Here is a 72,089-nt window from a genome sequence, read left to right as displayed (position 1 = left end):
CGCGGCCTTGAAGACTTGGAGCTTTCATACCTTGATTTGTGAGCTACAAAGGAGTGATGAACTTGCATCTTAAGCTTCATAAAACCCGAGGAAGAGCCATAGAGAGCCTTGGACACCACCGTTCTCTTGTAAACAAAGAAAATCAATTAAATAAAAGAGAAAAGGAAAAATAAACTAAAAAAATGCAAGAAAACGAGAAAACAACTAAGAATGCACAAACTAGGGAAATAAAGGTTAAAACTAGAGAAAAAGAGATAAAAGGAGCTATAAAAGCAACTAAAAATCATCCCAAAAGAAACTAAACGAGTGTCACAAATGACACTCATCAAATTCCCCCAAGCTAGACTTTTGCTCGTCCTCGAGAAAAACAAAAACAAGTAGGAATAGGATGAAAAATTTATTCAAACAAGAAAAAGGAAAGAAGAGGATAAGAATGTACACTAAGGCTCACTTTCGTAGGAATCACGGTTGTTTTTAGCTACAACAAGCCCTTTAAACCCCAAAGTTTCCAATGAGGATGAGTGAGGTCTCGTAAGGGTATCCAAAGGGTTTGACCCATAACTGTTAAAGGAAAATTAGGCAAATCATTAAAAGGAAAGTAAAATCAAGAAGGAAAAAGTAAAACCAAAAGCTTTTGAAATAGACTTTTACAAATGACCAAATACAAGTGAATAAACATCTTTCTAGACAATAAGGGTATGCATGTTCCAAGATATCCAAGGTTGATTGAAACATAAAATATGCTAAGCATAGAGAACTAATAAGACACAATTTACCTTCATCCCAAATAATCTTATCGCGTTCTCCCTACTAGTTTCAAATCTACCTCTAGTGAGCATCTCAATGATTCCTCAAAGGAACTGGGAAAAGAAGAGATTTTCAAGGCTACTCGACATCTTGACTATGCAAACTGCTCTATAAGTTTGACTCACATCTCCCTCTACCAACTTGTGACTCAACCAAAAAGGTCAAAAGGTCTTGGAAAGGGTTGTAGTGTAAGGGCGAAAAGGGTGAAAGTAGGCTAAAATTTGAAATTTGGTGGTATACCATTGTGAAGCAAAGGGTGATCAATCCTTAACACCGTAATCAAGCAATCACCAAACAAAAAACACCAACACCCCCAAGCTTATTCATAGCCAAAATCACAATCATATATATAAAAAGTGTAAGAACGCTTCCCCCAAAGATAAAATGGGGCATTATCCTCAATGCTCTAAATATGGATAAATATACTTACATCAAAATATATTTTGAACTTTGGGGTTGAGGAAAGGGGAGGGGATAGGTTTTAAGGGTTGGGGCAAAGGGAGGGGCGGTAATTGCGGTGGGTTTCGCAGTGGTGGTGAGTTTCGTGGTGGATGACCAAGAGGGGGTGGATTTCGTGGTGGGGGAGCTGCCGGAGGTGGTAAAGGAGGGCTGCCGGAGATGGTAAAGGAGGGATGCCGGAGGTGGTGGGTAGGTGGTGCAAGGGTTTATCTAATTAATTAAGGTTTAAAAGCTATTAATTATAATTTAGAAGAATATTGATGTTATTAAGAGGTTAAGTAGGCTGATTAAGAAAAAAGGTAGTAGTTACTGGAATTAATCTGTTTTAGGGGTAATAATTAACAACTTTTTTTTAGGGGTAGTAATTCAAAAAGGACCCCTTAATGAGGTAGAATTAACAAATTTTCCATATTTTGATGTCATTGTAGACACCTGATTGTGTCTCCCTAAAAACCAAACCAAGTGTTGAGTACTTTTCACGTCATTAATTATCGAGTAAGGTGAAATGTTGAAGAGTCTCGTGAATATCTCTTTTCTAAAATGTTTTTAAATAAAAATTGTTCATTTCATATTTCTAAAATTATGAATTTCGTATCCTTTTTATGAAAAATATCCAATCTAGTTTAGTTTGGTCCATAATATGGGTCCACTAATTATGTAATTATATAGGGCTTGAAAAAAGCTTTCCAATGAAATATTATAAGCCCAATTCCTAGTTATAATGAAGAAGTTACAGCAAAAAATACTAAATTAGGCCTAAATCGAGCTTTATATGCGGATCCAATTATCATGTGAAGGGTCCATTAATGTTAATTATATTTTTAAAATAATTAGGATTTATCCTAATATATATATATATATATATATATATATATATATATATATTTTAATACAAGTAAAGGTTTTATGTAATTTGTTAATTCACAAATAAGCTTTACGTAATTTGTTAATAAATGAATAAATTTTACATAATATGTTCTTAAAGGTTGTATTAAATTCTAATTATCCGGTTTTCGAAAAGATAATGATCAAGAATTCTGCATCGAATAAAAAAAGTGTTTTAAAAGGATTTACAACTGAGTTAATGAAGATAAGTACATACTTTGGCTAGCCCAATTTGATTGGAAGTCGAATTCCGTATGAAATCTTATCGTACAGAATCTATTGTGCCGCGATAGATCAATCGCGCCACGATAGGCTTATCGCTGTGTGATAACGCTATCGCGTCATGATAAACCTATTGTGCCACGATAGAACCTGTTTTATTTCGAGACGGTTTCCGACTCGTTTTTCTGATCGTTTTCGGTCGGTTTTCTCTATAAATAGGGACGATTTTCCCCCGTTTTCAATTTACCCACAATCATCATCAATCTTCTCTTTTTCTCTCTAATCTAAAACTTATTCTTTCTCTCTCTCTAAGTTTTTTCTAAACCTTTTCAAAACCTTTTCATAAACATACATCATTCGTCCTTTACGAGACACTAATACACCTATCCAAGCTCGAAGTTGCCTTAGACCTCGACGTGAAAGGTTGATAGTTGTGAGGGTTTGGTCCATGTTACTTGAGAAGAACACTACAAGAGGGGGGGTGAATTGTATGTGAGTTCCTAGTGGCTACTATTGCGGAATGTAAAAACAAAATGTAAAGGAACTTGCAATGCACACAATGTTTTACGAGGAAACCTTCCAGGGTCCAACTGGAACTAAAACCTCGACCCTCTGAGAGATTTCCAAAACCAAATCAATCCACTATAATAGGGCAAACACATAAGTTACAACCTATTATTCTCAGACCTTTACTCGCAAGTTTCGGACTGAACTTGTTTCACAGTAGAACCTTATCCTACCCAACCTAAGTCCCTAACTTCGGTTCACTCGTACTTCCTGAGCACTCTCTCACTCAGCTTCAACCTAGAGGCCTACACAACTGTATTCAAAGATAAATCACACACACCCCAAGAACCTAACCAATACAAACTATTGATTACTAGTATATGAAAGGTAAGCTACGCATGAAACCCGAAACAAATATGACAAAGTTATGGACTTGGCAAACTTACACAATTAAGCACACTTAGATTTCTTCACGCATAAACTCACAGAAAATAATGAAATGAGATTTCTACAATTTATACAAGACTTGCTCGTATAGAAAGTAGGGTTTTCAAAAGATAAATATGTTAATATACCAAAATCCCAAAACACGGTTTTATGTAAATCTTTTTTAGAAGAAAATCTTTTTAGAAAACTTATCAAATATAATCATCAAAAGAATAATATCTTTTGATAATATGTTTTTAAGAAATAAATCACTTTAGAAAATCTTTTCTTAAAAACTTATCTTTTATAAACTTTCCTATTTTAAAAGCTTGCCAAGTTCATTTGTCACGTTTCTAATAAGTCTCACGCGTAAACCTAACAAACATATTTACAACAAATCTAAAAGATAAAAACTTAACAAAACTAATTTGCTTCGCCAATATTTTGTAAACCAGGATACTTGGGCTTTACGCAGTCCAGGACTAAGTTCTTGCTGTCACTTCACTTCCAGTTCTCAATTGGAATTTCGCAAAACAAGTTCTTGTGAAACTTGCCGTCTTCAACGCAGGCCAAATTGAACTTCTCAACTTGCTATCTTCAAGTTCCTGTTAGGGAACTCAGTTAGTTCCTGTGAGGGAACTCTACTCCTATCTTCTTTAACTTTCCTTGAGATCTCTATAAGTCTTCATAGCTAGGTTACTTTTCCACTTCCAAAGTCAGCTTCACCTGTTCTAATCACAATACTTAGAGAACTCTTATTAGTTGAAGTTTGATAATTTATATTCATCATCATCAAAACCTTTAAGCTTCAAAAATTTCCCCCTTTTTGATGATGACAAACTTTAGCAAACTTCTAAGAAAAGTTAAATCATATTGAAGGACGTATTTTTGCATTTTTGATTTATTGACAGACAAATAAAAACAAGCAAAAATCAAAAATTAAATAAAAAAAAAATAGAACAGAAACAGAACAGAAACAACACCTAAGCTATAAAACTGAGTAAAACACAACATCAGAGAAAATTCTGATACTCTATCATTTGGAACCTAGAACAACTTCAGCCTTCAAGTTTTCTTCTTCTTTTCCCCCTGACGTGGGGAAAACTAGGTCGTTAAACTAATCATCCCTACGGTCAAACAAATTTATAATCACTCAACTACCTAAATACAAGTATAGAGGTAAGTCAAGGGTCGAACCACTAGGAACGGTTATGTTCAAGTATTTCTAATTTACGCCTAAGCTAGGTCGAAGTCTAAGGTGAAAGGTAGTGCTATTCTACTTCCTAAACCAAGCAAACAAATGAAACACTAGGGAGTGGGGATCAACATGCATTCATGATAATCAAGCTAATTAGGGAGTCAAGCAATCCAAGCAATGCAAAGACAAATAGTAGGAGCAATTAGGAGCATTCAACTAATCATCTTCATACTTTCTAACATAGATTTCTCTAGTGTTTAAAAATAGGAAGAAACAAAATCAAATACTCAACCAATTATGATCAAATCAATATCAAGTGGCCATGTCAATCAATTCAATCATGCAATCAATGCTAGCAATCATGGTTAGCTATTCCAATCAACTAAGCAACATGCAAACCTCTATGAATCAATTTAATCACAACACAAGAACTACTCAAATTCCCAAATCAACCTCAATTCATCAATCACACATGTTTACCCAAACCCTAGCAAGTAAACTACTCAAGAAACATCATCATCAAATCTACTATCAACTATAGACAACAAGAATCAACAAAATATCAAGAACAATTACTCTAATCAAACATCAAATATCAAAATCAAACCAAACAAACATCAAATTAAACAAAGCAATTGAATGAGATAGAGTTTAGAAATGCTCATTGATAATTAGGAAGATCTCCAACACAATTGTCACACTTGCATCTTCAATCTCTCAATCACCATTGAAATTCTTCACTTTCTCTCTCTAAAACTACTCCTAAAGTAGCCTAATCTAGAGAGAGAAGCTCTCAACCTAAGAGAGAGAAAACTATTCTAAAACTAAAGAATTACATGAATGAAGAATAATGGAAACCAAAAACTATATAAACAAAAGGAGAAAAGAAGCTTTAAAATCGTAAAAGACCCGGAAACCCGCGCCCGCGGAGAACTCGGCCGCGCCCGCGGAGGAAGACGGAAACCCCGATAGCCGCGCCCGCGGCTCAAGCCCGCGCCCGCGGGGCCAAGGCCCGCGCCCTCGGGGAGCCCTCGGGACAACCGCGGGTGCTTACTGCCCAAAAACGGCAGTTTTGGAGCTGCAGCAACCCCGCGCCCACGGGTACTGTAGCCCGCGCCCGCGGCAGAATTTCAGGGCCAACTTCGGAAGGCTGTAACTCTCAATCTATGAATCATATGAGGGCGTGCGACCTATCATTGGAAAGCACTTTAAGTCTAGTTTCCAACCCAACTTGAATCACATCAATCCGATCAGCAAAACTTGAGATATGGCTGAAACAATGCACAAAGGTCCTATTTGATACTTTGCAATCCTTCGTTTTCCTTTGTTTCAAACTCAAATTCAATTCCGAAAAGTGCATATTGATGCTAGTGGGTGCTATTTTCAATTTCCATGCATATAGCCCGCGACGCACCTACAAAACAACACAAAGAAACATAGAAGCAAGAGAAATAGCCGAGAAATGAATAAAATGATAAGAAAACTATTAAAAGCATGCATTTCTCTGAACTAACACAAAATAACACAAATCGAAAATTATTCTCTATAAACACGACACAAACGACTAAAAACGAGCATAGAAAATATTAAGAAAACATAGCCTAAATGTGCCATAAATGGCACGGATCAAATTCCCCCAAGCTAAACTTTTGCTCGTCCTCGAGCAAAACAAAATCCAACCCAAGGGAAAAATGATGACATTATTCAAGCAAAGAGAGAAACAAGAAAACTAGAGAAGATGGGAATATACACTAACTCACTTTCGTAGGAATCACGGTCAATTTTAGCAACTAAAGACAAGCCATTTAAACCCCTAGATCGCCCTAGAGGACGAGTGATGCTCTCGTAAGGGTATCCTAAGAGTTTAACCCATAACTCTCATAATAAAACAAACAAGGCAAAGCATGAAAAAGAAAACAAAATACAAGAAAAGCAAACAAATGTTCATGAGAGGACTTTTGCAAATGTACAAGCACAAGTGAATGCAAATCTTTCTAAACAAGTAAGGGAGTGCACGCTATAAGATACCTAAGGTTGATTGAAACATAAATATGTTAAGCATAGGAACTAGTTATCACACTCCACTTTCTTCCCAAACGGTCTTACCGTGTTCCCCCTACTAATCTCATATCTCCCCTTAGTGAGCATCTCATAGATTCCGCGAAGGAACCGAAAAAAAATCAAAATTTTAGGCTACTCGACATCTTGACTTCGCATCCCCTTTCCTTAGGCAATGACCCATGATTCCCTTCCCCGAATAGTGACTCAACTTTCTAGGTCGAAAGGTCTTTCCCAAAGGTTGTAACGTAAGGCATAAAGGGGTAAAGGTAGGCTAAAATTTTTAAAATTTGGCGGTTTTCCTAAAAAGTGAAGCAAAAGGGTGATCAATCCTTAACAACACGATCAAGAAATCACCAAACAAAAGCAACACCCCCAAGCTTATTTGAAGCTATACCCACAAGAAATATATACAAAAAGCGTAAACGCTTCTCCCCCAAGCTTAAATGAAGCATTGTCCTCAATGCTTAGAAGGAGAAAAGAATACATCAAAATATTTTTGAATTTTCACTTTTTCAATCAATTTTTTTTTCTTTTTTTTTTTACTTAAACTTGCAATGTCCTCGCCTTTTGCTAAATTCGGACGGCTTTTTCTATAATGCAATTTATTAGTCCATGCCTTTTATGATTAAGGACGGCTTTTACTCATATACACTTGCCATTATTCACAAAGAAAACTTAACACAATCTTGCACTCATAAAAACCAAACATCCAACTTCACCACAACAAACTCCATCAAATATGGTCAATTTGCTTCACAAAAACAAGAAAAGAAAGAAAATGAAACAAAAGGCCAAAGATCTAAAGATGTGGCTTGAAAAGAAGGAAATAGGCTCAAATGGTTGCAAGAAGGCAAATGGAAACCCAAAAACAAATATGAAACAAACTAACCTAAAAATGAAAAATACCACCTCGAAAAAGGTGCCTTTGTCCTCCCTAGATAGCTCGGTCTCGGGTTTAAGAATCATACATCAAGCTTTATAGATTAGGCTTGCAAAGTCAAGGATCCATGCCGCTCATGCAAGAATATGATGAAAGCTTGAACAAATATAAATCTCACATGGTTGTAGCAAAAACTCACTAAGGTTGTCAAATCGAATAAAGGGAGCAACTACCAAACATGCCACAAACAAGTAGAATCCGGCTTCATGATCCCCCTAGTTCTAGACAACTACCTTAGCATGCTTTATCCTAGAATCAACCAAACGTAATCTCAAACCGTGCACACCACTACCATTTAGGTCAATTATACAAGTCCAAATGTTATTATGTCCAAAGCAAGAACAAAACAAAACACATTGCAAAATTGCCTTGATAGAAACAAAAATCTTTTTGGAGTTTTCAAAATATAAGAACATGGAAAAGCATATACAAAGGTGCATAGCGTATATGAATCAACATCCCACCAAACATGATAGAATACCCTCCCCCAAGCTTGAATGAGACATTACACTCAAACATAAATCAAACAATTCAAGGGAGGGGAAAACAAGGAGATCAATCCAAACAAACCAACATATGTCGAACAAGTCATCATCCACTAGAGAAAGAGCAAGGAAGGATATTACCGGATATAAGGTGGGTGTAAATACCCGCAAATGACCCAATTTAACCTTTCAAAGCTAATAACCTCTAGTATCGAATTTGCCTTCCTTATGCTAGCAAAAATAGGAGTCAACCTTCCTTGATTCTTGATCCATATTGAAGCACCAAAGTATATCAAGTCATGTACCTAACAAAAGGCATACAAACATTTCCATGAGATAAAATCTAATCTAAAAAGAAAATAAAATGAAAGAAATAAAACACGGGTTACTTCCCGAGAAAGGCTTGCTTAAGGTCCAAGCATGACCGCTCTAGAAAATAATAATTCAACGCACGCAAGAGCTTGTCAAATGTACTACTACACATTTCATATGATAGGAGGTAGGCAAATGACGGGATAAGGACGTGCAACAAGATCGTTGCACGCAAGTGAGAAGGGAGATGCCAAAAGAAAGAAGAAGAGGGATCAAAAGGAAAAACAAGAAAATAAGAAGAAGAAGAAGGGGGAATAAAAGAATGGAAAGAAAAAGAAAAAGGCAAATCCTCCTCACTAGAATATTTTTGGGTGACAATATCACCCCTTTCCTCAATCGGGGACAAATGAGCCACATAAAAACCATCATAAACAAGAGGGTCCCCAATAGGCTCATTAACAAAGGAAGGGAGGGACATAGGAGTGTAGGGGATATGGTTGAAATTCCTTGAAAAAGGGACATGTGAGGAGGGAATAGGAGCTATGGTCTCGCAAATGAACTCTCCCTCACCACCATGCCTCAAATCACCAATTAGAGCATGAAAATCAATCATAGAATCCTCAAAAGAAGAACACTCATGATCAACATCTCCCTCAAACATCCAACTTCCAAGAGGAACTACATAATCCCCTCCATCACAACCATGAACAACAACTCCCTCAACTTCCTTAAAGCCTAAAGTCTCAAAGCCATGCATGAATGGATGTAAATTCATTTCAAACTCATCTCTCTCACATGAAGCATTCTTAATAAACTCACTCAAAAGGCTATGGGTTTTCATTTGACACTCAAAAAACATATTAGACATAACCTCAAGTGAATCCAAATACTCATGGATAGAAGAATCACAATCATGCACTAGAGACTCGTCAAGATGGGAAAGAGGGATAGGATTTTCAAAATCAACACTCTCTTCATTCTCAACTCCTTCACCATCACTCAAATGCTCACAAATGGGATCCTCACACTCTCTTGGTCGCTCAAAATCATCATCATCATCCTCAACACACACATTAAATTGGGATTTTTCACAAATAAGCATCAAGGATGACAATTGGCCTTCTAACTCTTCTTTTCTTCTCTTTCCCTCCTCAAGACGCTCCTCACTCTTTTTCACTATCTCTAATTAACCTCTCATAGAATTAAGAATCATCTCCTTACTAGGCCCAAACTCATTATCAAGCTCAATGTGCCTAATTTGAGATTCAAATACATCAACAAGAGATTCAAAAGATGTAGAAGGTTGAGGTTCAACAAGAGGAGAAGAAATACAACCAAGATTGGAAGAATCAACATTAAGATCATGAGCATATACATCACATTGGGGAGTGGGGGCAAAATCAAGAACATGAGATTCATCATTAAGGGAATGAAGCACATCACAAGAAGGCATGGTAAATAATGAAGAATATTGAAACACACCATTAGCATCAACTTGAGCATGTACTTCATCATCATGAACAAAAGGGGAAATAGAGTTGAAATCATGTATTCTAGGTTCACCAATAGGATCATGTGACAAATCATGGGAATTCATGCTAATATTAGAAGAATCAACACATTGCATATCAATATTAGGATCATGATTACCCCTACTATAGACATTCGTAGCAAACCAAACATAAAAATCCCAAGCATCATCAATAGACAATGCTCTAAATTCACCATTATGCATGCATTCAACTTCATCCCTAGTTTGCTCATTCAAACCAAAATAACAAATCTCACAAGCCTCCCAAATATTACAACAATTACAATCAAGAAATCCCTCTAGTCTATTAAAATATTCACAAAAAGGCTCATTGTCAAATTGAGGAAATGAGAGACATGCCATTTTTTTCCAATGCAAACAAAAAGAAATAAAAGAAAAGTATACACAAAGACCTAGACTCAAGCAATCAAAAACACTCAAACATAGACACCGTTCCCCGGCAACGGCGCCATTTTGACGTGGGGAAAACTAGGTCGTTAAACTAATCATCCCTACGGTCAAACAAATTTATAATCACTCAACTACCTAAATACAAGTATAGAGGTAAGTCAAGGGTCGAACCACTAGGAACGGTTATGTTCAAGTATTTCTAATTTACGCCTAAGCTAGGTCGAAGTCTAAGGTGAAAGGTAGTGCTATTCTACTTCCTAAACCAAGCAAACAAATGAAACACTAGGGAGTGGGGATCAACATGCATTCATGATAATCAAGCTAATTAGGGAGTCAAGCAATCCAAGCAATGCAAAGACAAATAGTAGGAGCAATTAGGAGCATTCAACTAATCATCTTCATACTTTCTAACATAGATTTCTCTAGTGTTTAAAAATAGGAAGAAACAAAATCAAATACTCAACCAATTATGATCAAATCAATATCAAGTGGCCATGTCAATCAATTCAATCATGCAATCAATGCTAGCAATCATGGTTAGCTATTCCAATCAACTAAGCAACATGCAAACCTCTATGAATCAATTTAATCACAACACAAGAACTACTCAAATTCCCAAATCAACCTCAATTCATCAATCACACATGTTTACCCAAACCCTAGCAAGTAAACTACTCAAGAAACATCATCATCAAATCTACTATCAACTATAGACAACAAGAATCAACAAAATATCAAGAACAATTACTCTAATCAAACATCAAATATCAAAATCAAACCAAACAAACATCAAATTAAACAAAGCAATTGAATGAGATAGAGTTTAGAAATGCTCATTGATAATTAGGAAGATCTCCAACACAATTGTCACACTTGCATCTTCAATCTCTCAATCACCATTGAAATTCTTCACTTTCTCTCTCTAAAACTACTCCTAAAGTAGCCTAATCTAGAGAGAGAAGCTCTCAACCTAAGAGAGAGAAAACTATTCTAAAACTAAAGAATTACATGAATGAAGAATAATGGAAACCAAAAACTATATAAACAAAAGGAGAAAAGAAGCTTTAAAATCGTAAAAGACCCGGAAACCCGCGCCCGCGGAGAACTCGGCCGCGCCCGCGGAGGAAGACGGAAACCCCGATAGCCGCGCCCGCGGCTCAAGCCCGCGCCCGCGGGGCCAAGGCCCGCGCCCTCGGGGAGCCCTCGGGACAACCGCGGGTGCTTACTGCCCAAAAACGGCAGTTTTGGAGCTGCAGCAACCCCGCGCCCACGGGTACTGTAGCCCGCGCCCGCGGCAGAATTTCAGGGCCAACTTCGGAAGGCTGTAACTCTCAATCTATGAATCATATGAGGGCGTGCGACCTATCATTGGAAAGCTCTTTAAGTCTAGTTTCCAACCCAACTTGAATCACATCAATCCGATCTGCAAAACTTGAGATATGGCTGAAACAATGCACAAAGGTCCTATTTGATACTTTGCAATCCTTCGTTTTCCTTTGTTTCAAACTCAAATTCAATTCCGAAAAGTGCATATTGATGCTAGTGGGTGCTATTTTCAATTTCCATGCATATAGCCCGCGACGCACCTACAAAACAACACAAAGAAACATAGAAGCAAGAGAAATAGCCGAGAAATGAATAAAATGATAAGAAAACTATTAAAAGCATGCATTTCTCTAAACTAACACAAAATAACACAAATCGAAAATTATTCTCTATAAACACGACACAAACGACTAAAAACGAGCATAGAAAATATTAAGAAAACATAGCCTAAATGTGCCATAAATGGCACGGATCACCCCCTTTTGGCATTATCAAAAGTCCTGCACTTCGAGTTATTAAGCATCTAGCCACAACCCCACAAGCAATTCATCGAGTGTGGAAAACTGAAGGCAACGCTACTAAACCTCCTTCATTTAGTTCTACTTTCCTGCACATGGTTTCACAACATACGAAACACACATGTATATGCAAAGTTCCAAACATACATTGAAAAACCAAAAGTTAATCCTGCATAATTCAATTACAAACCAAAATATTGTCAAATTTTCACAAAATAAAATTGAAAGTGTTCATAACTAAAATACCAGGAAGAAAAGATGAAATTAAGGCTAGTTTAGGCTGAGATCAGCTAAATTGATGACAGGCTAGAGAGATATAAACTGGTTAACTCTGAAGGAACTCCAGAATCCTCTTGTTGTTCTCCTTTTGATGCTCAATGCTTGCTTCCAGTTTATCTTCCAAGTTCTTGATAGCCTTCTAGAACTCCACCTTCTATTCCCTTAGACTCTTCTCAAGACCCGGTACTCCTCTCTCTAACTTCTGTATTTTTCCTGTAGCCTCTTTAAGTTATTTCTCAGCAACTTCTGCTCTGTCAGCAAGTTCTACAACCTGCCCTTCCAGCACATTTTCTTCTTCCTCGTCCAATTCCAGAGGCTTCTCCATACTGGTTTGCGGTAGGGAGCTAGCTGATTGCCTTCTACTTTTTCTCAATGGTTCCCCTGAAGCAGCCCCTTCTTTCTTCTTTCCACTAGTAGTGGATTTCTTCTCCTCAACCTTCTTTATCTTCCCATTCACAACTTCTAGGCTAATACCTAGCAGAGTTTCATCATTGATTACATTTTCTGCCTTATCTCTCAATCCCCATATTTCCCTTTGAGTTCAACCCCAAGAGATAAAAAAAACAGTAGACAATATAGCTCCATAACTCACTTTGTTCTTGCCAGGAACACAGTGAGCCAGATGTTGATACATAAGGGAGGGAAAGTTTATTTTAATCTTCTTACACAAACAGAAAATGACAGCCATGTCCATCAAACATGCTTCCCCTTTCTTTTGGGTTCTAGGCAGAATTGTCTTTAGTTATACAGAAGTTTTTTCATGGGGGTCAAATCATTATGACTCATGGTGTTCTTCCCCCTTTTTCCTCCTAGAAACTCAACTATATCACCTCCTAAAAAGTTTCCTACCTTCACAGTAGATTTTCCCTTCACATACATCTCATAACCCTCAATTGGAACTTTTAAGATTGTTCCTAGGGTTTCTACATCAAATTTAATTTTAATTTCATTTACTTCACTAGAAATTACTCCTTTTTGTACTTTAAAATTCTTGCAAAATTGATTCATAGCCAGTGGATACATGCAATTGTTAGATGCTTTAACCAATAGATGTTCCCAACCTTGATATTTAATCAAATCCAAGAATTCCAAAAACCTAGATTTCCTACACTAACTTACCAAGCCTATGAACAACCACATACCTTCCTGCTTGAGCCTCAAGCTCTGATTGATCAACTGTAATCTCCTCCTCCATTGGATCGTCTTCCCCCTCTGATTCTACAGCCCCTGCAACGAAGTCCTCAACTTCTTTGATGTGTTCCTTTATTGATTTTCCCTTGTCCTTTCTTTCCTTCCATGCTCTCAATCTTTGGATAATGTTCGAAGTTTCCACTTCTTCAACTATCGAAATCTTCTCTCTAGGGTTTTTGTTTGAAGTGGAAAAGGTTGGTGCAGTTTCGTCTTGGGTTTTCTTTGGTTCTTTGTAAGAGACCATGCTTAGAGGTGAGATGATTTTGGGTTCAGATTTTGGATCATTTTAAGAGTTTTCGGAATAGCTAATTGATGTGATAATGGCCATGGTTTGAGAGTGTAGATTGTTTTTGTAGAGCTTACTCATTTTTTTTTTTTTGATAGAGAGTAAATTTGATTTTACAGTGGAGCGATAAGGTGGGTGAAAGATGCTTTTTATAATTAATGAAATGGTGTAAGTGAAATAAAGGGTTTTTTGTTCCGTTTAGTCATTAATTGAACGAATTCAATTGATTTTCAAAATTTAAATAGGATTTTTGCCAAAATTCTTTTAATTCCAAATTCAATTAATTTCCAAAAGAATTTAATTACCAAAAACACGTATTTGGAACACGCTTTCTATACACATGCAATGTACATTACTATTTACACACGCAATAGAGTGTTTGTGAACTAACCTCTAGGAATTCACCAAAAGTGACATTTCAGCTATGTTTAGCACACCATAATTTTGCTAGATGCCCTTTTTGCTCTTTTTACATTATTTATGATTTTTCCATATCTTGGAACTTCAGAAGCAATCAAGTTAGCTTGATCATCCCAAGTTCCAATCTCAATTTCTCAAATCTTTCTCTGTTCAAGGGCTTGGTTAGAATATCTGCAATTTGATTTTCAGTAGGACAAAATTCTAATTTAATATATACTTGCTCCACATTATCTTTTAGAAAGTGATGCCTAATGTGGATATGTTTGACCTTTGAATGTTGAACTGGATCTTTAGAAATACAGATAGCACTAGTATTATCACAATAATTAGGGACACATTCAAATAAAATACCAAGATCTCTAACCTGTTGTTTTATCCATAACATTTGAGAACAACAAGTTACTGTAGCTACATATTCAGCTTCAACTGTAGACAAAGCAACTGTGTTTTGCTTTTTGAAACCCCAAGAAACCAAACAAGGTCCCAGAAATTGTGCCACACCTGAGGTGCTTTTTCTATGAACCAAATCACCTGCATAATCAGCGTCAGTAAAGCCATTTAAATTAAATGAGTCACTTCTAGGATAGAAGAGACCCAAATCATCAGTTCCTTTCAAGTAACGAAGGATTCTTTTTACTACTTTTAGGTGAGACTCCTTTCGATTAGCTTGGAACCTGGCACATAAACCTACACTAAAAGATATGTCAGGTCTATTAGTTGTTAAGTAAATTAGGGATCCAATCATACCTCGATACATAGTTTGATCTATGCAAGGTCCAGATGGATCTTCATCCAATCTTGTAGCTATACCCATAGGACTTCTATTTGGTTTTGCATTATCAAGCTTGTATTTCTTAACCAGTTCCTTAATGAACTTCTGTTGATGGATCATATTGCCTTCCTCAGTTTTCTTAATTTCCAAACCAAGAAAGAAGTTTAATACTCCCATCATGCTCATTTCAAATTCTCCACTCATAAGGTCAGCAAAGTACTTGCACAGAGATTCATTAGTTGCACAAAAAATTATATCATCAACATAAATTTATACAACTAAGGTATCAGTTCCATTTAATTTTAAAAACAATGTTTTATCAATTTTACCACATTTAAAACCATTTTCCAAAAGGAACTTAGATAGTCTTTCATACCATGCTCTGGGAGCTTGCTTAAGTCTATAAAGGGCTTTGTCAAGCTTGTAAACATGATTTGGAAACTCTGGATTTTCAAATCCAGGAGGTTGTTCCACATAGACATCTTCTTTCAGTAAGCCATTTAGAAATAAACATTTTACGTCCATTTGGTACAACCAAAATTCCATATAAGCATCAAAAGCAATAAGTAAGCGAATAGCCTCTAACCTAGCTATCGGAGCAAATGTTTCTTCATATTCTATTCCTTCATGTTGATTGAAACCTTGTACAACCTGTCTTGCTTTGTTCCTGAAAATAATACCATGTTCATCTAGTTTGTTCTTGAATACCCATTTCAATCCAATTGTCTTTTATCACTTGGTCTAGGTTCCAGATGCCAAACTTTATTTCTTTCAATTCATTTAGCTCAGCTTGCATAGCATTAATCTAGTCAGCGTCAGTTAAAGCTTCAACATAGTTCTTAGGTTCCATTGAGGAAAGGAATGCATAAAATGCAAAGAAGTTCCTAAGCTGAGATCTGGTTTGAGTTCCTTTAGTGATATCGCTCATGATTGCATCAACTGGATGTGATTTCTGATGCTTCCAGGACTTTGGTGCAAAGTCCTTGATTGGATACAACCTTTCTTGATTATTCTTGATTGGCACTTCTGTTGGAACTTCATCTTGTGATTCAGCTTGAACTTCTTCTGGAACTTTCGGTTGCTCTTGATCTTGGTTTTGAGCTGGAGTTCCTTGTGCATCTTCTGTTGTTTGCACACCATTTTCTTCAGTGTTCAGTTCACCTTCATTTTCTACAGGTTGCTTCTCCAATGATGTTGATTCTTCATCTGGATCATACTTTTGTACAAGTCCTATTTCAAAATCATCATCATCTTCCTGTAAATCAGTCAATTATTCAGTTTCATCAAAAATTACATGTACAAACTCTTTAACACACATTGTTCTCTTATTATAAACTCTATAAGCTTTATTGTTTGAGGCATATCCTAAGAATACTGCCTCGTCACTACGTTCATCAAACTTTCCCAAGTTTATTTTACCATTATTATGAACAAAACATCTACAACAAAAAGATCTAAAGTAAGAAATATTAGGCTTTCTCCCTTTGATGAGTTCATAGGGAGTCTTGTTGGTGATGGCTCTGATTGATACTCTATTTAGAATGTAACAAGTTGTATTCACTGCTTCTGCCCAAAAGTTCCTAGGCAGACCACTTGAGATTAGCATTGTCCAGGCCATGTCCTCAAGGCTTCTGTTCTTGCATTCAACTACTCCATTTTGTTGTGGAGTTCTTGGGGCAGAGAAGTTATGATCTATTCCATGTTCTGTGCAGAATTCATCAAACTTGGAGTTTTCAAATTCTGTTCCATGATCTAACCTTAGATGCACCAAGGGATTACCTGTTCTTCTCTGTTCTTTTTTCACAAAAGCAACAAACTCATCGAACGTTTCATCTTTGCTAACAAGAAAGATCACCCAAGTGAACCTTGAGTAATCATCAACAATAACTATTACATATCTCTTACCACTTCTACTTTGGATTCTCATTGGACCACAAAGATCCATATGAATCAGTTCCAAAGGTCTTTTGGTGCTTACCATTTTCTTTGATTTGAAAGAAACTCGAGTCTATTTACCTCTGACACATGCATGACATACTTTATCATATAGGAACTTAATACAAGGAAGCCCTTCTACTAATTCCTTAGATCTAAGCTTATCAAGCAAGGTAAAGCTTGCATGACCAAATCTTTTATGCCATTGTAGAGGATCATTCACAATAACACTAAGACATGTCAAACTGCTATTAGGAACCTCGTTGAGATCCACAGTATATGTGTTCCCTTTACGAGTTCCTTCTAATATAATGTTCCCAGTGTCATTGTGGATGATTTTTCATTTATTAGAAGTAAAGCTAACATAGTTACCTTTGTCACAAAACTGTGAAATACTTAACAAGTTGTGTTTGAGACCCTCTATTAAAAAAACATTTTTAATAACATGGGAACTTGACCTTCTTGCCTTTCCAATAGCAATTATATCACCTTTCATATTATCACCAAAGGTCACAGTTCCACCATAGTAGGCATCTAGTGAGAGAAATCTAGATTTATCTCCAGTCATGTTCTTAGAACAACCACTGTCGAGGTACCAAGTGTTGTTCCCCCTCACTGGAACCTTCATGAAGAATCAAACGTTAGTGTCAGGAACCCAGGTTTCCTTGGGTTCCTGTGTAACAGATGTTGAATTAGATTTCCTAACCCATATCTGTTTAACATGATTTTCATTCTTTAGAGTGCTCTTTTCTTTCTTAGGAAATTTAGCTTGCTTATGTCCTGTCTTACTACAGAAATAACAGAAAATACTACTAGGTAGATCAACATACTTCTTTTCTTTCTGGAACTTCTTCTTACAACCTAATCCTTCAGTTCTCTTGGTTTGGGCATTAACAATCCATTCAGGTACATTGTACTCAATGGGTTGTTTACCCTTCCTAACTCTTTCAAGTTCCCCCTCAAGATTAGCTTTCTCCACTTTTAATTCTTCTAAATCATATTTTAGCTAATCAAACTTTGGATACTGATCAAGAAGAGGAACTTCAGAGTTAGGAACTGTATCACCAATTTTTAACAAAGACAGTTCCACATTCAAAAGAGTGTTTTCATTTTTAGTCTTTCAAGATTTTCTTTCAGATTTACATTGTCATAAAAAAGACTAAAGAACCTATTTTGGATGTAAAATTTCATATTGTCCATCCATTCACTATGATCTTTGTAAGTGTCAAGTGCCTTGTCACTTTGTGCTTTAGCTCTATAGAGTTCCTTTAAATCTTCCTAAATATCTAACACAGTATGTACAAAATTTTCTTTAGAGAAATGTCTTAATTCATTAGAAAAGTACCATACCTCGGCCTCATATTCTTGTAATTTGGCCTTTTCATCAGTCTTAGCCATAAGACATAGATGAGCCATTTCTTCTGATGGTTGGTCTTCTTCTTCTTCTGAATCTGAGTCTCCCCATGCAGCCATCATAGCCATCTTCACAATTTTTTTTGTGAAGTTATAGACTTTAGACTCCTTGGCTTGATCCTTTCCTTTGAACTTCCCTTTGTCATTCTCCTTTAGTGGACAATCTCTTATGAAGTGATCTTTTGAGCCACACTTGAAACAGGTAGTGTCTTTGGAACTTGAAAGTTTCTTGTTCCTATCAAACTTCCTGTTGTTCATCATTTTCTTGAATCTTCTTAATAGCATAGCCATTTCTTCCTCATCAACTTCAGATTCCTCAGAGTCTTGTGCTTTCAAAGCAAGACTCTTGTTCTTGGAACTTTCGGCATTGGAACTTAAGTGTAGTTCATGAGTCATCAATGATCTCGCTAGCTGTTCCATATTCAACTTTGTGAAGTCCTTGGATTCCTGCATTGCAGTTATCTTGGATCTCCATCGTTCGTCTTGTGGAAGACTCCTTAAGATCTTTATGTCCTGTTCATCTATAGGAATGTGCCTGCCAAGGGAACTCAGTTCATTAATTATATCATTAAATCTTGTAAACATTTTCTCTATGGACTCCTTAGATAGCATTTCAAACCTCTCATACCTAGACATCAATAAATCAATTTTAGAACGTTTTACCTCATTAGTACCTTCATGGGTAACTTCTAGTAGATCTCAAATCTGTTTAGCAGACTTACATCCCATGATTCGGTTATGTTCATGGGGTCCAAGTCCACAGTGCAAATATTTGAAAGCTAAAGCATTTAACTCAAGTTTCTGATAATATTCTTTATCAAAATCAGAAATAAGTTTAGGAACTACCTCGTTCTTCTCTTTGGTTGAGGTTACCTCAAAATCACCAGATTCAATTACACGCCATACTTGGTAATTTTCAGCCTTGATGAATATTTCCATCCTTTTCTTCTAGTAGGTATAAAACTTACCATTGAACATGGGTGGACGTTGGGTGGAATACCCTTCTTCAAGTTTCTCTTTGTAATTCATCTCTCTACAGGAACTTACTTAACAAAGTTATCTGCTTACACCAGAGAACCTTGCACTGATACCAATTGTTAGTTGAGACGAACACTACAAGAGGGGGGTGAATTGTATGTGAGTTCCTAGTGGCTACTATTGTGTAATATAAAAACAGAATGTAAAGGAACTTGCAATGCACACAATGTTTTATGAGGAAACCTTCCAGGGCCCAACTGAAACTAAAATCTCGACCCTCTGAGAGATTTCCAAAACCAAATCAATCCACTATAATAGGGCAAACACACAAGTTACAACCTATTATACTCAAACCTTTACTCACAAGTTCCAGACCGAACTTGCTTCACAGTAGAACCCTATCCTACCCAACCTAAGTCCCTGACTTAGGTTCACTCGTACTCCCTGAGCACTCTCTCACTTAGCTTCAACTTAGAAGCCTACACAACTGTATTCAAAGATAAATCACACACACCCTAAGAACCCAACCAATACAAACTATTGATTACTAGTATATGAAAGGTAAGCTACGCATGAAACCAGAAACAAATATGACAAAGTTATGGACTTGGCAAACTTACACAATTAAGCACACTTAGATTTCTTCACGCATAAACTCACAGAAAATAATGAAATGAGATTTCTACAATTTATACAAGACTTGCTCGTATAGAAAGTAGGGTTTTCAAAAGATAAATATGTTAATATACCAAAATCCCAAAACACGGTTTTATGTAAATCTTTTTAGAAGAAAATCTTTTTAGAAAATTTATCAAAGATAAATCATCAAAAGAATAATATCTTTTGATAATCTGTTTTTAAGAAATAAATCATTTTAGAAAATCTTTTCTTAAAAACTTATCTTTTATAAACTTTCCTATTTTAAAAGCTTGCCAAGTTCATTTGTCAAGTTTCTAATAAGTCTCACGCGTAAACCTAACAAACATATTTACAGCAAATCTAAAGGATAAAAACTTAACAAAACTAATTTGCTTCGCCAATATTTGTAAACCAGGATACTTGGGCTTTACGCAGTCCAAGACTAAGATCCTGCTGTCACCTCACTTCCAATTCTCAACTGGAACTTCGCAGACCAAGTTCTTGTGAAACTTCGCCTTCAAGTTCCTGTTAGGGAACTCAATTAGTTCTTATATATGAGGGAACTCTACTCCTATCTTCTTTAACTTTCCTTGAGATCTCTAAAAGTCTTCATAGCTAGGTTACTCTTCCACTTCGAAAGTCAAGTTCTCCTGTTCTAATCACAACACTTAGAGAATCTTATTAGTTGAAGTTTGCTAATTTATATTCATCATCATCAAAACCTTTAAGCTTCAACAGTCAAAAATCTATATTTCAATTAATATTAATATTATTATTTGAATTAATTTTTATTAAAGTTACTAACGTGTGTGTTGTTTTGATAGAAAGAGGTACGAGACTTCAAAGTAAGTAATTAGGTTCATTCTTCCTATTGTTCAAAAAAAAGATTAATTCTTCCTATTACTTTGATGTAGAAATCATGCTTAGATTATTGTTTCAATTCCTAATGTCATGTTAGGATGCTTTTATTGCTTTCTAGAATCATGTTAGGGATAAAGCTTTGATTTTTGTTATTTAGTTACATGCTAGGATTTGTTATTAGTCATGTTAGTATCATGCCTAGGATCTTGCTAATATTATGCTTTGAGAATATTATGATGATGATAATTGTTGTGTCAAATTATATATATAGTTTCATTTTATTTATTAATTTACGAATAATTCATATATAATTTGTTAATAATTATATGTTGCTTGATATTATTATTGTTATTGCTTGATCACGCCCTCTCTTGCTGGTTTAAAGACAATTTGTACTTGAAATCACGTTTAATAAGATAATTAATAATTTAATTTAGGCTAATATGATTTTAATTCAAGTGATAGCCAATAATAGATTTATTTGTGCATTAATAATCAACCAACATAAATTAAACAGGTTTAGGATTAATTTAATGATTGTATGTTGATTAAAAAGCGCACATGAATATGAGAAGAACAAAGTAAAGACCTATTTAGGGCGGGTTCAATCTCTTTTAGGTTGGATTCGTACCATCATCCCCAAATATCTAGTCATGGTTCAGGGCCATTATGGAGTTAGCGATCTCTATGATCGTGAATGGGGTGTAACCTTCACCCGTAAACGGTTTATAAGTTCCTAAAAACTTGTTGGCGACTCTTTTGCTCTAGTTTCCTTCCCTTTGGACGTCACCATGTTTAAATGCATGATCACAGTGGAGCTCAAAGTTGGGTGTTTGAAATATTCCCTACAGTCATATGACTAGAGATGAGGGCATGCAAGCGATGAAAATGTAAGCTTCATAAATAATAATAGTTAGTACTAGTAAGGTGGTACATGGTAAAAGCTAATTGAATTGAGCCCTAAAGATTTACATGATAGCTTATTTGCACCATACTTCTCTAGAGAATGGTCATTCTGGAAGAGATATAACAATTAGTCACTAAAATTATGAGACAATGCAATACTTGTCAAGTTGCAAAATTATATTACAATAACTTCTCTAGGGCAATTGTAACCCTTGCCTATTCCTGAAGAGCTGTAGATGGATATATTTATGGACTTCAATTGGCCTACCCAAGTCTGTTAGGAAGGAAATGATCTTTTTAGTGACTGAAAGACTAAGTATGCTCATTTCATCACCCTTGTTCATCTATTTACAACAATAGAAGTTGGTTATTGCTACATGGACAATGTCTTCAAGCATCATGGTTTGCCATCCTAAGGTCTATTGTTAGTTGTTTCTTAGTCAGTTTTGGAAAAGGTTAGAATGGAGTAAATATCTACCTCTAGCAGAATGGTGGTATAATACTCATTCTCACACATCCACCAATATCACTCCATATCAAGTGGTTTATTACTACCTCCTCCTATGCATTTGCCTTATTTACTAGGAGAAAATTCTAACACTAAAGTTAAATCAACAGGAGCTTACAACTTAGGGAACAAATGATTTCAGACCTAAATTTTCATCTAGCTAGAGAATGCTTAACATATTATGAAAGTGCAAGCTGATAAGCACCAACAATTTGATTTTTGTCGAGAACATGTTAAAGAGAGGTTTTGAGGTTGGTGACTGGGTTTGACTCAAGCTACGTGTTTATAGGCAGTAGTATTTACATAGAAGTGGTAACCAAAATTAGCCAAGTAACTTATGTGTATTTTTTTCCCTTTCAAGTTCAAGCAATTATTAGTAAAAGTAGCTTATCAGCTCAAGTTGTTTGCAGAAACTCAGATTCATAATGTCTTTCATGTTTCTTAGATAAAGGTCTTAGGGGCTTTTGCATCTCATAATTTAATTATATTTCAAGCAGGACAATTCTCAGTCTTCTTTACAATCTGCTGCCATTATTGACAGACATGTAGTTAAGTTTCATAATAAGGCACAAGTGTAGTATCTAGTTCAATGGGATGGATTCCCTAATTATGAAGCAAGTTAGGAGGTAGCTGAGAATTTGGTGTTATCCCATCAAACTCTTCCCTTTACTATTCTCTCAACCTTTCCTATATTCACATTAACACATTAAAGGGACATTAAATTATGAGAAAGTATTAGCGTCTCAATAGGCGATATTTATAAATTTTACATAGTAATAGGCTATGCAAGCACATTTTTGTACGAAAATATGTGATTTTGGTACAAAATGTTTCTTTTTACTAATATATGGCATTTTGGCACCAAATGTTTTTTGAACTAATATATGTGATTTTTTTACCGACATATGTGATTTTGATATTTGTTTATTGGTATTGTGTAAGGCATGTAGTGTGGCACTTTGACCTAGTCATTAATCATGCAGTGGCGGATCCAGGATTTTGAGAGTTCTGGGTTACTGTCACTCATCGACCATCATGCATCGACCGTATACCTATCGGTTCACGAGGTGAATTTTATGGAGGATGATTTTGGGTTTTTTTGGAGGAAGAGGATGCATTTTGGGACTAAAAAAACTTGTTATATCAAACATTTTTTTTTTTGAAAATTAAGTCACAATTTCAATTAAATTAAACAATTCAATATTGTTAAAAATACCCAAGTTAATTATGCAAAAGTAAATTTTTATTTTGACACAAACCAAAGCTGAACTTTATTATTAAGAAAAAAAAATTAAATCATTAAAAATTACAGCATACACTTCTTGTGGCCTTGTGGGCACTCAATCACTCATCAAGCCAAACCCCAAACCCCTCAAAACTATAACTCAAATTAGCTCAAGAATAAGCAACCTTTTGATGAAAGTAAAAACATACACTAACAAGACTGGGCTAAACAAAGGGTTAAGTAACCATCCTAGAATTTTTCTTCAAAATTTGGAACAAAGATAAATTATAAGTTTCCACAACAAAACTTCCAAAACTACCTACCATAAACAATTACAATGCCTAATATATCAATTTCTAACTAAACAATCAGAAATGTCAAATCAAACAACTCCCATGAATATTAAACCCTAATTGTGTACTATATAACAAATCATCAATTACAAGCCACACCAACACTAATTTGATAAATTAAATAACTAAATCAATTAATTTAAACATAAAATCAACCCATAGAGAATGAGAAATTGAAAACTTTAAAATTCAATATTTATTTATGAGTAATGAGTTATTTGAATTTGGAAGGCCAAACAGACTGATGGAGCATGGAGGCCGGAGGAGAGGATAAGCTGGGACGACAGTTTTCACTTAATTAATTTCTTAGCAGAGGAGCATGAGAAACAGGGAAAGAGATATATAGAAAGAGGAAAAACGGAGCGTGAGAAAAATGGGAAGAGAGAGAAGAGAGGAAAAGGGGAGCGTGAGAGGCACTAAGTGTAAAAGGCATTGATCAAATAAATTATTTTATTTATTTTTATTTTTTTGAATTTGAAACTCAATTTTTTTTCCCAAGTCACATGACCCAGGGTGACCAAGGCTGGGTCCACCACTGAGGTCATGAACTTGGCTAGTTTATCACCAAGATAGATGGGGTGGTTATGTATAGACGCTAGGAATCCTGCATTTGATTAAAAATATTGTTAATTTAAATTAGTATTGTCTAGTTGTAAAAGAGATGAGTGTAATTGTTGAGTATTTAGGTTTTGATGATTGTAAACTAATGATGATTATCTATCTAACTTGTTTGTTATGTTGTGCATAGAAAGAACAAGTTATGCTTGGAACAAGATACAAGGAACCCGAGCAATGACAAGTATATATATAAGGAACTTGAGCAGTATATGATAAGCAGTAGAAGGAATAAGAAAAAGGATGAGTTATGGTTGATAAACTTGATGATGGCTAAGGAATCATGACAGTAACTATGTATATAGGTGTATGCACATGTTAGCTTCTTGAGATAAGTACCCGATCCATTCATGAGTCATATGTGCGTAGGAGTATTTATGTAGCTTTAAGTTTAATTAGTTCTCTCACTTGAAGTTTGTTTATGACAAACAAACTTCAATCTAATGTTCTCTTAAGTGTTTATGTGAAGACATGAACTAACTTACGTGAAGTCAATGGGTTGGAACATAGAAAAATTCAAGAGGAAAAAGAGAGAATGAAAGAACCTAAAGCAGGTTCTCTCGCGAGAATCAAACCACGAAGGAACATGAAGGTATTCTCCAACGAGATCCAAAAGGGACTTTCGGCAGGCTTTTCCACGAGAGTTGGAGCATGTTCCCTAACAGGTACATGAGGTGTTCCCTAACAAGTACACACAAGGAGCTTCCTAACAGACGTATGACAGCAAGCTAAAGAGTGAAGCTTGGACTGCGAAGATGATAGAAAGTTCTCGATGAACTTGGTCTGCAAGTTCCAACAAGGAAAGAAGAAGAGTGACAGCAAGTTCCACTTAGGAACTTGGCCTGCGGTTCCAGAAGTGGAATATTTCCCCGAGATCTAGAATACATCAAGACTACAAGATTTTAAAACAAGAGTTTTAGAGAAGCAACATGAAGGCGGAGAAATTGAGTATATCGCTTTAGGATTCATGTAAGTATGTTGGACATAAAAGTCAGTATGGAACAAGTCTATAAAACCAAGGTTGAACCCCATACAGTCAATCAAATTAGAGTTACTCACTTATTAGGAGCTCAGAGACAATCAGAGTCCCGGAACCTAATAGGAACTTAAGTTTGCACGTCTATAAAAGGTCAGTTTTAATGATATATATATATATATATATATATATATATATATATATACCTAATACGTGCATATATTTTAAGGATTTGTTTAAACTGAATAAAGATGTTTATTTTCTAATAAATCCCTTTTAGAAAAAGATAAGTTTATTTGGAAAATATTTTAACCAAAATATAAGTTATAAAATGTTAATTTATGGTAACTATATCTTTTTATGATTGAATAATTTTTTCTTGACAAAAAGATATATTTTTGGAAAATATCTTGTAAACATATCTTTTGATAAAACTTATCTGTTACAAAAAGAATGACTTGGGTGTACTAAAAATATGCTCATATGTATTTATTCAAAGTTAAGGATGACAAAGTGCAGTGGTCGTGATTAATGGTTTCATCCTTCACCATGAAGCTAAGTCAGTCCTCCTGGTCAAAGTTCTGGTCAAGATTTGGTTTCAGTTCGTCCAGTCAGTTCCAGACAGATCTTGAGTCTCCAGCATATTAGTTTTATCTCATTATTCATTTATATGTATTTAGAGTTATTATTTGAGATCTTGTAAAAGGAAAAAGGGTTTTGATTGTTTTATGTATTGGGGTGTGAGGGTTCGTGATGATTCTCATTATTATAATTGTAAGAGTGCAAAGTGTGAGCTTCTAGTGTAAAGCCGAGTGAGCTTCTATTGAGAAGCTGAGTGAGTAGTACTTTGGAGTATGGTGTGGAATCTAAGTCCAGGACTTAGGTTGGGTAAGATAGAGTCTTATCAAGTAGCAAGCTCAGTTAGGAACTTGTGAGAAAGATCTGATTGTAATAGGTTGTAACTAGGAGTCTTTGGCCTATTATAGTGGATTGATTTGGTTTGAAATCCCTTGGAGGGTCAAGGTTTTACTTCTAGTTAGGCTCTGGATGGTTTCCTCATAAAATCGGCTTTGTATTTTCTAAGTTCCTAATAGCAATCAGTTTTATATTCTGCGATAATTAGGCACTAGGAACATACTACAATTCATCCCCCTTTTGTAGTATATCATCTAAATAACAGTAATGACGCTACCAAACTATGAAACGGGCCTTTCTTACTCAGTAGATAACTGTTGCTTATCTCCATTAAACTTCCTCCTCCTTCTTCCCCCCTTGATCTTCACCAACCATTGCCATCAAATCTGACATCATTTTCTTCATCTCCATCAACAACATCTTCTTCATCTCTACTAGCACCACCATTTTCAACAAAGCCGCTGAATTAAACATAAAACTTAAGAATAAAGGGAGAAATAAAGGACATAGCCAACCCTAAATGGTAGGGTCGTCATCCTCCTCCATTGAAGCTTCCCTTGAGCTTCAATTTCTTTAATGAAGCTTCTGAAAACTCCATTGAAGCTCTTCAAACTCCATTATCCATCAATGACCGTTCTTGACGAATTGAATGTTATTGATATCTTTAATCCCAAAAATTACAAAGTTATCCATACATAAATGAGTTATACCCTTAAAATAAAGAAAAAATTAGAATAATAATCCCAACTTAGATGAATTTTCCTACAATAATTCCAACTTTAGATTACTCTGGAATAATCCGAACTTTGGCGGTTCCTTTTTTTCTTCAATCCCTAACCAGTCAACAAAAGTCAATGACCTATTATATCGGGTCACTTGACACATGTAAAGTCCTGACACGTGTCAAGTCCTGATTGGTCCAAAAATTTTAAACAAAAAAATTAAAAAAAGAAAAAAAAATGTCGGAAAACCACCCAGCTTCCCCTTCCCCCACCGATCCACCCTAATTCCACCACCGCAGCCCAGCCCACCATCCCACCGATCTACCCTAACCTCCACTACCACAGCCCAACCCGCTGTGTCTCCCCTACCCCTTGAGTCGACGTTTCCCCCCTCTCCCTGAAACACGCAACTACTAAAATCTCCAACCTCCGTAACCCCAAAATTGTAGCCACGAAACCCCAAAATTGCTAGGGTTTTGGGGGGGGGGAAGGGGAGGAGTTTTTGGGGATTTTCGGGAGTGAGGGAGGTGGTTTTAAGGTTTTTCGAGTGGTTTGGGGGTTTTTGAAAGTTGGGGAGGTGGTTTAAATGGGAGTTTCGAGTGGTGGTGGTGGCTAGAGCAGGTTGACGCTTTGTGGCTGGTGACTGGCGGCTGGTGTCAAGGGTTTGTGTAACGCCCCAACCTAAAACAAATTAGGGAAGGGCCTATCATCACGAAATGTGCATCAAGGTCCAACAACTGTCCCCACATACAAACAAGTCCTTCCGGCGCATTTTGTCCTCACTCATGCGTGACTACTCCCAGCCAAGCACACTTAACTGTGGAGTATCTTAGCATATGAGCTCCCTAAAAGGAAGATGCATCTTGTTAATATGAATAATATATCAAATCCTTTTTAAAGCAATCATGAGGGGTACTATAATTTGGCTGGTTAGGGGTGGAGGGTTGGGTGATTTGTTGGTTTTTTTATTTTTTATTTTCTTATTTTATTTTTTATTTTTTAAATTTTGGTGGTTTTTTTTTTCAATATTGGTTTTTTTATTTTGATAATATTTTTTTAACCAACTAATTTGTGACACGTGTCACTTTAAAAAAAAATAAAAAATTAACCCATTCAACCGGTAAACGATATTTGGGATTAAAGAAAAAGAAGACCCCCCTAATGTTCGGATTATTTCAGTATAATCCAAAGTTGGGATTATTCTATTAAAATTGATGAAAGTTGAGATTATTAGTTCTAATTTTTCCTAAAATAAATATAATTAGGAAATTCTACATTGTAGCCTCAAAGATTTGGAAATTATACATGCATGGTGGCTAGGCAAATTTCTTTTTCTATAAAGTGACCTCCTAGTTTTAATTAAGGAAATATTGTCAGGAGCTACCCGCTTAATAGGTCATTTTGTCAATAACTATTCGTTTAAAATTTTTATCAAAAAAACTACCCACTAAATTTAAAAAGTATGACTAGCACAATCCAGTTTGGCAAGTGGCGCTCACTTTTCTTTTTTCTTCCAAAATTTAAACACGAAATAATGAATCCCTTAATTAAGAAGCCAAAACAAGTGAATTTAACATCAATTTAGAAGTATTACATATTTCTTAATTAAAATCACAATTACTTTCGCCCCCTTTAATTGGAGAAATATTGAAAATTTTGTGTTTTTAAGATGAGTCAATGTAAAGGAAATTAGGTTGTTGTTATATACGAGGTTTAGGCTTAAGTATTGGAATTAAAAAAAATAAAAATAAAAATAAAAAAAATTCAGCCACACCGGTCAGATTTGTTGCCGGAAAACCAAAATGGTAGTGCTACACAAACTTTTTAAGTTTAGTGGGTAGTTTTTTTGATAAAAATTTTAAGTGAGTAGTTCTTGACAAAATTGTAACACCCTAGAAATTCCTTTCTTTTAAAATACCTGTTTTGCCCTGTTTAAAACTTTAAATAGGAAAAATCTAAGATATTATCGCCACCGTAAAAACGGCTAAGGCAACTATCAAAGACACACAGCGAAAGACTCTCGTTAAAAATATTTAAAACGACTCAACTTAAGAAGTCAACTCACGAAAGTAAAGTCAAACCAAAGTAAAATAACGTCAAACCTACAACTTGGAACCATCGTAGGCCCTTAACAAAACCAATTCAATTTAAAAACCTTTACGTGAGTCTCGCAATAGAAATATCATAATATAATTAAAGCAATAGCACATCATAAACTTATGGAAGCTAGCATGATTCGCACTTCATCCATGCCCATCATGAATATGCTTCATCACCTGAAAAGCTTCTCTCTACTTGTTTCCACTACTCTCCATTAAAAATGGGTCCTCATAGGGCTAAGGTAAAGACAAGGCTAACAAACACACAATCAGGAAAGCTGAGTACATAAGCATATTTAAACACACTAACATGCTTTTACCTATCAACACACAACTTACCTTGTTGCACCTGTTTTCAAGCACAACAAAACTTCTCAACTAATTAACTAAATAATTTATTTAGTTTTGATTACGCATCGAACGGGTTTTCCCCCTAACCTGCCCCAATAAAGGGGTACTAACACGGGGCTAACCGTGCTAGTATAAAAGAACCACTCGTATGGCGGAATTCCTGCGCATAATAAAAAGGAAAATACAGCGTCCTGTACTCCCGGTAGAAGTTATTGTCAAATATAAAGTCGCATAACTCCCCCCTTATGTTCATACTCAAGGTATATACGTTCCAAGAGTGTTGGTGCGTAATCTCTTTTACTTTACGTTCTTTACATATTATTAATCTTGGTGATGACTCACAAATCATGATAACATCCAACATTATAATTATTCAAACAATTAAACACTCTAATTTAATTCTTGAATAATTAGTACCACATAATATTTAATGTTGAACCCTTTTTAAATCTACATTGGTGTCAAAGACACCTTAAACGCTTAATTCGCCAAAAATCATGTCCCTCGGTGTAAAAAAAACACCTTAAGTGCACTAAGGCACCAACATACAATTTATTCCTCGTGTACATAGCCACTTACATAGCTACTTTCCCATGCTTATAGCATCAATAAAAATTATATAAACCATAATAAAATTCCCTTTTAATATTCCTATCCAAATTAAACATTTAGTTTAATTAAACATGCTTTCTATCATGTCATAAATAAAAGTGTGGTTCATACTCAACATGCCAAACTATTATTTTCCAATCATTAATCCAACACAAATAAATCATACTTCATAATTAAATCACCAATATCAACCAAATCACAATTTCCATTCATAATCTAGCATGATACTACTTGTAATAAATTAATCACATCTAGCATGCTACTTCATCATCAAAAATATGCTAAGTACGCGAACGTACCTTGAATACGATCTTAATATCGCCACGACTAATAGAAATCACTCACTTCGAAGTCTCCTACAATTTTAAAATAATAATAGAGCATTAAAATTCACTCTACACAAATTTCCAGCAATATATACTCTTATTAAACCACTCATAATTTAATTAAAATAAGCTGAAATTTTATTTAAAATCTCATACTTTAATCCTAATTAATGGGTAATTAAAATTCCTTAAAGAAACTTGATTTTTAATATACTACCAAAAATTACAGCAATAAATATATATATATATATAAACTTGCTGTAATTAGGCTTTAAAACACTTAAATCAAAGGTTTAAACCACCCTAAATCATAATCCTTCAATAATTAATTATTTATGAATCTAGGGTTTCAAAATTGGGGTTTTTTTAATTAGAATTAAAATCTGAAAATTAAATTACATAGTACTTATAATCAAACATCATAATATTAATCACAAAACCCATATTTAATAATTAGATCTAAGGTTTAAACAAAAATTAGAAAGAAAGATTAATTTTTTTTTTTCGAATGGAAGGAGGCCAGACAGCAGGCCGGCCACCACTGCCGGTTGCTGCCAGCCGCTGGTGGTGGTGGTGGCCGGCGGCCCACTGGTGGTGGTGGTGGCCGGCGGTGGTGAACCGAAAACGAGGGGAAGGGGAAAAAGAAAGAAAGAAAAGGAGAAAAATAAAGGAGAAGAGAGAGAAAGTTTACCTTGGGTTTTCTCCACTCTGGACAAAGTTTAATTTGCCCAAGTATTGAATATTTATACACCTTTCTCTAGAAATCCTTCTTACCTAAACTTCCCTTTTTAATCTTTCCTAATCCCTTTCCTAATAAAACTTTACTAAAATTAAAATTTTCTAAATTAAACCCCAACTTTAATAAAATAATTAATTAAATAAACTTTCCTTTTATAAAATATTTTTAAATTTATTTAAAATAAATAATTAAAATGCCATAAATAAAACATCTCAAATTATTTAAATACTCCACAAAATACTTATTTTAAATAAAATACATATAAAAATACGGGGTATTCCAAAAATGACCTGTTAGGTGGGTAGTTCTTGAAAATTTTTCCTTTAATTTAATACATATAGTAACCTTATATGCTAATTCTGTGGCTAACCCATCATTAAAAAAATGTAATTAAAAACTTACCCATTAATTAAACTTCTAGCCTATCCTTTAATTAACATTACACCATCACCAAGCCCACCACCTAACCACCACCACACATCATTAAAAACTTAATTAGCCAATGATGAGATCACTTTGTGCATTAATCCAAACTAGGGGGTCATTTTATTGAAAAAGAAATTTGCCATTCTACCATGTAGAATTTTCAAATCCTTGAAGACACTATGTAGAATTTTTCCAAAATGTTTTGTTTATCGTAAGATAAACTTGTATTTTCTCTTACAAATATATTATAGTGTCATAGCTCGTCTTGTGTGTGGCCGGGCACACTATATGGTTGGTTGTAAATAAACAAAGTAATCTCTATAACACTAATCGAGTAACCCTTGTAATACTAATCGAGTAACCCTTGTAATACTAATCGAGTAACCCTTATATTGCTGACGAAATGACCCCTGTAACACTGACCGATATAACACTTATAATACAAATGAAGTAACTCATGTAACATTGATCGACTAACCCCTATAACACTGACAAAGTAACCCATTTAACACTGATCGAGTAACCCTTGTAACACTAACTGAGTAATCTCTATAACACTAATGAAGTAACCCGATTATCACTGGTCATAAAAGTGTGGCCAACCGCATATAAGAATTTCAGTAGGGTCAAACAGTGTAATAACAACTCTAATGTCAGCCTAGTTGGCAACTTGGTGTAGTTCCCCTTAAGTCCTTGACAAACAACCAGAAAAAAAAAAATTAAAAAAAAAAATAAAATAAAAAATAAAAAAGAGCTTCATGACGACCAACACATACAAAGTGAAATTTGACATAACACCATTTTGCAAAAGTCTATTCTTAATAATCATACTATTAAGGGTCTGTTCTCATTGACTGAACTCAGCTGAACTGAACTGAATTCAGCTGAACTGAACTGAACTGAATTGAACTGAACTCAGCTGAACTAAACTGAACTGAACTGAACTGAATATTTTATAAGAGAAGGAAATTAGGAGCTGAACTGAAGTGAACTGAACTGAACTCAACTGAACTCAACTGAACTGAACTGAACTGAACTCAGCTGAACTGAACTGAACTGAACTGAACTAAATTTCAACATAAGAGAACAGACCCAAAGTACCAATAATTATCATGTGCAATTTAACTTTTAAATTTGAACAACTTGAAATTGTAAAATGCCAAAGTTTAAGATCCCAAAAAACAATCAAATCCATTCTAATCATGCACTCTTAAACCTGTGCTTCTGCCGATCTATTACTTCATTTCCTACGCATTTGCCATGTGATTTCTGTCTCGATCACTGAACCCCTCTTTCACACTATTTTTATTCTGATTCCTTTTCTTTTTCTTTTTTTATGGATTCAATTCCCATTGAAATTCTTCCATCCAAACTTGTCTAATTCTTCTCTCCTGTCTTCATTTGGATATTCTTCGTAAGTCTTTTTTATTTATTTATTTTTTTATTTTATTTATTTATTTTATTTTGTCTCTCTCTCTCTCTCGTAATGTTCGTATGTCCAATTATATTTCCGAGTACACTTACCTATTTTTGCACATTACATGGTCTTAGAATGACCAACTAAGAATTTGTTCTCGTACTTGGTCATTTTCGTGTTATTGGAGAAGACCCATCGTAGGAGGGAAATTAAGAATATCCCGTGTATAACTAGATTCGATAAATTTTCGAGTTTGGTTGAAGTCAGAGAGCTAGCCGACTATTCTAATCTCTTATATCACGTCTGTATCTTTTAAAGATGGACGGTTTTGTAATCTGGGTCAACTTTATATTGACTAGATATAAAATTTTGCAAACGTCTACACTTTCCTATGTAATTCTGCCATCTGTTAATCAGAATTTGTTGATAGCTAATTTTACTTTTAGTTTAGCTAATCTCATCCGTTTATACAATTTTTAATTATATCTAGACTCAGTATATTTGGTAGAATCCTTCAAAATTTATTAGTTTATGATATGATTGTGATGTTTTATGGATTATGTTAACAAATAAAGTAAATAAAATGCAAAATATTGTTTATGATTAATACAGGTGTTGCCTTCCTCTTGAAAAAGGCTTTAAAATGGGGTGCACTTCTTCAATACTTCATACTGGAGGAAAAAAGAAGAAGATGATTGCTGAAGTTGTTGTGTTTGTTCCAACTATGCAAATTCCTGTACAATCTGAGCTTCATAAAGGGCTTAAAGAGTTGATTCCTAAGGATATGATTGACCGTCTTGTCGATTTTCGAAATCGTGTCATTTTACTCTCTGAAGACACTGGTCTGTAAGATCATTGTGTGAATTTTTCATTTTGATTGGAATTTAAGAGCTATACTTAAAATCTTAGATCATGTATTATGCAGATGTTTCAGCTATTCCAGAGATTAAGCAGGCTCTGGAGGAGTACTTGCCTGTCCTGCTTGGACTCACTAAAAAAGGTTTTATTTCTAATTTAATCATATTTTTCTAAGCTGCTTTTATTTGGTTTTATGATATTGTTAACTCATTTTTGTTCTTTTGTTTGTAATAGATTATGGTGCATTAGATTTAGTGCCATTCAAATGGAGAACTTTGGATGACAAAAGACAAGTAAGAAAATGACTAAAAGCTTTCACTGATTCATTGATATAATGATGTTTATTGGTTTATACTGTGATCTAACTTTTATTTTTGGGATTATATTGTTGATTTTTGTAAGCAGGAAATTTGTGTATCAAATACATGGTATGAAGTATTATCCGTGGTTTATATGATGGCCGTTTTGACATTGGTTGAAGCCAACATGTTGCTTGTTCCTAAGCAATACACTGGTTTTTCTGATAGGATAGTTTCTACAGGTATATGTCTTGATTGACCAGTCATATTTCAAGCTTAAAAAGAAAGTAAAGTAAATAATTTTGCTTGATCATGGATGTAAATCTAACAGATTGCCAGAGGGATGCGATTGATATGCTTCTAAAGGCATCAGGGTACTTAGATTTTTGTGTGAAGAGTATTCTACCTCAATTAGGATTGGAAATCAAGTATGTGAAAGCATTTCATTTCTCTTATAGTGCTGCTAAGGTAACTGTACCAGCAGTTTTATGATATGAAAGATCTTTCCATCAGGAACAAGTTGCACAAAGACATGCGTGAAGGTGCATTAGAGGCTCTTTCCCTACAAGCACTCGGCCAGGTACTTCTAGTTTGTCATGTATTTGGACTTCATTTATCAGGTTGATGGGCATGAGAAATCATGTTATTTGTCATATGTACTCGGCTTTCTGCTATAGCTAATTCATTTTTGGGATAGATTTGTTAGTATAGGATCTGGTCCATTCCTGAAAGAATATCAATAATAGACTTAAAACTGGTCAAAACATCATGTACCATCAAGCTTGCTCCCTATTAGAAAATGGTTTGAACAGATTTTTTATTACTTGCAATTAGCAGTAGGTTTTTAGGGTGATCTAGTTCTTTTTGCTATGTATAATAGACATCTGTAGGCCATCTAGAAGTTAATCGCACTGATACTCACCTCTAGAAGTGAATCCAGGGAACAGAATTGCAGTTGGGGTTGGCTATTGATAACCAAAAGGCTACGTTATCAGTAAAGAGGAGGTTAGCATGCGAGGAGCAGACCTTCTTCACCCAGGTAAAAGTTCTAGTAGCGTGCACATTGCCCAAATTCATAGTTTTGTTTCAATTAGGATTTCATTATTTAACAGATTGATGAACTAACCTTAAATTTTGAAAATATGTTAAAATCTTACAGGCTCATTGCTCACTGTCAGGAGAAAAAACCAATGAGAGTGATGCAGGAAAGCAATCATTGTTCATCAAATACAAATTTTTAGAAGCCAAGGTACTTGTTTTTTTTTTTTTTTTTTTATTTTTTTATTTTTTATTTTTAAAGAAGCACAATTTTGTTCTAATATTGATTAGGGGCTGAACTTGATTATTATCAGGCTGCAGCTTACTTCTACCACGGTTTGATCGTTGAGAAAAGTAATGAGCCATTGTCCCATACGAATGCACTAAGCAGTTATGTTGCTGCTGAGGAACTTTTGGTGGAAAGCAGGAAAGCCTGTTTAAGCTTTTGCTTGGCTTCTCCTGTTAACAGGTATTATTATAAGTACCTTATGTTTTGTATATAAAACTGTCTAGAATAAAACTCCGGGTTTTGAACACCACAAAAATGCTTAAATTTTTATTCATTACCACTTAGGCATGACATTTAACTTCTTAAGATTAGGTGCTCTAGAACTGGCCTAAATAGGTAGCAGAAAAAGGGAAAAATCCGAAAGTTTATAACAGCAGCATTTATTCTGGCCCTGTTTCCCCTGTATAGAGTTCCTCCACTCTGGGGTGCAATGAAGCATTTCCATCAGAAGATTCCAGAAACCGCTTCCAAGAAGTCTCAGCTGTACAGTTACCTGTTTGATCAAGAAAAGTATGTAACTATTTACACGCTCCTCATTCTTTGTTTTCTTAAACTTCTTGTTCATATAATTTATTTTTCCTGTTTTCTCGATTTTAAAACATGGGTGAGTTTGTATTGTGCAGGGGCCTACAGCCACCACCCGACTTGCCAGAGTTCCAATTATCATTGAGACCAGATGATTATGAGTTGCCAGAAGTTGACTCTGCTTGGAGTAGGGAAAAGTGGGAGATCATAGGGCAACCTCTTAAAGAGCACCTACAAGAACCAGAAGATGTGATCGAGGATGAAAGCTAATAACGATTAAGGACTATCTCTGATCTTCTATGTGTTAATCATATATATTCAGTTTTGCCTGTTCAGGATAGTTGGTCAATCAAATATCTCCAAAGACTCCCTATACTGCTATACATCACCAATTATAGTATCCGATATAACGCTAATGGAAGTTACAAGCTATGTTGCGCTATTGTGCCTTGACTTGCTTTTGCTTATGTAGATAAAAGCATAGTTGTATACAGTTGAAAAGTATTGTAAAAGGTACATATGAAGTTCAATTTATGTTCATTGCTTCCCTGGACCTGAAAGCAACATACATCACAATCTGAGCAGGAAGAAACTTTATTCATGACTGGTGTGCGATTTTGCTCAAATAATTGTTCATTGTAGGAAGCTCCACAAAAGGATTAACGGACGTAATTATCACAAGTCTTACAGTGTCAAAGAGAGTTCCACCAGCCACACATTCAAAGAGTGTTCTATGAACAAAATAATAGCAGGAACGACTGATGTCGAAACAGTACTAGCTGACAACTTATTCTTGCTCTGGTGTTCGGAAGTACGAGGACAATTTTGTGCTAATCGTTTTAATTTTTTTTTCTCTTGTTTTGTTGTGGGCGATAAAAGAGTTGAGTTCTTCGCAAGCAAGAATAACAAATAAAATGTGATCACAAGAACTTCAGCTAAAAGAAGGAAGATGCATGCATAATCTCTGTTAGACAGGAAATTTTTAACTTTTGAGGCTGTAATACTGTATTTTAGTTCCTAATATCTTGTTATTTATTACAGTTTAGATATGAATTAATAACGTTTGCCTTGAGTGATAAAATGTTGAAAGGAATTGTTACTTGAGACGAACACTACAAGAGGGGGGTTGAATTGAATTGTAGTGAGTTTCTATTTACTACTTTTGTAGAACATAAAACTGAAATGTAAAAGGAACTTGTATAGCACACATTATTTTACGAGGAAATATTCCGAGGCCCCACTGGAAGTAAAACCTCGAACCTTCCAAGGGATTTCAAACACCAAATCTCTTCACTATAATAGGGCAAACACACCACTTACAAGTTACAACCTATTATAATCAGACCTAAACTCACAAGTTCTATACTGAACTTGCTACAAAGTAGAACCCTATTTCACCCAACCTAAGTCCCTGACTTAGATTCACTCCGTACTTCCTGAGTACTCACTAACTCAGCTTCACTATAGAAGCCTACAAAACTGTATGCTATAAACAATTCACTTACTCAAACCAAAACAATACAAACATTCAACTCCTAATATATGAAATAAAAGCTATACACGGAATCCGAAACTAATATGAAAAAGCTAGACTTGGCAACTTACACAATTGAGCTCTCTTCAGATTCTTCATGCATAAACTCACAAGTTGTGTAAAATGTGAATACTACTTTATATACAAGATGAACTCGTATAGTAAGCAGGTTTTCAAAAGATAGAATTTTATCAAATTTGCCGATTTCACAAAACACGTTTTTATGTAAATCATTTAGTAAAGAAAATCTTCTTAGAAAACTTATCAAAGATAGTTTTATGAAAAGATTAATATCTTAAACCCGGATTTTATAAATTAAAATCTTTTAGAAAATCTTTTAATAAATTGAAACTTATCTTTTATAAACTTTCCTTTTTTAAGCTTGCCAAACTTATACCACGTTCCTAATAAATTCCATGTATAAGCTAACCTAACATATTTACAACAATCTTAAAAAAATATAAACTTAACATAACGTAGATTGCTTTGTCAAATGTTGTATGTTAGGATACTTAGGCTTCACGCAGTCCAGGATTAAGTTCCTGATGTCTTCATTTTTCCGGTACCTTTACTGGAACCTCGCAGGCCAAGTTCTTGAGGAACTTGATGTCTTTAACGCAGGCCAAGTTAAGCTTCTCAACTTGCTGTCTTCATGTTCATGTTAAGGAACATGAATAGTTCCAGTGTGGAACTCTTCTTCTACTTTCTTTAACTTTCCTCGGAATCTCCTCGAGTCTTCATAGATAGGTTACTCTTCCACTTCCAAAGCCTATTTCACCCGCTCTAATTTCAACTCTTAGAGAATTGTTATTATTAGATGAAGTTTGCCTAAGCTTCAACAATTTTCCCCTTTTTGGCGATAACAAACTTAACAAACTTCTAAGGAAATTTATATCACATAGAAGGACGTATTTTTGTTTTGATTTATTAACAAGAAATTAAACACACTAAACACACAACGAAATCAAAAACTAAAAAGCAAAAATAACTAAAACAGAACAAAAACAAAACAGAGTTAACTATGCTACTTTAATCATAGCATCAAAGAAAATTATGATACTTTTTCAACTGGAACCCAGAACAACTTAAGTCTTCAAGTTTGCTTCCTCTTTCCCCTTTTTGGCATTATCAAAAAGTCCTACACTTTAAGTTATTAAGCATCTAGATACAGCCCCATAAGCAATTCATCGAGTGTGGGAAACTGAAGGTAGTGGTAACAAGCCTCCTTTAGCTAGTCCCACCATCATGCATCTGTTTTCAAACTATACAAAACCAAGATCATTCTGTTTCAGCAATTACAAACCAAGTTCAAAAAACTTTAAAACAAAATTAGAATTGTTCATGACATAAACAAATGAAAAGATGATAAAGGCTAAATTAGGCTAGGATAAGATGAGCTATAGGGTGTAGGCTGGAGCAGTCTTGAAGAAGTTCAAGAATCTTCCTTCTGAGTTTCAATGCATGTTTCGAACTTATCTTCCAAGCTATTCATAGCCTTCTAGAACTCTAACTGTTGTCCCTTCAAACTCTTCTCAAGACCTTGTATGCTGATAGGAATGCTGTCCTTCGAACAAGAGTATTATTCCGATAGAGGGTTCGGAAATATTAGAAAGCCAATTATTCAATGAGGACAAGTGATCAGAATGCCTAGTTGGAGGCCGCTTCCGATCAGTAATATTAATGTATAATTAATATTACAGGTTAATCTCGACTGAACCCTTTGGGTCACACCCAAGAAACTAACGATCCGACATGACTAATTAATTCGGAAGGAATTAATGAGTCGCTCGAGTATTATGAACATTAACGTCGGAAATCGAGCTAGGAGCGTCGAGACCGAGCGTTGCAAGTCGAGTCGAATTAATAATACGAAGAGACGGTAAAAACCAATTAATCAAAAAATTACTAAAATACCCCTAGCATTGGAATGCCCCGAGCAAACCGAATGCTAGGGGCATGGTGTGCTAGCAAGCTAGCTGCACCAGTGGCACAGAGGCGCACTAGCAGCCTACACCATGTGCATGGCTTGCTGCACACATGTGCGGGCTGGTGCATTGGCTAGCAAGGCGTGGCGCGGAAGAGCCCGCACAGCCATACCCAGCAGCCCGCACAAAGGGCGTGGCTTGCTGGACAGGCTGGCAGGCCTTGCGACCAGCAACCCGCACACGCACAACGCGCACGGGCAGTCCCGACCATTAGCATAATTAAAATAACTTGTATTATGATGCCATTCCAAAGCGAGGCATTACTACTTTCCTAGGAATATAAGGTATGTTGATGGGTTTGCCATAGCAAGACATCATAATACAAGTTGGTTTTGGTTATACTCAATGATATGAGCGATGGACTCCTAACATGTCGTGGCGAAGGAGATAAATTGTTGAGAGAGCATTAGATGCGACGATTTATCTAACCAAGAGTGGCTTGGAGCCATTAGCAAAATTACCTTAGAGTAATAAGTGTTAAGACATGCCAAAGCATGTTTAACTACTCATTGATTCTTTGGATTTTGGAATCGACTTATTCTCACCAAATAGGGACAAATTTAATGTGTGAATAAGACGTTTAAATAAGTTTGATATATATGCATGAATTCAATCTTATTTAAGTATTATGAATGGTTTTTCAGTTCAAATTCTTTCAATTGTAGAAACATGTCTGCAAATAACTCAAACAACCAATTCTCATTATGCTCAATTCTCGACAAGGAGAAACTGAGTGGGCCAAATTTTCTTGATTGGCAACGAAACTTGAGTATATTTCTCATGAAAGAGCAAAAGGAATACCTCCTTGATGAGGAAATGCCTGAGACTCCCAATGAGGAATTGACTCAGGATACCCTAAATCTATGGCAAACTGCAAATCGGGATGTCAAATGCATCATGTTGGCCATAATGTTTCTCGGCAACGAACTGAAAGGTTCGAAACTCACTGGCAGATCCTTGAGAGCAAGCTCAAGAAAGGAGAGCCAGTCAGCCCACATGTACTCAAAATGATTGGTTTATTTGAGAACATGGAAAGGGTTGATGTGGGGTATTCGATCGAGATGGCAATTGACATTATTCTCCACTCGTTGCACAAAGGCTATGATCAGTTCAAGATGAATTATAACATGCACAGCATGGAGAAAACCCTCACCGAGCTTCATGGTATGTTGAAGCAAGCAGAGCAAACGCTCAAGGATGAGGGAAAGCATGACATGCTTATGGTCAAGAAGGGCAAGTCGTTCAAGCGCTCAGGTAAAAAGAAGAAAGGCTTTAAGGGGAAGGGTAAGAAGACCTTTCCGCCTAAGTCAAAAGCTATCAAAGGCAACAAGGAGAAGAAGGTAGCCTCTTCTAAATATGATTCTGAATGTTTCTACTACAAGAAGAAGGGACATTGGAAGAGAGATTACCTCAAATTCAAGGAAGATAAGAAGAAAGGCATCGTTGCTTCTACATCAGGTATTTTCGTTATAGACTTAAATTTCGCTAGCACAACATCATGGGTATTAGATACCGGATGTGGCTCACACCTTTGTTCTAATTCTTAGGGACTAAGGAGAACTAGAAGGCTAGAGAAAGGAGAGGTTGAACTCCGGGTCGGCAATGGAGCCAGAATTGCAGCCGTATCCGTGGGAACTCTTAGTTTGTCTTTGCCCTTCGGGCTTGTATTAAAACTTGAAAACTATTATCATGTCCGAATATTACTAAAAACATCATTTTAATTTCGGCGTTGGACGCCAAAGGATTTGAATTTTGAGTAAAAGACAATGAATGTTCGTTTTATCTCGATAATGTTTTATATGGTACTGCACATTGTTAAAATGGTCTTTACGTGCTTTCGTTAGACAAAGAAGTTTATAATGTTAATAATACCAATAAAAAGTCTAAGACCATTGGGTCAAATGAAATATACTTGTGGCATTGTCGTCTTAGCCACATTAACATCAAACGCATCAAGAAACTTCCACAGGAAGATGTTCTTAACTCATTCGATTTACAATCGTTTGAAAATTGGGAAGGATGTTTTTTAGGCAAGATGATAAAGCAGCCATTCTCCATGTTGGGAGAAAGGGCAAGTGACTTATAGGGCCTAATACACACCGATGTTTGTGGACCAATGAGCATAACCACAAGGAACGACCATTGATATTTTATCACCTTCACAGACGACTATAGTAGATATGGATATGTCTACCTTAAGTCGCACAAATCTGAATCGTTTGAGAAATTAAAAGAATTTCAGAGTGAAGTTGAAAATCAGCTTGGCAAGAAAATCAAAGCCCTTCGATCAGATCGAGGTGGAGAATACTTAAGCCAAGAATTCGATGACCATCTGAAAGAACATGGTATACTTTCAGAATTGACACCTCTAGGAACTCCACAACGAAACAGAGTATCCGAAAGGAAAAATCGAACCTTGCTAGACATGGTACGATCAACAATGGGTCTTAGTGATCTTCCTATCTCTTTCTAGGGACATGCACTTCTAACCGCGGCACTAACACTGAACCGTGCTCCATCAAAAACTGTAGAAAAGACTCCATACAAAGTATGGACGAAGAAACTTCCAAGGTTGTCTTTTCTCAGGGGGTACGAAGCATATGTCAAGAAATTAATTTCTGGCAAACTTCACCCCAAATCTGACAAGGTCTTCTTTGTGGGCCCACCAAAACAAACCAAACGGTATTACTTCTACAATAAATCCGAGAACAAAGTGTTTGTTGCTCGTGATGGTGTCTTCTTGGAACACCTTTCCAAATTGACAAGTGGGAGGAAAATCGAACTCGATGAAGTTCGAGAGGACGAGCAACAAAATCAAATTGACAGTCAAAGTGCTCGAACAGCATCTATTGACGTTGGTCAAAATGTGCAAAGTCAAACCGACAATGCAAATTCTCAGTCCGTTATCCTACGTAGGTCGCAGATGCCAAATTCTCAATCCAAATGAGTCTTGTGTTTACAAGAAGGTCAGTGGGAGTGACATCGCTTTCCTAGTCTTATATGTTGGTGACATATTGCTCATTGGAAATAGCATTCCAAGACTAAAGTCTGTAAGGCCTTATTTGGAAAATGTTTTTCAATGAAACACTTGGGAGAGGCTCTGTACATATAAGGCTTTAAGATCTATAGGGATAGATCTAAGAGGATGATTAGATTGAGCCAAAGTACTTATATTGATAAGGTACTGGCACGATTCAACATGGAGGAGGCTAAGAGAGGTCACCTACCCATGTCACATGGAATAACCCTAAGCAAGAAGCAGTGTCCAAAGCCACCTGATGAGCGAGAAAGGATGAATGAGATTCCGTATGCCTTGAGTGCTACGAGCCAATACCAATCAGACCAAGGAGAGGCGCGTTGGACTGCGACCAAGAATCTCCTACAGTACCTGAAAAGGAACAAGGATAAATTCCTGGTATATGGTGGCTCAGATGAATTAGTTGTTAAAGGTTACAACGATGTAAGCTTCCAAACAGACAGAGACGATTTCAAATCGTAGTCAGGATACGTATTTTTTCTAAATAGAGGAGCGTTTAGTTGGAAGAGTGCCAAGCAGAGCACAATTGCAGATTCTACAACTGAAGCCGAATACTTGGCAGCTACTGAAGCGGTAAAGGAGGCAGTTTGGATTCGTAAGTTTGTTGGTGAACTTGATGATGTACCCTCCATCAAGGGTCCAATAGCCCTATATTGTGACAACAATGGAGCTATTTATTAGGCCAGAGAGCCAGAGGAACATCAGAAGGTCAAACATGTCAAGCAGCGATTTCACATGATAAGAGAATGGAAATCAAAAGGTGAAAATCAGAATTTATAAAGTTGGAACAGACGACAATGTAGCCGGTCCACTTACTAAACCTCTACCTTAAGTGAAGAACAACAAGCACATTGAGGCAATGGGAATCAGGCATGTCGGTGATTTGCTTTGATTTCCTTGTTTAGTGTTTTAATTAACTTTGAACATTTTAATGTAAAACACTATGATGAACCATTCAAGTTTTTGAGTAATTTAATTTCATGTAATTTTATCACTCCGTTTCTATTTAATTGTGGTTTTGGATTAAATATTGAGTCCATTCGATTTTGAGAATATTCAAAATAGGGTATCAAGACCAGTCTTGGATTAAGAAACACCTATTAAGTGAACATTGAATATTATAATCGAAAATTATTCCTAATCGAGGTCATTTAAATGATGGACGATTAATGACCACTTGAGATTAGTGTGTAGTTTGATTTATAGTACTGTTTCTTGTGCTACAAGGACATGATTGTCATAAATCATTTGCACGGATATTGATTTAGAACCATGCCGGATTGACCTATGAGAATACTTTAAGAGATTTAAAAAATTCATCATAAGTAAACCTCTCATTATTGCTATCAGAACCTCTTTCCTCGACCATGGGTATTGTGAGTTCGCTTGTTTAAGCACTAGTCCGCTTTGATGTTCGTCAAACGTTTGCCGTACATGGGGATGATAATGGCAGCACTCAGGCGGCTAGGTCCTCTTAGTAGGAGAAGCTGACAGTACAAGACTGGGAATGTACCCCTACTAATCATAGGGAACATGTCTTTATTGTTTACAAGTCTTCTCAAAGAGCGAGACTGTAAAAATGTATGGCCGTGCTCAGATGGATTTTAAGAAATCATGTACTTATTAACAGTCGAAATCGGATTTCGAGAAATACTTCTGGATGTAATAAGGATGATGAATAATCTTACCTTATAGTTCATGAAGAGACATTAAGTGACATAAGAAATAGGCTATACACAATAAGCGCACTTGTCTGGAAGGACAAGTAGGAGATTGATGGGAATGGTGTCCTTCAAACAAGTGTATTATTCCGATAGAGGGTTCAGAAATATAAGAATGCTAATTATTCAGTGAGGTCAAGTGATCAGAATGCCTAGTTGGAGGCCGCTTCCGATCAATAATATTAATGTATAATTAATATTACAGCTTAATCTTGACTGAACCCTTTGGGTCATACCCAAGCAACTAAAGATCCGACATGACGAAATAATCCGGAAGGAATTAATGAGTCGCTCGAGTATTATGAACATTGACGTCAGAAATCGATCTAGGAGCGTCGAGACCGAGTGTCACAAGTCGAGTCGAATTAATAATACGACGAGACGGTGAAAATCTATTTATCAACAAAATTACCAAAATACCCCTTGCATCAGAATGCCCCGAGCAAACCGAATGCTAGGGTCATGGTGTGCTAGCAAGCTAGCATAGCTAGCAGCACCAGCCACACAGAGGCGTACCTGCAGCCCAAACCATGTGTGTGGCTTGCTGCGCATATGTGCGGGCTAGTGTATTGGCCAATAGGGCGTGGCGTGCAACAGCCCGGACAGCCGCACCCAGCAGCCCGCACAAAGGGCGTGTCTTGCTGGGCAGGCCTTGCGGCCAGTATCCCGCACACGCACAACGCGCACTAGCAGGCCCAACTGTGCACCAAGCCGCCAGCTGGGCGCGCCTTGGTGCCTAAGGCTTGGCGCCACGTAGCGCTGCATGATTGGGGTCGAGAGAGTGTGTGACGAGCAGTTTGTGGGAAGCTTGGGGAGGAAGGAAATGGTCCCCTCCCCTTGTGGTCCTCACCTACTCTCTCCTTCCTTGTTGCCACTTGTTGTTAATTATTGCTTTGCTATTTTTCTTTTCTTTTTGAATTAAAAATAAATTGGAAAAATGATTTTTACCAACTCTCCCCCATTGATGGGAGAGTAGAATATTTCTTGGAATTCTCTATAAATACCCACGTGTTGGGACTTGAGAATTCCACTTGTAAAAAGGCATCTCCAGTGTTGTGAGAAAACCTTTAAGTTCACATAAAACTCGAGTAATCGTTTTGGTCCGAACTCGGCTAAACTCCAAGTTAGAGACCGTTCGGGTCGTTGTTGCTGGTGGACTATCGTTGGAGCTCTACGCGCTTGCGAGACTCGGCTTTTGAAGTAAGAGGTCGTTGGAACGAGTGAAGCACGCATCAAGGGTAAAATGAACTTTTCAATTTATCTTGTTATTTATGTTTTTAAGTTATAGTAATTGTGAGTGGGTCTTGGGATCGAGTTTTGTTCCTCGAAAAGTCGGACTTTTCGAAACCCAACATATGCCCCTTTAAGTTTTTGAATTTTCCTAGTTGCTTCTTTCAACTGCCTTTCTAAAGCTTCTGCTCGTTCAGTAAGCTTAGTCACCTTCCCTTCAAAAACCTTATTATCATCATCTAATTTAAGAGGTTTCTCCATGCTAGCCTAGGGAAAAGAACTAGCTGACAACCTTCTGCTCTTCCTTACAGGCTCACCAGAAGCTGCTCCTTCTCTTCTCTTCCCATTAGCTGCAGATTTCTTTTCTTCCACTTTCCTAATTGTTCCATCTACAGCCTCCAAACTTATTCCCAGTAGAGTCTCCTCATTGATCACATTTTCTGCTTTTTCCTTCAAACCACCATAAGTACCTTTGAGTTTCACATCAAGAGTCTCAAAGACATTTGACAGCACAACCCCATAGCCTACTTTGTTCTTGTTAGGAACATAGTGGGCTAGATTTTGATACATCAGTGAAGGAAAGTTTATCTATATTCTTTTTTCTAAACAGAAAATGACAGCCATATCCAGTAAACATGCTTCTCTTTTCTATTGAGTTCTACGCATAATTGTTTTTTTGCACCAAGCTAAAAAGCAATTTGTTCAAGGGACTCAAATCATTGTGACTCTTGGTATTCTTCCCCATTTTCCTCCCAAAAACTCTACAATATCACCACCTAGAAAATTTCCAACTTTTACTCCAGACTTACCCTTCACATACATCTCATAACCTTCAGTTGGAACTTTCAGAATAGTTCACAAAGATTCAACATTGAACTCAATTTCAATTTTGTTGATTTTACTAGAAATTACCCCTTGATTCACCTTAAAGTTACTACAGAGTTCATTCATAGCATGCGGACACAACAGGTTATTTGAAGATTTAGATAATAGATGCTCCCAACCTTGAAACCTAATTAAATCTAGAAATACCAAAAACCTAGCTTTTCTACACCATGATAAATCAAGTCTGTAACCGACAACATACCTTCCAGCACTTGCTTCCAGCGTAGATTGGTCATCCTCTTCCTCAATTGGATCATTCTTCTCACCCGATTCCAAATCCCCCTTAGAAAAATCCTACACTTCCTTAATGTGATCTTCAATAGTTTTCTCTTTTGCTCTGTTCTCTTTCCATTCCTTCAACCTTTTGAGCACATCAGAGGACTAAACTTCTTCAACTACTGAAGTCTTCTCTTTTACCATCATGTTTTTCTTTGTGGTAGAGGAAGTGGGTGTATGTGCAGTGAGTTTTTCTTTGGGTTTTTTCTCAGTTGTTTTTGGTGGTTCGTATACTACCAAACTCAGAGGAGAAGTTTCTCCAGGCTTAGAGTGTTGTGGTGTGTCGAATTTTTTGGTGGAATTTTGGCTAGTTTCAATTGCCATGGATAAAGATTTTTAGGGGTTTAAAGAAGTTTGATGGTTTTTACTGGGAGTAGTTTTTGTGATTTGACAGTGGAGAGCTAAGGTGGGTGAAAGATAGATTTTATATTAATTATATTGAAGCGGTGTAATGGATATGAAAGAGTTTACTGTTTAATTATTAATTGAATAAGTTTAATTTATTTTGCAAAACAATTTATCAGGACAATTTTGTTACCAAATTCTTTTCTTTTAAAATTCAAATAATTTCCATAAATAAGAATTTTAACAAAACTGACGAGTATGGAACACGCTTTCAACACATATGCAATATACATTATTACTTACACACGTTTTCAAGTGTTAGTAGACTAACCTCTAAGAATTCATTAACGGAGACACTTTAGCTATGTTTAGCTCACCAAGATTGTGCTAGATGCTTCTTTTGCTCTCTTTACGTTATTTCTAATTTTGCCATATCTTGGAACTTCAGAACCAATCAAGTCAGCTAGATTATCCCAAGTTCCAATCTCAATTTCTCAAATCTTTCTCTGTTCAAGGGTTTGGTTAGAATATCTGCAATTTGATTTTTAGTTTGACAAAATTCTAACTTAATATTCCCTTGCTCCACATTATCTTTTAAGAAGTGATGCCTAATGTGGATGTGCTTAACCTTTGAATGTTGAATTGGATCTTTAGAAATACAAATAGCACTAGTATTGTCACAGTAAATAGGAACACGTTCAAATAAAATACCAAAATCTCTGACTTGTTTCTTTATCCATAACATTTGAGAACAACATGCTGCTGTAGCTATATATTCAGCTTCAGTTGTAGATATTGCAACTGTATTTTGCTTCTTTGAACCCCAAGATACTAAACATGGTCCTAAAAACTATACCATACCTGAAGTACTTTTTATATTGAGATAAGTCACCAGCATAGTCAGCGTCACTAAAGCCATTTAAATCAAATGAGTCACTTCTAGGATAAAAGAGACCCAAGTCATCAGGTCCTTTTAAGTAACGAAGGATTCTCATTACTTCTATCAAGTGCGACTCTTTTAGCTTTGCTTGGAACCTGCCACACAGACCTACACTAAAAGATATGCCAGATCTACTAGCTGTTAAGTAAAGTAGAGAGCCAATCATACTTCGATACATAGTTTGATCTATGCAAGTTTCAGATAGATCTTCATCAAGGTTTTTTGCAAAACTCATTGGAATTCTATTGGTTTTAGCATTATCAAACTTGTATTTCTTAATCAGTTCCTTTATGAACTTTTGTTGATGGATCATGATCCCTTCTTTAGTTTTCTAATTTGCAAACCAAGAAAGAAATTTAACTCCCCCATCATGCTCATTTCAAATTTTCCTCCCATAAGGTCAGCAAAATAGTTACACAGAGATTCATTAGTTGCAACGAATAATATATCATCAAAAAAATTTGTACAACTTAAATGTCAGATCCTTTTGATTTTAAAAACAAGGTTTTATCAATTTTGCGACGTTTAAAACCATTATCCGAAATGAACTTAGACAACATTTCATACCATGCTCTAGGAGCTTGCTTAAGTCCATAAACGGCTTTACCAAGCTTGTAAACATGGTTTGGGAATTCTTGATTCTCAAATCCAGGAGGTTGTTCCACATAGACGTCTTCTTTAAGAAATCCATTCAAAAATGCACATTTGAAGTCCATCTTATACAACCTAAATCCCATATAAGCAGCAAAAGCAATAAGTAAACGTATAGCCTCTAATTTAGCTACTAGAGGAAATGTTTCTTCATAGTCAATTCCTTCCTGTTGATTAAAACCTTGTGCAACAAGTCTTGCTTTATTTCTGACAATAATACCATGCTCATCTAGTTTGTTCCTTGTAGACACCTGATTGTGTCTCCCCAAAAACCAAACCCAGTGATGAGTACCTTTTATGTCTTTGATTATCGAGAAAGGTGAAATGTTGAAGAGTCTTGTGAACTCCTCTATTTTCCAAAATGTTTTAAATAAAAAATTCGTTTTGTATTTCGAAAATCATTCATTTCGTATCCTATTTATGAAAACGTCCAATCCAATTTAGTTTGGTCCATAATATTGGTTTAATAATTGTGTAGTTGGATGGGGCTTGAAAAGGTCTTTCCTATATTATAAGCCCAATTCCCAGTTATAATGAGGAAGTTATAGCCAAAATACTAAACTGGGTCTTAAATGAGTTTTATGGGCAGCCCAATGATCATGTGGAGGGTCGATTAATTTTAATTGTATTCCTAAAGTCATTAGTATTTATCTTAGTCTTCTAGAATTATCTAGAAGGTTATTTTGAGCTCTAATGAGATTAGGATTAGTAATTATAATTATATTTGATTTAGAAAAGATAAAGAATTCTATTTGGAATAAAACAAGTGTTTTTAAAAGATTAAATTCAGTTTGATTAAAGTTAAGTACGGACTCTAAGTAACCTAATTTAATTAGGAAAGGTACTCCGCATAGAAACTTTATCGTATTGCAACCATCGCGCCGAGATGGGTTCATCGCGTCGCGATGGGCTTATCGCCATGCGATAGAGCTATCGCGCCGCAATGGAGCTTGTTTCACTCCGAATCTGATTCTGACTCTTTTTCTATCGTTTACGGCCGTTTTTCTCTATAAATATGGTCTTTTTCCTCCGTTTTCAAATCATCAATAATTATCTATTCTTTCTTTCTCTCTCTAGGCTAAAGCTTATTTTCTCTCTCTTGCTTTCTAAGCCTAGGCTTCTCAAAATACACCATACGTCCATCACGAGTGTCAAATACACCTAGCTAAACTCGAAGTTGCCTTAGACCTAAACGTGAAAAGTTGATAGTTCTGAGGGTTTGGTCCCAAATGTAATTTCAATTATTGTTTTAATTGTATGATTTAATATTTTCATTGAAGTTACTAACGTGTGTATTGTTTTGATAGAAAAAGATACGAGGCTTCAAAGTGAGTAATTCAATTTCTCTATTTCTTTAAAAGTCATGCTTAGATTATTTTATTAATTCCTTGTATCATGTTAAGATGCCTTTGTTGCTTTCTTGTATCATGTTAGGGTTAAAGATTTGACTTTTATTGTTTAGTGACATGCTAGGATTTGTTATTATTCATGTTAGTATTATGCCTAGGATCTTGCTAATAATATAATGCTTTGATGAGATTGAGAATATTATGATGATGATGATTTGTTGAATCAATATTATGTTTCTTGATGTTATTATTGCTATTGCTTGATCACGCCCTCTCTTGTAGGTTTAAAGGGAATTTGTACCTGAAATCACGCTTAATAAGATAATTAATAATTTTATTTAGACTAATATGATTTTAATTCAAGTGATCGCCAATAATAGATTTGTTTGTGCATTAATAATCAGCCAACGAACATAAATTAAACAGGTTTACGGTTAATATATTGATTGTATGTTGATCGAAAAGCGCACATGAATATAAGAAGAACAAAGTAGAGGCCTATTTAGGGCAGGTTCAATCTCTTTTAAGTTGGATTTGTACCTTCATCCCCGAATATCCAGTCATGGTTTAGGACCACTATGGAGCTAGCGATCTCTGTGATCATGAAGGGGTGTAACCTTCACCTCGTGAACATTTATAAGTTTCTAAAACTTGTTGCCGACTCTTATGTTCTAGCTTCCTTCCCTTTGGACGCCACCATACTTTAATGTATGATCATAATGGGGCTCAAAGTTGGGTGATTTGAAATATTCCCTACATTTTTTTGGCGACTCCTCTGGGGAGGATTTCTATTTTAATTCCTAAAATTTTTTTTGGCAATAATTTAGAATGAGTGGATAAGACTTGAAATGTTCTAAATATTTATGTGCGTAATTTTGATTGACATTATTGCATTAGCATAAAAAGGTGCGCGTTGGAAAGACCATCCGTAATGCGTTAAAAACATAGGATTTTACACGTAGGAAATTTGGGATATATCTTTCACAACTAGAATCGAAAAAACACTATGAAAATTCGGAAATCCCAAGAACACAGAAAGCTGCCGAGGCATGTAGGAACTGTCGCGAGACAGCAGCGTCCATCGCTGTGTGATGGACTCTGTTTTCTCGTGCCAAGTTCATCCAATACCGATCCAGAAGTCTACCTTCTTCTTTTACTAATTCGAACACTATTTGATCAATTTTACTTCCTGATTGAAAATTTTCCTTCTTTTCCAAAAACCATATGTGTTCTACATGTGGCTTTAGCCCTCGGGAATTCACGCTCTATCTACCCAATCGAATGATCTATGCAACGAAGGATACATCCGTGTTTGTGAATTCACCAAACCATGAAACCAAGTTTAACTTGCGGGGTCCCATCCATACATGCCAACCCATCCAAAGGTAAGGTTTCCGCGTGATGCATCCGGACTCATAACCATGGACCCTCTTTGACTACCATAATCCTTGAACTTTAGAGAACGAGAGCCATGGTAGGTTGCAAATTACTCATTGCTTCATATTGTGACTATTTGATTACTTATGCATTTTTTCTTGTGCATAGCCTATGTGTGATTAAGCTAATCGTTTGTTTGACTTGTGTTTGATAATAAGTCTAAATAAACTGATTATGACTAAAGGACTTTGCTTAATTAATTAATTAATTTAGATTATTAAAATACTTGACTTAACATGACTTAGCATGATTTTAGGTTCACTCTTTTCAAGCAGAACATTGGAAACAGGTTCAAACTGACATTTTATTTATGACTCAGAGGTTTGGTTTGTGGCGTGACAAGTCAGGGTCCATCACGACGCGACAGTCCTGTCAGTCATAATTTGGATTTTAATCGAGTCTAAGAACATAGTCCCATGGTCTTACACAAGCCTCATTAGCATGTCACTTTCACTTACCAATAAATAGCATACACTTTGTATAAGAGTCTTGTGTACGCGTTTTCCGTCATTTTTAGGGGGGTAAGTCGGATATTATATCCTCCCAACATAACTATGTTGTTTTAAACCATAACTTGATTTGTAATTTGATTCCCAAAGTATGCACCAATTTTTTTGCTTTTTTGTCTTTTAAACCAATAAAGTCAAAATCAATTTGAGTCAAAGTCATTAAGTCAATGGTTTGATATTACAACACTTGGTCAAGAAGAGAAGGGCGTTTAATCAAGGATAACACGTTTGTTCAAATTCTACTCTTCGATAAACCAATCCGGCACAGAAGAAAGTTTGTGATCATGGCCACTCAAGAAGGAGTTGATCTGATGAGTTTAGACAAAACATGGATAACCTTACTGAGATGATGAAGACTCTTGCCCTCCAAGTCAATGAACCTACCAAGCAACTTCAGCTTGAGCGCATGGAAGAGAGCCTTAAAAATTTTCCAGTGACTACAAGTTTTAGGGAATTAGCTCACAAAGAGTCTTAGTGGACAAGGAACTTCTTCCGCAGAAGCTGAATGCCAATGACGTCCCTAAATTCAAGCCAACTGATAACCCCTACTTTCACTTGAGGGCTTTTGAGACCATAATGAGTATCAAGGCAGTTGACAAGAAGATCTTTAATTTCCTTCACTTTTCTCACTATCACTTGAAACCGTTTGTCAATAATGGTTTTTCTCTCTAGACAAGGAGAATACTTCTTCTTGGGAAGCGATTACAAACGCTTTCATAGATAGGTACAAGTGCAACATACAAGTCGAGACTGACCATAGGGAACTCGAAATGCTGAAACAGAAGGAAAACGAGGGGTTCACTTCTTTTTTCAATAAATGGAGGGAAACTTCTTCTAAAAAGCTTAAAGTCCCTACCAAAAAGGAATCTGTAAGGATGTTCATCAAGAACCACCAAGAAAAGTATTCAAAGCACTTGAAATCCCAAAGTAACTTGAATACTTTCAGGGCCGTCTGCAACATAGGTGTCAATATTGAGGACGACCTTGCAAAAAGCTGCTAACAACAACAACAATAGTGGCTAGAATTGAAAGAAGAACGATAATCCTTCTTCTTCCAAAATCACCCACTCAAACAATGTTAGCACCTTTGACTTGAATGAGATCCTTGCCATGAATAATCAAGGGTAAAAGAAGCCATTTAGGAGAAACATCACACCTATTGGCATGAGCTATGATACAACATTCAATCTCCTTCATGCAAAAGGACTCATAACTCCTATTAGACCTATGGGAGATCCACCAGTCGAAAGGAGCACGGCTAATTAGAACCCCAACGCGCGCTATAAATATCACCAAGGCAGGGGCCATCCTACTGAAAATTGTTGGAAGTTGAAAGAAGCCATTCAAGATTTGATTGACAGCAACAAGCTTCCATTACCTCCTGCCAGCAAGAATCCAATTATCAATAACGCTCCACTTTCAGACTCCTTGGCAATTTCTGATGAGGAAGACCATGTTGACCCATCAATCCTCATTAAGCCGATTGAAAAAACTCATGCCATTGAAGAAGAGGAGGAAACTTTCTTCGATGCCATGAATGACTTTCCCAAAACCAAGGAACTCGCCTCTAAAGAAGAAGTATATATTCTCATGCATATGGTAGGGGAGTTAAGGAAGCTACTCCACGATACCATTAGGCAAATAAAATCAGCTGAAAATAGGCTCATCGTTGATGAGATGAGGCCCGCTAGAACCACTGAAAGAGGGCCATTCACTTTCAATGTGGTCACACCTTCCAAAAGGAATGACCAGGTCTATACACTTATTGGGACCTTCTAAGAAAAGATGTTCAAAATGCTCTTTGAGAATGGAAAGATCAAACCTCTCGAGCCAAGACCATTTGAATCACTAAAAAGGACAAACATATTCTACTGTCAATAGCACCAATAATCTGGAGGACATACTATAGAACATTGTTTTAAATTCAAGGATCTCATCCAAGGATTCATCGATAGTGGAAGGCTTGTCCGAGCTAACCCTTAAAAGGATGAGAGTATCAATGGACACTAGTAGAAAATACTAAATGGGAAGCCCTTAATGGGAAGCGGTTATTAAAATCCGCTTCAAAATCCCTAAAAAACCCACCAAAAAAAAACATCAGGCATCAAATGGCAAGCGGTTTGGGGTTAAACCGCTCCCAAAAATGTAATTGGAAGCGGTTCAAAAAACCGGTTGCCATTTGCTAAAAAAACCCTAGGAATTCTCACACGTCCTTGTTTGTCACGCCCCCTTATCCTTCACGCATCCATATCCTTCTCTCTCCTCCCTCACCTCATTTCTCACGTCCTCCTTCTCTCTTTTCTCCTTCCCTCATTTCTCATGTCCTCCTTCCCTCTCCTCTCCTTCCCTCATTTCTCACGTCCTCCTTCTCTCTCCTCTCTCCATTGTCACGCCCTCCTTCTTTCTCCATCTGATCTCCTCCTTCCCTCTCTCTTCTCCTCTTCTCTCCATCTGATCTCCTTATCGACAACACCCACAACTACATCGAGTGCGGCAACACCCACAGCTATACCAAGAGATTGGGTTTGGATTTTTGGGTTTCAATTTTTATTTTGTGGGTTTTGATTTTTGGGTTCAGATTTTTGGGGTTTTGATGCAGTTTTTTAGAGTTCGATTTCGTGGGTTCAGATTTTGGGGTTTTGATGCAGATTTTTGGAGTTCGATTTCCTAGGTTTGGGTTCAGATTTCATGAGGTTTTGGTTTAAATTACAGTGGTTGTTCGATTGTAGTGGTAAGCACCACCAACACCCATGAGCACCTCCAACACCGACAACAACAACAACACTGCCTCGCTGTATAACTGTAATTTTTAATTATTTAGATATAGTTTCTTTCTTCTTCTTCTTCTTTTTTTTATTTTTTTATTTTTTTATTTTTTTAATTTTTATTTTTAATCAAATTTTAGATTTTAATCTTTTGTATGTTTTTTATATAATTGTAATTTTTAATTATATTGAGTGTATAAATTTTCCTGTTAGGTTTTTGTGCTTTTGATGCAGTTACAAATTTTTTTTAATTATTATTAATTTTTTTTAATGAAAATGTAATATTATAATAATTGATTAATGAAAATATTTATGTTATTATCTATGTTTAGTATTTGTATTTCAATTTGAGTGAAAAAAGAAAAAAAATTTAAATTTTTGTAGGCGTATTGGGAAGCGGCTCGGAGAAAACCCGCTTGTCATTACCTTCAAATGGGAAGCGGTTTTGAACCACTTGCCATTTAAATGGACAATGGGAAGCCCCCCAAGCGCAAGCGGTTCAAAAACCGCTTCCCTTTCGGGTTTTGAACTGCTTGCCATTTACTATTTTCTACTAGTGGGATACTGGGAAAGTGATGATGAAGATGTCTACCTTAAATATGAAGAGGAAACCCCACTCTCCACAATCTATCCTGTCGATGACATTTGGGACGAGGAAGATTCATTGATAGATGTTCTCACAAGATCGGGAAGAATGCAACCTCTTATCATAAACCAACCTATCCCTACCACTCAAAAAGTCCCAATACCACTTATAGAAGACAACGATGTTGTCAAACAACTTAAAAAGACTAAGGTTGAGATGAACGTGTAGAAGCTATTAGCCACATCCCACGAGCATAGGCTCGCAGTAGTGGACGCTTTGGCTAAAGTAGGGATAGATTTAAAAACCACTCCTGAGGGATTAGCTAACTTTCTCACTAGCGATCTTCCTATTCCCATCAACTTTATCACATTATTTGACAAGGACTTACCTCCTATAGGTGATAAACATAACAAGGCTTTGAACCTCACTGTGATCTATAAAAGGAAGAACGTCCCAATTACTCTGGTAGATAATGGGTTGGTGATAAATGATTTCCCTCCGAACCGCAAGAATGTTGGGAATAAAAGATGAGGACTTGTCTCCATCAACACAAGGCATAAGAGCCTACGACAACACTCGTCGTCAAGCTCTTGGGACCATCACTATGAATGTTACGGCAGGAGTCATTGAACATGCTACTACTTTTCAAGTGGTAGATATCAAAGCCTCATTTAACTTATTGTTGGGACGCCCTTGGCTTCATGACCTTAAGGATGTCCCTTCATCTCTCCATCACTAAGTCAAGGCTATAGTCGGAGGAATTCCTATCACAATCGATGCTTCCCCCATGAGAATCAAAGCAGTAGATAAACCGATTATAAATGTGGAGCATGATGAAAAACGATGAAGATTTATGGGGCTTTAATGTTGAAGAGGTCTCTTTAATAGAGGACGATTAAAAGACCCCTCTTCGCTATGACCTCCATTCGAATATGACAGTTAACGCTATTCTTAGGAGACAAGGACACTTTCCTAGAATGACTCTAGGAAAGAAAAAGGAATAAAGTTAGATACTTTTGGACTTGGTTTAGAACCAATTCTAGAGGATCTTAAGCGAGCCCGGGAAAAGATTAATGCACGGAGAAATGCTCGTACCTAAAAAAGAGCAATCCCAATGGATCACTACCCTTTCACCCTAAATGGACAATTTATAAAAGAAGGGGAAGATTATCCGTTCCATGTATTCCCTGAACCTTTTGTCAAAGATGGGATAAGACAACCAGGGTTCGAAATATTCTTGGATTGTAATTTCTTAGACGAGATCCCAACTCCTATCCACAAGGAGCAAGTACCTCCATGATTCGACTTCAATGTTATGGGTCTTTTTGGCTATGAGAAAAATGAGCCTAAGTGTGTTGACGACAACTCCGCGCTTATCTAAACGGTATTGCAAAGTGAAAACTTTAACCCCTTGAAGCTCATTACTTCGGCAGAACGATTAGTTCAAGGATGGCGAAAGACCTTGAAGGTGACTACACCAAGTGGAAGAAGAATCTCAATCGCCATGGGACAAGGACCAATGTTCGATGAGTCTGAATGGTCTAAGTCTGAGTCTGAATTCAAGTCTTGTGTTATCGAGCCTTCTAAGTTTCCTATAGTTGCATCTCCTTCCATTTCTCCTAGTTTAGAACCTGCTCCTAGGATAGTCAGTAGTCAAGTTCCAATGGACATTTCTCTTTTTGATGTACTGGTTTCTGAATTTAATAACATGTCTTCTTCCACTTACTCCTCGTGTCATTCTCTTGCCTAAGATGAGGAGCATTGCTTTGATAACAACGAAAATGACAAAGAAATAATTAAAGTAGTGGAAACACTTGAAAAAAAAACACCGATAATTGAGGATATCGAAATGATTAATATTTCAAAAGATCCAACTGTTAAAAAAGAGAAGTTAAAATTGGTCCGTCTCTTAATAAAGAAGAAAGAACCAATTTAATTGATCTATTAAAAGAATATATCGATGTTTTTGCCTGGTCATATGAAGATATGTCAGGAATTAATAGAGAAAATGCTTAACACAATATACCATTAATTCCATGAATGTAACATGTAAAATAAAAGTTACGTCAAATGAAACCCGACGTGGCTCTTAAAATAAAAGAAGAAGTCCAAAAACAAATAACTGCAGGTTTTATCAAGGTATCTAATTACCCTGAATAGGTTGCTAACGTGGTACCAGTTCCTAAGAAAGATGGTATGGTAAGGATGTGTGTCGACTACAGAGATCTAAATAAGGCAAGTCAAAAGGACGACTTCAATTCCCTTTACCATACATCGATATTCAAGTAGATAACACAGTCAATCATGCGCTTCTCTCATTTATGGTTGGGTACACAGGTTATAACCAGATCCTCTTGGGGCACTTACTGTTACACGGTGATGCCATTTGGGTTGAAAAACGCGTGTGTCACTTACCAAAGAGCAGCAACTGCCTTACTCCATGACATGATGCATAAAGAGGTTGAGGTATATGTGGACGATATGATCGTAAAATCAAAAGACCGTCCAGGACATCAAGTAGCCTTAAGAAAATTCTTCAAAAGATTAAGGAAATATAGCATAAGGCTAAACCCGGCCAAATGTGCTTTCAGAGTCACCTCAGGAAAACTCTAAGGCTATGTCATTAGCTCTAGAGGAATAGAGATTGATCCAACCAAGAGCAAGGCAATCATGTTAATGCCGCCGCCCAAGATCGAGAAACAGATTCGAGGATTTATTGGCCGGTTGCAATACATAAGTAGGTTCATATCTAAACTCACCACGATATGTGAACCAATATTCAAGAAGCTCAAAAAGAATGTGCCGGTAATATGGGACAAAGAATGTAAAAAAACCTTTGATAAGATCAAAGCCTACCTCACTAATCCTCCTGTATTAGCACCTGCATTCTAAGGAATCCCTCTTCGCCTATGCCTCACGGTCACTAAAGATACAATGGGAGCTATGCTCGCACAAGAAGTAGAAGGTAAGGAAAACGCCATCTACTACCTAAGTAAGAAGATGCGTGCTCGAGTATGAAGTACACTACACACCTCTTGAAAAGTTGTGCCTCGCACTTGTGTGGGCCACAAGCAAGCTAAGACACTACATGCTTGTCCTTACAATATATGTAGTATCTCGAATGGATCCCCTTAAGTATTTTTTAAGAAATCCACACTCAACGGGCGAATATCTAGATGGATAGTCAACTTAGCCTAATTTGATGTAAGAATCATGCCTCAAAAAGCCATTAAAGGATAAGTGGTTTCAGACTTCTTAGTGGACTTCTCGATCGAAGACTCAACACCAATGCACGAGAATAACTTCCCGGACGAAGACTTAATGCTCACAAAAGATGATACTTGGACATTATATTTTGATAGAGTATCAAACAAGAAAGGATGTGGTGTAGGAGTCCTATTAGTGTCCCCTAGAGAAGAGCATGTCCCAATCTCAATCAAGTTAAATTTCGACGTTACCAATAATGCTGCAGAACATGAAGCATGTGTGGTAGGCCTCAAAACTGGTTTGGCATTGAAAGTGAAGAAACTTCGAATATTTGGAGATTCTTCCCTCATCATTAATCAAATCTCGAAAAGATGGAAAGTGAGAAGTGAAAATTTTGCTCCTTACCAAACATATTTGGAAACACTTACTGATCAACTCGAGAAAGTAGAATATACCTACTTACCAAGAGAAGAGAATCAGTATGCTGATACCTTGGCAAGACTAGCCTCGATGGTTAGGATTCCTAAGGAAATTGAACAAATGCCTTTGAAAATAGAGAAAAGGCATAAACCAGCTTACATTCAACCTATCAAAGATGAAGAAATAGCCTAAGAGAAGGAAAAGGAATAACCTTTGTATACCGACATCCTCAATTATGTCACCAAAGGGGAATACCCACCTCATGTTGACAAAAGAGCTAAACGCTCTCTAAGACTTTTGGCTTCCCAATACATGCTCATAAATGACGAGTTGCACAAAAGGGTACCTAAAGGTAGAGCTCTCCTATGCGTAGGCAAGAAAGAATCCCAAAGGGCAATGAAGTTAATCTATGAAGGAGCATGTGGAACCCATATGAATGGCAAAATGCTAGACCAAAAGATCATGCGGCAAGGATATTATATGACTACCATGAATAGGGATTGTCATCAACAGTTGAAAAGGTGTTCCAAATACCACCATCCCTCCTTTACACATATACATCTTCATGGCCATTCTCAACATGGGGAATAGATATCATTGGAAAAATAACCCCTTTGGGGACAGAAGGCCATGAATACATCCTCATTGCAATAGACTACTTTATAAAATGGGTTAAAGCAGTCTCATATGCAAAACTCACGGCAAAACATGTAACACTCTTTATTGAAAGAAATAACATATGTCGATATGGAGTCCTACATGGCATGATAAGTGACAATGGAACTCACTTTCAAGCAGAATGCAAAGAATTGCTTCAAAAGTTTGGCATTTAACACCATCATTCTTCTCCATACAAACCTCAAGCAAATGATGCAGTAGAAACAGCCAATAAAAACTTAAAAATTATCATTGAAAAGATGACTTAAACCTACAAGGATTGGCTTGACAAACTCCATGTCACTCTCTAAGGTTATCGCACATCAATCCATTCATCCACAGGAAATACGCCATTTTCCCTAGTTTATGGAATGGATGTCGTCCAACTGTAGAATGGAAATACCTTCCTTATGCATCGCGTTGGAAAGTAAACTCGATGAGGTTGAATGGATAAGGGAAAGGTATGAGGATCTAATTCTACTCGATGAAAAACGACTGGAAGCTCTACATCATACTTAATGCTATCAAACTCGCATGGCTAAACACTTTAATAAGAAGGTCAAGATGAGAAACATCAAAGTAGGAGACTTGGTGTTAAAAGCATATGAAAAATGTTCTATACCCAAGAGGCAAATTTAGGCCTAATTTGTCTGGACCATACATCGTCAAAACTATCCTATCAAGAGGTGCCGCAAAACTAACTGATATGGATAGGAATGAATTCTCAAACCTAACAAATCTTGACTAACTTAAGAAATTTTACCCATGATTACTTAAGTACTATACTCAAGAGAACTACATTTGGCCTGATTCCTTAACAAGGATACGTAGGCAACCCTTTACGAGGCGCGACTACTTTAAATTTTATAAATATTGCACTGTTGCATCAACATATCTAGTCAGCGTCAGCGTCGCATCAAAAACCGGATCAACACGCTGCGACAGGATCAACGCACCGCGATAGGATCATCGCATCGCGTTGGATTTGGATTTTTAGTGTCGAATTACTGCTATAAATCTGGACAAATTTTGGTCAATTTCAGGAGATGACGACTTACATACTCAAAATGTTTTTCGGAATTATTTAAGTTGTTTTCATTGCTTTAATAAAGAATTTAAAATAAATTTGATTTAATTAAAAAGCTTAAAAATTGAATTAATAAATGAAAATTACATTATTGATGGAATTATATAAAGCTTAAAAAGAAAATTGAGTTAAAAATTATAAAATAGCTAATAAGTTGAAAGCAACGCAGTGGTCTAGTCCGCCTTCTCCTTTCTAGCCCTTTTCTAATTTTTCTCTACTTCTTGCTCATCATCTAAATCTTTCACCAATAGGGACCCTTTAGATGATCTAACCGCTACCTTGGTAGGAATAGTTTCCCCGGCACAAACACACCAACTTTTTTTTCAACCTACACTTTTTTGTCTGTAGAGTCAGTCTTTCTCTTCTTCTTGCCTTTAGCAACACATTTTTTCTTAGGCATAACAGAAGTCTTGAATTCAACTTTCGAACCCAGACGGTCTTTAGCAGGGATTATCTTGTCACCTAGACGGTCTTTAATATGTGTCTTCTCTGCACTTGTACTCTGAGCTTTACCTTTGTCTTTTTGGAATCTGCTATGCAACCATTACTTCATTTCTCTAGACAAAAGGGGAATAACTCTATCAGAGACAACTTCCCATTAGGGACGAGCATACCAATAATCATCAAAACGCTCAATGTCGTGCGAAACAGGATGCTCATAGGGTCTACGAAGGTCCCTAGAAGAATAGTTTGTGCAAGGCCATATTGTTTGCTTACCCGACAGGGAAATAAAAGGTCATCTTTGTTAAGCTTGGAATACGACAGGCAGGTTGAGCATTGGTCCCAACCATCTTCTCAATTTTCCACCAAGGGATGACCCACTTGAGAGAGAAGTCGCGAGCTTCAAAGATTTTACTCCACTCCCGGCGACCTATCTTCAAAGAGAAGCGCTTCTTTCTTCTTACAAGACAATTTGGACTGTATTTTTCAATATTGTCAGGAGGACTTATTAATCCAAGTCTCTCATTAGCCAAAACTACATGAATAAAATAGAATTGTTATTATTGTTACAAAATTGTATTTTAAATTTCTATTAAAAGTATTAATTTTCTACCTGTAATAAAATTAGAGATCCTCGAAGTGGAGCTTTGGGGTCTTTTTTCAATTATCCAAGCTAAGCATTGTCTCACCAACAATTAATGGCATGGGATTTCTCTCGGCATCTATTTGCTCCATGACACATGCTAAAATAGCTTGACCTATATGCATACTACCAGTAGTGAGTAAATACTGGCTAACCATGTAAAAAAGGAAGGCTCTTCTCTTATAAACATGGAAACACTCCGAATTTGGTCAATTAAAATAAAAAGACGCAAACTTTTTAAGATCAACCTCGGTACCATTAACTATAGTTTTCAAATCATTACCTTTAAGGTTGAAAAACCGCTCAAAATCCTTATAATAGTACTCGTATATTGTGGGAATTACTGCTAGATCTAAGGAAGGAAAACCAAGAATCGCGCTAAATTCCTCCGGTAAAGGGCTAATCTCATCATCGACAAAACTAAAGGAATGGGTATTGGAATCCTAATGTGTTATGGCAACATGAATAAAGTCAATATCAAGATCTACCCCTTTATGCCAAATAAACCCCCCATGTGGAAAAAGTCAAGCTTTTTTCACTCCTTAGCAGTCAAAGACCGACACCAGTCACGGGTTGTATCACAAAAATTCTTAGCCATTACTACTTGATTGGGATTTAAAAATCTATATTGTTATTTGCTCGAATTATACTAGAATCGGCATGTATGGGGGCTTTTTTATAAACACATCGACGCAAAACCGAATTCTATTCAAATTTCGGAGAAATCGAGACCATCGCGCTACGATAAAAATCTAGTGCCAACGCTGATAACACGTCATGAGGAGCATGTTAATTCGACTTTGACTCAGATTTATACTTTGTCATTTCGGGGAAATTTAAAATTTTAACCAATTCTATTTCTGGAAATACAAATCCTCAAACATTTATGACTTGGAAAAACTTATTTTAAGTTAAATCCCTTTTATTTTTTCATTTTTTTTCTTTCTGGGGAGAAAGTCAGATACCCTCCAATGATAATAAAAATAACGGAAATTTTTGCGCAAAACTTGTCATAAATTTCACATACTCACATGCACATAATAAAATGTAAAAATAAAATGCGAAGAATAAAAATGTACATAGCAAGTCTAGTGTATATATACGTCATGTTTAACTGTGTCATAAATCCATAAAAGAAAGCAAAGTCCTACATAGCAAAAAATGCATAAATAAATAAATAAAGGTACAACAAAACTATGGCGCCGGAGGACGAACACCAAAACTATCATAGAACTGTAAAGTTCGAGGAGTCACTCCCTGACCAGCATTAGCACCCCCATGTGCCGGAATCGAGAGTGTAGGGCCAGCCCTTCCCGTATGACCCTGCTGTTGCGGCTGTCACGACGAGTCCACCTAGTACGTCCCGCCATCTCTGAAAGGAACCAATGTCGGACTACCTCGACCAGGAGGCCTCACTGCCGCTCCCTCAGAAGAAGAGCTGGAATCATCCAGTACTACGGTAAGATCCGACGCCTCTATCCCATCCTCAGTCTTGACCGAGGTGCGACGATGCCTCAATCCAATTCTCTCTCGAGCCCTCTAGCCTTGAGCGAGTACATAACAGAGGGGAAGGCTTAAATAAAACAATAAACTGAGTCAGATACAAAGTGGCAAATAAACTAAAATAATAGAAGTCAAGAAGCATACCGGTGCAACATCGCCACTGTGACGACATGAGGCTTGGTGACTCAGCCTCACCAACTAGTACCTGAAGGAATCCATGGCTGCCGCCATCCTCGTCATCAACTCTTGTGAGAACTGCAAATGCAATAAAGTCAGAAGAAATAAAAAGATACATGCTGATAATTACAAAGAGATAACTCACCCTGTTTTGATGTCGAGGGATCGACCTCGAGATCAGACGCCACTCCTCAGGGGCAGGAGGCCCCACCCCCTCAATCGGTCCGTATGTCCCCTAGTACACGATGGACATACATGGAGGCACAAACTTAGTAGCTGCTGCAGCCTGCGAAAGTAAACTCAAATAATTTAATATCGTTAGGGGCTACTAAGAAAGAAAAATCAAAGGACTAAAAACAAACCCCCTCCGCCTCAACGCAAGGCGGCGGAGCCAACTGTGGCATAAGCCTCTGTCTATAAGATCGGCTAGGATGGTTAAGGCTCCGCCAATCCGCACCAATCAGCGACGACTCCATGTGAGCTCGGATGCGCGCCTGCTCCATCATATGCGCTGGAGGACGAGCTGGGACGAAGAAAACCTCTGAGGAATGCTGAACCACTACTCTCTCCCCCAGGTACACCACGGCGTCGTAAGTTCCCCAAAAGTAACGCCTCTGGGCGGTGTATTGACAGGCCAATTGCAGAACTGTCAAATCCCACCCAAGGATGGTAAAAGACGTCAGGATCCTGCAAAGAGCATCTATGAGTAAAAGACCCCACAAGAAGGTTAAAAGAAATAATGATGGCAAAAGAGATGATCCTAACCGTGAAAAGCGCCTCTCGCACATGAGCGGTGGCCACCACACAAGGAAAGCAGCCTCCCCAACTTGGAGCAATTGGGAGCCCCCTAGGCAGAGATCGTGCTAGCGTCAAAGACGGGAAGTACTCGTAGAATTAGACCTGTGATGACAAGAAAATCTTAAGAGTCAGTAAAAGCCGACGAGTAAGACATCTTATCCCATTGAGTAAGAATAGAGTATACCTCTACGATCTTCCAGAAACAGGAAACAGTGACCTCCTCCACAAAGGTTCGGTAACGACAGGTGAGTCGCAGCCCAAGTAAGAAGTCGGCATAGACCAAACAAGCCTAATCAAAAGTCCCGACTAATTGAAGGTCGCGGAGAGCAGGAAGGTAGTAGGGTAGTGCCCGACTACCCTTGTTAGGAATGAAACTCTCTGACAAAAGAATCAAAACAAAGATGCGCACTCGCTGCTCCGGGGTGGTCGTATCGTCCCGAAAGGCCTCCACCAGCAAGTACCGACGGATAGACCGATGACTGGTCCAAACTGAATCGCTTTCAGCGAGCGCCCGGACGACAATAGGATTCAACAGCTCGTAGACCTCCGGCGAAGTAAGGGTGAGATCCCTGCCAAGAGGAACTATAGTAGATCGGAACTCGAGTCCGATAATAATAGAGAAGTTGAGGGGGGTGACCGTCATCTTACCCTAAGGAAAGTGGAAGGTGTTGGTAGTATCCCAGAAGAACTCTACCAACGCTCGAACCAAGTAATGGCTCGACTGCAAAAGCTAAAGCACCAATGCATCCTGGAAGAAGGGAGTCAAGCCGCATGACTCCTAAAGCGCAGATAGCTCCGAGTTATCCCGGAGGTAAAGCTCGAACAACCGCCTAATGTCATGGTTTCTCACCCATGGCAATGACCCGATCCTCAACAACGCCGCGTCGTACGCGCTTCGAGATGTGATGGACAGCCAAGAAGTACAGAGTTTGTCCATCCCACTCATGAAACACCCCCAGGCTGGTGAAAGTACCCTCACCCGTGTCGACGGGTTCGTCCTCTCGGTGTGCCCCACGAGAGCGTGAGCTAGAAACTCGACGTCGAGCCATACTAATTATGTTGAACATATAAGAACGATAAATTAAAGGTTCTACAGCATCTTGAGTTTGTTTAGCCGCATGATACTATGTTCGTAAAAAAAAAATCATGATACTATCTTGAGTACGTAGTACTGAAACAGAGCATGATTTTGATTCGAGCAATAACAAGATTTTTTGAGCAACCAAACAATTTCTTGCAATACTATGACAAATGTTGTGACAAATTAAGCACAAAAATCAAGCAAAAACATGTAGAACGAGTCACATTGTGCTCACAAACTCAAGGTGTTCAACAATGGCAAGACACTCATTTCTTCACCAAATCGAGCCAAACAAGTCTCAAAATACTCATAAAGTAATATATAAGCATAATTAAAAAATTTCATGCCAAGAAATTCAACAAACAAAGCAAAATAAGCAAAAACACACTCCAATTTTCTAGAAATCCGCGAATAAAAATGCACAAAATTCTTCCAAATCAAGAGAAGTTAGAGCAAAACTTACATAGATCGGAAAACTAAAGATGAACAACGTCAATTTGCAAAAATTTTGAGTGAATTTCGTTGAGAAATGAAGGAGAACAAATGAGTTGAAGTTTTCGGCGAATTCGAGCAAGAAAAGAAACAACTTGGCGAAATGAAGAAGAAGGGGGTTTCAATCCGAAAATCGCGACTTTATCGCGACACGATTAAATTATCGCGCCGCGATAAGGCTGTCGCGACGTGATAGCACGTGGCGGCACGCGTTGGATTTCCTTCCTTCAGCGATGCATTTCCTAGCCCCCGTAAATGGTTTATATGGACATTTGTTCAACATTTTGGGTTCCTTGGTACGCCATTTAGCCCCTTAAAGCAATTGATATGATTAGTAGTCGGCTCGATTACAATCGCGATTAGTGATCGGCCTGACAACGATCATCTCATTTGACTTAAAACGCCTAAACATTGGCTCATCACAAAGCACAAGCACCGAGGTATTGGTTCACAAGCAAGCACAAGCGCTAAAGTACCAGCTCATTACATCAAAATTGAGCAGAGGTACTTGCAAAGTAAATTACACCAAAGTATTGGGAGAGCACGCATTCAACATGACAAAGCATTAGCAAACTGAGGATCACAAGGTATCAAGGTCTTCGATGATTTTCACTAGGGTGTGAAGGTTATCAATCAAAATGGTCAAGTCAAGGTAAAGACAAGAAATTAAAGATGGTGACATGCAGCGGGCGGTCTTCGATGATGTCCCAAGGTACAGAGGAGATTGTTTATAGCGGTGAGGTACTGTCGTGGCAAGGTATGTCCACAAAACTGAAGATGGCGAGGTACGGTAACCTTCGACGGTGTTCCCGAGGTACTGTGGAAAATTGTCACAACAAATGAAGATAGCGAGGCATTGTTACCTTTAGATAGCGTTCACCAGGCACTGTGGAGGTCATCACAACTAAATGCAACAAAATCGGTTACTTCAAAGACGTATGCTCGACGGTGCAAGATACGCGTTTCTAACCCTTTTATCTGTTTAATTAACGCTAGTTTGCAGGTATCGGCGTTACAAGAATGATTTAGGATCGTAGAGCATTTTGAATCATTCTCCATCCCTATCGCTACTTTGACTTTTGTTTTCAAAACCTATGTTTCTCCAAATTCAGTCAAAGTGGGGGCTTCTGTAGACACCTGATTGTGTCTCCCCAAAAACCAAACCCAGTAAAGAGTACCTTTCATGTCATTGAACATCGAAGGAGGTGCAATGTTGAAGCGTTCTGAATCAGTTTATTTTGGTCCATAATCTAGGTCTAATAATTTTGCAGTTCGATGGGGCTTGAAAAGACCTTTTCAACGACATATTATAAGCCCAATCCCGTGTTATAACGAGGAAGTTATGGCAAAAATACTAAACTGGGCCAAAACCGAGCCTTACCTATGACCCAATGATCATGTAGAGGTCCATTAATTTTAATTGTATTCCTAAAGTCATTAGGATATCTTAGTCTTCTAGAATTATCTAGAAGGTTATTTTGAGTTCTAATGGGATTAGGATTAGTAATTATAATTATATTTGATTTTGAAAAAATAAAGACTTCTATTTGGAATAAAATAAGTGTTTTTAAAAGATTAAATCCGGTTTGATTAAAGATAAGTACGGACTCTAAGTAACCTAATTTAATTATGAAAGGGAATTCGTACGGAAACTTTATCGTATAGCAACCATCGCGCCGGGATGGATTCATTGCGTCGCAATGGGCTTATCGCCATGCTATAGAGGTATCGCGTGTCAATAGTCCTGTAGCGTCGCGATGGAGCCAGTTTTACTCCAAGTCTGATTCTGACTCTTTTTCTATCATTTTCTCTATAAATAGGGTCTTTTTCCTCCGTTTTCAAATCATCAACAATCATATATTCTTTCTTTCTCTTCTTAAGCTAAAGCTTATTTTCTATCTCTTGCTTTCTATGCTTAGCCTTCTCAAAGTACACCATACGTCCATCACGAGTCTCGAATACACCTAGCTAAGCTCGAAGTTGCCTTAGACCTCGACGTGAAAGGTTGATATTTCTGAGGGTTTGGTCCCAAATCTAATTTAAATTATTGTTTTAATTGTTTGATTTAATATTTTCATTGAAGTTACTAACGTGTGTATTGTTGTAATAGAAAGAGATACGAGGCTTCAAAGTGAGTAATTCAATTGCTCTATTTCTTCAGAAGTGATCCTTAGATTGTTTAATTAATTCCATGTATCATGTTAGGATGCCTTTATTGCTTTCTAGTATCATGTTAGGGTTAAAGATTTGATTTTTATTTTTTAGTGACATGCTAGGATTTGTTATTAATCATGTTAGTATCATGCCTAGGATCTTGATTATAATATTATGTTTTAATGAGAGTGAGAATATTATGATGATGATGATTTATTGTATCAATATTATGTTGCTTGATATTATTATTGCTATTGCTTGATTACACTCTCTCTTGCAGGTTTAAAGAGAATTTGTACCTGAAATCACGCTTAACAAGATAATTAATAATTTTATTTAGGCTAATATGATTTTAATTCAAGTGATCGCCAATAATAGATTTGTTTGTGCATTAATAATCAACCAACATAGATTAAGCAGGTTTAGGTTAATATATTGATTGTATGTTCATCGAAAAGCGCACATGAATATGAGAAGAACAAAGTAGAGGCCTATTTAGGGCAGGTTCAATCTCTTTTAGGTTGGATTTGTTCCTTCAACCCTGAATATGCAGCTATAGCGATCTCTGTGATCATGAAGGGGTGTAACCTTCACCTCGTGAATGGTTTACAAGTTCCTAAAACTTGTTGGCGACTCATTTGCTCTAGCTTCCTTCCCTTTGGACGCCACTATGCTTAAATGCATGATCACAGTGGGGCTCAAAGTTGGGTGATTTAAAATATTCCCTACATTCCTGAACACCCACTTCAACCCTATCGTCTTTTGATCAACAGGTCTAGGTTCTAGATGCCAAACTTCGTTTCTTTCAAGCTCATTTAATTCAGCCTGCATAGCATTAATCCAGTCAGCGTTAGTCAAAGCTTCAACATGGTTCTTAGGTTCCATGGAGGATAAGAATGCATAGAATGCACAGAAGTTCCTATGCTGAGATGTGGTTTGAGTTACTTTAGTGATATCACTCATGATTGCATCTACTGGATGTGAACTTTAATGCTTTCAGGACTTATGCTTAAAATCATTGATAGGATACAGTCTCTCTTGATTATTGTTGTTGACTGGAAATTCTGTTGAAACTTCATCTTGAGTTTTATCTTGAACTTCTTCTGAAACTTCCACCTGTTCTTGATCTAGATTTTGTAGTGGAGTTCCTTATGCATCCTCTGTAGTTTGCTCTTCATTTTCTTCATGATTCACTTCACCTTCTTTTTCTGCTTGCTGCTTCTTTAGTGATGTTAGTTCCTCATCTGGATCATACTATCGCACAAGTCCAATTTCAAAATTATCATTACCATCCGGCACATCAACGAATTGTTCACTTTCATTAGGTATAACATGTACAGATTCCTCAGCACACATTTTTCTTTTATTATAAACTCTATATGCTTTACTATTTGAGGCGTATCCTAAAAATATAGCCTCATCACTACGTTCATCAAACTTTCCCAATTTTCTTTTACAATTATTATGAACAAATCATCTACAACCAAAAGATCTAAAGTAAGAAATATTAGGTTTTCTCCCTTTGATGAGTTCATAAGGAGTCTTGTTGGTGATGGTCCTAACATTTACTTCGTTTAATATATAGCATGCTGTATTCAATGCTTCTGCCTAGAAGTTTCTAGGCAAACCACTTGAGATTAGCAATGTCCTAGCCATATCCTCAAGGCTTGTATTCTTGCGTTCTACGTACTACACCATTTTGTTGTGGTGTTCTTAGGGCAGAGAAGTTGTGATCCATTCCATGCTCTTTGCAGAATTCATCAAACTTGTAGTTTTCAAATTCTATCCCATGATCTGATCTTAGATGTACAAATTGATTACGTATTCTTCTCTGTTCTTTCTTTACAAAAGCCACAAACTCAGCAAAGGTTTAATCTTTGCTAACAAGAAATAAAACACAAGTAAACCTTGAGAAATCATCAAAGATAACCGTTACATATTTCTTACCACTTCTACTTTGGATTCTCATTGGACCACAGAGATCCATGTGAATGAGTTCCAAAGGTGTTTTGGTACTGACCATATTTTTAGACTTAAAAGAAACACGAGTTTATTTCCCTCTAACACATGCATGACATACTTTATCATATACGAACTTCATGAGAGGTAAACTTTCCACAAGTTCCTTGGCTCTAAGCTTATCAAGTAAAGAAAAACTTACATGACCAAATCTTTTATGCCATAGCAAAGGATCATCCTCAATAACACTAAGACAAGTCAGACTGTTATTTGGAACTTCGTTAAGATCCACAATATATGTGTTCCCTCTACAAGTTCCTTCCATAATAATGTTCCCACTGTCATTGTTGATGATTCTACATTTATTAGAAGTAAAGCTAACAGAGTTACCTCTGTCACAACACTGTGATATACTTAACAAATTGAGAGCGCAAGAGCTAGAACTTGGAGCATCCACTTTATTGCATTTTGAGCTTTCCCTATACTATGAGCTTACTCCAAAAGAATTTTCCAACTTAGAAAACGACCAATATCGAGCCCCGAACCTCATACAATACCTACAACCACGAAAAGAGGAGAAATAAAGAAGAAAACAAAAGAAAAACCATAAAAGCACAAAACAAGAGAGAAACGGGAAACTATGGAGAAAAAGCATAAAACTAAGCATTTATTAAGAAAGAAAGATATGAAAAGAAGGTAAAAATAACCTAAATACTCATTAAATGAGTGCCATAAATGGCACTCATTAAATGCCCCCAAGCTTAAATTTTGCTCGTCCTCGAGCAAAACCAAAAACAAGTAAGGGAATAATGATGAGCTTATTCAAACAAACAAAACTAGAAGAGAGGAGACAAGAATATACACTAACTCACTTTCGTAGGAATCACGGTTGTTTTTACCTACAACAAGCCCTTAAAACCCCAAAGTTGCCAATGAGGACGAGTGAGGTCTCGTGAGGGTTTCCGAAGAGGTTAACACACAACTCTCTCAAAAAAAACAAACAAGGCAAAGCATGAAAAAGAAATTAAAAGAAAAGAAAACAAAACAAATATTCATGAATGGACTTTTGCAAATGAACAAGCACAAATGAATGCAATTCATTTTAAACAAAAAAGGTAGTGCACGTTTCAAGATATCCAAGATTGATTGAAACATAAAATATGCTAAGCATAGAAAACTAATGAGACACAATTCACCTTCATCTCAAACAATCTTACCACGTTCTCCCAATTAGTTTCGAATCCACCTCTAGTGAGCATCTCAATGATTCTTCGAAGGAACTGGAAAAGAAGTGATTTTAGGGCTACTCGACATCTTGACTATGCACACCGCTCCATAGGCTTGACTTACATCTCCCTCCACCGACTTGTGACTTAACCAAAAAGGTCAAAAGGTCTTGAAAAGGGTTGTAATGTAAGGGCGAAAAGGGTGAAGGTAGGCTAAAATTTGAAATTTGGTGGTATACCTAAATTGTGAAGCAAAGATTGGCCAAATCTCAACACCAAAACCAAGTAATCATCAAACAAAAACACCAACCACCCCAAGCTTTTTCAAAGCCAAAATCACAAACACATATACAAAAGCGTAAGAACGCTTCCCCCCAAGATAAAATGAAGCATTTTGCTCAATTCTTAAAATAGGGAGAAATACATTTACATCAAAATATTTTTAAACTTTTCATTTTTAACATTTTATCACTTCTGCTTTTTCTCAATTTTTTTTCATTTTTCTATTTTTCACTTTATTGCATTGTCCTTGCCTTTTTTAACTATGGACGACTTTTTCAACCTGGCATTTTCCATTATTCACAAAGTACACACAAAACAAACTTGCTTACAATATAAGAACCAATAATTAACTCATACACCATAATCTCCAACAATAATGATCAATTGCTTCACAAAAACCAAGAATGGAAACAAGAATGAAACAAAAGGCTCAAAATCTAAAGATGTGGCTTGAAAAGAAAGGTATATGGCTCAAATGGTTAGCAAGTAGGCAAATGTAAACCCAAAATAAAGAAATGAAAACTATCTTAGAAGAAAAAAAATTACCACCCCGAAAAGATACCTTTGTCCATCCTAAATGGTTCGGTTGCGATCTTGAGAGACAAGAGTCAAGTTCTAGATAAAGCATGCAATAGTCAAGGATCCATGTGC

The 72,089-nt window shown here is 36.7% G+C and overlaps 1 protein-coding gene across 4 annotated transcripts; it reads left to right on the top strand.

Moving 5' to 3' along the window:
- Positions 1 to 32,802: 32,802 nt before the first annotated feature.
- On the top strand, positions 32,803 to 37,197 carry LOC145564003 (uncharacterized). Of its 4 annotated transcripts, none has more exons than XM_081624370.1 (12): positions 32,803 to 33,049; positions 33,665 to 33,894; positions 33,978 to 34,052; positions 34,145 to 34,203; positions 34,316 to 34,451; positions 34,541 to 34,637; positions 34,723 to 34,789; positions 35,150 to 35,248; positions 35,369 to 35,458; positions 35,562 to 35,716; positions 35,945 to 36,046; positions 36,160 to 37,197. In XM_081624370.1, exons 2-12 carry the CDS (start codon positions 33,696 to 33,698, stop codon positions 36,329 to 36,331), a joined length of 1,251 nt encoding a protein of 416 aa, XP_081480496.1. In that variant the 5' UTR covers positions 32,803 to 33,049; positions 33,665 to 33,695; the 3' UTR covers positions 36,332 to 37,197. The 4 variants fall into 4 exon arrangements, with proteins under 4 accessions (XP_081480496.1, XP_081480498.1, XP_081480495.1 ...); XM_081624372.1 differs by lacking the exon at positions 32,803 to 33,049 and adding an exon at positions 33,082 to 33,353; XM_081624369.1 differs by lacking the exon at positions 32,803 to 33,049 and adding an exon at positions 33,082 to 33,445.
- The last annotated feature ends 34,892 nt before the right edge of the window (positions 37,198 to 72,089 follow it).

This window comes from Chenopodium album, chromosome 10 (assembly GCF_948465745.1).
Source record: "Chenopodium album chromosome 10, dcCheAlbu1.1, whole genome shotgun sequence".
NCBI classification, from domain to species: domain Eukaryota; kingdom Viridiplantae; phylum Streptophyta; class Magnoliopsida; order Caryophyllales; family Amaranthaceae; genus Chenopodium; species Chenopodium album.
The sequence above is the reverse complement of the archived record's forward strand: the minus strand, read 5'-3'. Positions and strand labels throughout refer to the sequence as shown.

What these genes read in the sequence shown, in the direction of transcription:
- LOC145564003 (XM_081624369.1), top strand. An exon ending in CCCTACAAGCACTCGGCCAG is followed by an intron (nt 34,790 to 35,149) that starts GTACTTCTAGTT and finishes AAGTGAATCCAG; the next exon opens with GGAACAGAATTGCAGTTGGG. An exon ending in TACCTGTTTGATCAAGAAAA is followed by an intron (nt 36,047 to 36,159) that starts GTATGTAACTAT and finishes TGTATTGTGCAG; the next exon opens with GGGCCTACAGCCACCACCCG.